The sequence below is a fragment of the Chlorocebus sabaeus genome, chromosome 17, assembly GCF_047675955.1.
Source record: "Chlorocebus sabaeus isolate Y175 chromosome 17, mChlSab1.0.hap1, whole genome shotgun sequence".
Lineage (NCBI taxonomy): Eukaryota > Metazoa > Chordata > Mammalia > Primates > Cercopithecidae > Chlorocebus > Chlorocebus sabaeus.
The window spans coordinates 36,984,852-37,056,644 of record NC_132920.1 but is presented as its reverse complement, the minus strand read 5'-3'; the positions used below and the strand labels follow the sequence as shown (position 1 = coordinate 37,056,644).

Here is a 71,793-nt window from a genome sequence, read left to right as displayed (position 1 = left end):
AAAATCAATCTGATACCGAGGAAAGGCCTCAGATAATCATGGTGAATGAAAAGAAAGAAGACATGCATTAAAAAGAGAGATAGCTATAAAAGGTATAAAAAAGATCAAAACAATGAAAAAAAAGAATAAAAATAGAATTTAAAACAGAAAAACTAACACATGGAAAAGAAAAGTATTCACAAAGAAAATACAAGACATCTTCCCTAGAATGAAGAATAGAATTGCAACTCTAAAAAGCACACTTTGTTCCAGGAAAAACTGATAAAGAACAAGAAAGAATTATTCAGACATAGAGATTTAAAAAGAGAAAGAGAAAGGAAGAAAAGAAAGAAAAAGCCAAGGGAATATCTCGTTAGAGGATATCCTCTTAGAGGGGATTCTTTGGCTGGCATCAGTATTGTCCCTACTAACAGTCAATGGCAGATGACAATGGAGAAATGTATCCAAATTCTGAGCAAAAGAAGGTGTCATGCAAGAATATTTACTCAGCCAAGGTGTACGCACCTATAAAGACCACAGAAACATTCCCTAACGCAGAAAATACAGAATTCATGAGCCATCCCTGAGTCATTCTTAATGGTGCAATTCAGTCAATCAAGAGTTTGTTTGTTTGTTTATTGAGACGGAGTCTCGCTCTGTTGCCCAGACTGGAGTGCAGTGGTGTGATCTCTGCTCTCTGCAACCTCCGTCTCCTAGGTTCAAGCTATTCTCCTGCCTCAGTCTCCCAAGTAGCTGGGATTACAGGGGCCCACCATCATGCCCAGTTATTTTTTGTATGGCAAAAATACTGGTGGTGAACCACAAAATCAGTTTAAATATAAAATGAAGGCCGGGCGGGGTGACTCATGCCTGTAATCCCAGCACTTTGGGAGGCTGAGGGGGGCAGATCACTTGAGCTCAGGAGTTTGAGACCAGCCTGGCCAACAGGGTGAAACCCCGTCTCTACTAAAAATACAAAAATTAGCCAGGTGCGATGGTGTTTGCCTGTAATCCCAGCTACTCAGAAGACTGAGGCATGAGAATCACTCAAACCCGGGAGGCGGAAGCTGCAGTGAGTTGAGACTGCGCCACTGCACTCCAGCCTAGGCGACAAAGTGTGATTCTACCTCAACAAAATAAATAAAAATAAAATAAAATAAAATAAAATGAAGTCCCAGCTACTTGAGAAACTAAGGCTGGAGGATTCTTTGAGGCTGGCATGAACAACATAGTGAGATCTTGTTTAAAAATAAAAAAAGACTAACTATGGTGAGAATTAAGCTTTCAGAGCAGAAGGAAATGCACAGACTTTAAAAACAATATCAGTACAGGAATAAACAAATTGAGGAGAAAGAGCAAGCTATTTCCTCATCTTCGGAGCCTTGAATTACGACATCTAAAAAGGAAACCTTAGTAAGAACAAGTCTAGTTTCTTAATGTTTCTCATAATATTAACTTCAGGGAGATCTTTTAGGAACCATTAACTTTTGTGGGGAAGAAACACCTACTTCAGTTTCTTTTTCTCTTGTTAGATTCACATAAAATTAGATTCAGAACTTTTCTTTTAAAAGTAGCATTTTAATATAAGCATTTCTATTTAGCCTTCTACCTAGAAATACCTTAGACATACCTAGAATGCTGTTCACCTAATGTTAGTAGTTATCTCTGGGTGGTTTTTGGCTTTTTAAGAGACAAGGTCTCACTCTGTTGCCTGGGCTGGAGTGCAGTGTTTCTATCAAGGCTCACTGCCGTCTCAACCGCCTGAGTTCAAGCGATGAGGCTGAGGCTGGGACTTCAGGTGTGCATCACCACACCTGGCTAATTACATTTTGGTTTTTCTGGTTTTTTGTACAGACAGGGTTTTACTATGTTGCCCAGGTGGGTCTTGAACTCTTGGTCTCTCACCTTGGCCTCCCAAAGCATTGGGATTACAGCTGTAAGCCACTGCACCCGGCACTGAGTGGAGGTTTCCATAAGATCACCCAAACTGTCTTCAGTTCTTTATAATAAGAATGTATCATTTTTACAAAAATAATAGAGTCATTATTCTGAAAAAACAAGATTGGTGAAACGTCTGTCTTCAGCATGGTGTCTAGAGGCTTGTCAGTTGGATTTAGTAAGAAAGCCTAAAGGACGTGTGTCATGTCACAGGAATGTGCAGTAATAAGATGGAATTCGAACTAAGCAAAAAAAGGACATACTGAATTTCAAAAACATCATGGACTAGGAATTATAACTTCTAATTAAAACAGCCTGGGTGCAACTTGATCTATAGATTCAATGCAATCCCAATCAAAATCAAACACAAGCTATTTTGTGGATATCAACAAACTGATTCTAACGTTTAAATGAAGAAGCAAAAGACTCAGAATATCCAACTCAATATTGAAGAAGAAGAACAAGGTAGAAGACTGACACCACTGTGACTTCAAGACTTAAAGCTATAGTGATTGAGACAGCGTCCTATCAGCAAAAGAATAGACAAATATATCAAAAGACCACGAGAGAGAGAGAGAGCCTAGAAACAGATCCACATAAAGATACTGATTTTTTTTTTCTTTTTTGAGATGGAGTCTCGCCATGTTGCCCAGTCTGGAGTGCAATGGCTCGATCTCGGCTCACTGAAACCTCTGCCTCCTGGGTTCAAATGACTCTCCTGCCTCAGCCCCCCAAGTAGCTGGGATTACAGGTGCCTGCCACCATGCCCAGCTAATTTTTGTATTTTTAGTAGAGACGGGATTTCACCATATTGGCCAGGCTGGTCTCGAACTCCTGACCTCATGATCTGCCCGCCTCGGCCTCCCAAAGCGCTGGGATTGCAGGCATGAGCCACCGCAACTGGCCAAAGATACTGATTTTTGACAGAGGAGCAAAGGCAATACGATGGAGCAAAGATGGTCCTTTCAACAATGATGCTAGAACAGCAGGACATTAACATGCAAAAAATGAATCTATACCTTCCACAAAAATTCACTCAGAATGAATCTAAATGTAAATATAAAATGTAAAAGTATAAAACTCTTAGAAGTTAACACAGGAGAAGGCCCTAGATGACCTTGGTTATAGAAGTGACCTTTTAGATACAACACCAGAGGCATCATCCATGTGGAAACCAATGATAAGCTGGACTTTGCTGAAATTGAAAACTTCTGCTCTGGAAAAGACAATGTCAAGAAATGAGAAGACAAGTCACAGAACTCTTATAACTCAACAGTAAGAAAACAACCAACCAGATTATAATTTAAAAATGAGCAAAAGATCTGGAATCCTCACCAAAATAGACACATAGATGGTAAATAAGAAAACATATTCAACATCGTATGTCATTAGGAAATTGCAAATTAAAGCAGTAAGATGTTACAAACCTATTAGAATGGCCCAAACCCAAAACACTGACACATGCTTGTGAGGCTGCAGAGCAACAGGAACTCTTGTTGCTGGTAGGACTGCAAAATGGTACAGCTACTATGGAAGACAATTCAATGGTTTCATAAAAAGCTAAACATACTTAGGCCAGGCGCAGTGGCTCACACCTGTAATCCCAGCACTTTGGGAGGCCAAGGTGGGCAGATCACGAGGTCAGGAGATTGAGACCATCCTGGCTAACACGGTGAAACCCCGTCTCTACTAAAAATACAAAAAATTTGCTGGGCGTGGTGGTGGGCACCTGTAGTCCCAGCTACTCAGGAGGCTGAGGCAGGAGAATGGTGTGAACCTGGGAGGCAGAGGTTGCAGTGAGCCAAGATAACACCACTGCACTCTAGCCTGGGGGACAGAGTGAGAGTCTATCTCAAAAAGGAAAAAAAAAAAAAAAAGCTAAACATACTGTTACCATATGATCCAATTATTGTACTCCTTTGTATTTAGCTATATGAACTGAAAACATATGTCCACACAAAAGCCTGCAAGTGAATGTTTTTAGTAGCTTTATTTACAGTTGCCAAAACTTGGGAAGCAAACAAGATGTCCTTCAGTAGATGGATACATAAATTCTAGTATATCCAGACCATGGACTATTATTTGGCACTAAAAAGAAATGAACTATTGAGCCAGAAAAGATGGTGAGGAAACGTATGTGCCTATTACTAAGTAGAAGAAGCTAGTCTAAAACAGCTACAGGCTGTATGATTCCGACTATTTGACATTCTGGAAAAGGCAAAACTATGGAGACAGTAAAAGATCTGTGGTTGCCAGGGGTTAGCAGGGACAGAGGGATGATCAGATAGAGCTTAGAGGATTTTTAGGGCAGTGAAACTACTCTGTATGATACTATAATGGCAGACATATTATTATACATTTGTCCAAACCCATATAGGATGTACAACACCAACAGTGAAGTGAACCTAATATAAACTATGGACTTTGGGTGGTAATGACCTGTCAATGTAGGTTCATTGACTGTAACAAATGCACCACTCTGGTAGGGATGCTGATGGTGGGGGAGGCTGTGCACATGTGGGAACAGGGGATATATGGGAACTTGCCATACTTTCCATTCAGTTTTGCTGTGAACCTAAAACTGCTCCAAAAATTAAAAAATAAACAATAAAAACCCCAGCCTGTACGTTTCCAGGAATTAGGATGGTCCAGTAGAGAAGGGGTACAGGAGATGAGAAGGGGAAGCGAAGGAGTGAGATGAGGCAGGAGTGGTGGCCAGGACTTCTCCTGTGGGCGATGGAGAGTCACTGAGGAGCAAGGAAGGGAGGTGACCAGACAGCGGGACAGCTACATGGACGGTGAACTGGGATAGGGAATGTGCAGCAAGAAACCAAGGAGGTAATTACTGGCAGAGTCCAAAAGTGAAGCAAGCTCCTAGATGGAGACAGCAGCAGTGGAGCTCAATATGTGATAAGGTGGCAGGATTGTCCTGAGTTTGGTCCTGGTCAGAAGTAGAGGCTGAGAAAAAAGAGAAGAACCCCTTTCAGCTGCCACAGACTTTTTGGACATGGTGATATAGAGGTGATTTGGAGTTGGCAGAGATGACCTCCCGACACGTGGATGCACAGGGCTACTGCTCAGGTGAGAGGTGTGGGCCGAGCATAGACTGGAGGTGATCTGCCCATGGCTGGAAGATGAAGCATGGAGTTGAGCTATCCCAGGAAGAAACCGCGGGCAGAACCGTAGGAGAGACCAAAGTTTCAGAGACAGGCAGAAGAGGACGATCCTACAGAGGAGACAGAGTGGGAAGAAGAGGCCCAGGAAGGGGAGTGAGCATCACAGAGGCCAAGGGAGGGAGGGAGGGGTTCTCTACAAGTCAGTGTCAAATGCTGCAGTCGGGTGGAGAAAGAAGGGGATTGAAAACAGGCTATCTCACCACGTTTTAACAGGGAATCCAGCCCTTACTACCTGCCCCCTTTTTAGGGAGGGCTGAATTCCGGCTTGCAAGCAGGTAAATGAACAGAACTATGGAAAGGGATGATTCCTAAAGAAGATATATTAGGGTTGGAACAAACAAGAATGGACATTCTGTAAAAACAAGTATTTTAAAGTGGACTCCAGACTTCTTGACTTATAACTCGAATAATCATTTAACAGGATGTGACTTACCATCAATAAGACAACAGCAGAATAAATGACAGCACAGCCACGCCACGGAGTATTAACCATTAAGAAGAAGGGACTGGAGCTCTACCAGCTGACCTGAAGAGAACTCTGTGAGGTGTTGAGTAAGAAAAGCAGGACACGGAAAGGGCCTGTAATATGATCCCATTTTCGGTACAGCAGTAACAAAACCTTGTTTCTGATTAGACAGCATGGAGGAAATTATGGAAAAATACACAGCAGGGTATGGCTGTGTATATATCACAGTTACCCGTCTAGGAAAAGGGGTGGGGTAACATGGGGAAGAGGTAGGGGAAGCAAGTAATAGAGAAAAATTAAACAGGAGGACACTTAACAGCATATAAGAAATGGTCATATTTATGCATTTATATGAAACTGTATATATATATACACCCATATAAACATATACACATATAAAATGGTCAAAAAATGCACACACACACAAAGTCTTGACTCATATCCACCGAGTTAACTGAGTGCTGAGAGCAGCCTGTCATCTGGGGGCAGCTGGGGTGAGCCAGCAAGGGGCCTGGAGTCCTGTACGTGTGCCTGGCTGTCCCGCAAGAACCAAGGACGCCGTGGGTGAGGCATCACTGGGAGGGCATCTGGGCTGTGTGCAGCAAGCTGGTGAAAAAGAAAAAGGTGTCCAGGGGCTCACCTGCATTCTGGGTGAAGGGCATGGACAGGGGAGCGGGAGGGTATTAACCCTCAGGGGAGGACTGAGATTTGAGAATTCATGGGAACAGCAGATGAGAAGCCGCTGTGGGTAAGGTCTAGGGTGGGGAGAAAGTGGAGGCTGTGAATGCAAGGACAGTGCTGGGTGCAAACGTTAGAGACCAAAGGCAGGCGGGCACAGAGGAGCCCCATAGGCCGGCCTCACGAGTAGGATATGGCTAGAAGTCTCTCATGTCATGGGAGAAGAGGAAACGAGAAAACTGGAAATTAAAGAATGACACCAACAAGAGGAAAGTTCTTATCAACCAACACTTTTAATTGCAAAAAGTAAAAACCTTCATTACACGAAACTTTAATTTACATACATTCTTCACATGGTGGACGTCTTTACCAGTTTGCAGTATCCTGCACTAGAACACATAGTAAAAGCTCAAGCCATTCGGAGCCCCTGTGGCTGGGACAGCTGCCTGCTTCCCTCTGCTCCCTGGGACCATCCAGGCCCACCACACCCTGCTCCCTGAAGGAGCTGCAGCTGACCCTGGCACCTGCCCCTGATGATGGTGGGGAGCACTGTGCTGAGTCCCTAGCTTGCCTGTGCCTCCTCCGTCCCTGGCCCTCAGCATTGGTTACTGACCCCCCACCTAGGGTGGGGGTGAAGGAAGGGAAGACTGCAGACAGCATTTTTTTGAGGGTAAAACTGTGGAAACAAGTATGGAGGGCAGTCTGTCTGTGATAAGATGGGGCTCTCTGGGAACGCCATGTGTCTGCTGGCTCCTGTCACCTTCCTGGAAGGGTCCACAGTGCTGAGGGGTTGCAGTGTGAAGAATGGGATGCCACTGTGAGTAAGGGTGGCCGCACAGGTGACCCCCCTGTCCCAAGGAGCTGCTGTGGGGAGCAATGGTGTCAACGAAGCCTGGCACAGAGAGGTCCCAACTCCCCAGTTTCTGTCTGAAACTCAGAACTCAGCTGGGTTCCCTTCTCCACACGGTGCTTGCCGCCGTGGCTCATTCTTGGACTGATGGCCACTGCCTGCCTGACAGACACACTAGGTAGAGGCGGAAGGGTCTCTGGTCCAGCCCTATCAAGTCCTGACAGTTCCAGGCCTCCACTTAGTTACGTAACATTCCTTCCCTCCACTAGTCTGAAAAAGTCTGGACATTTCACGGTCTCCAGGGAGAGGAAAATGACAGATGTATTTAGCACTAATGCTCAAATTATGCGGGGCAGGGAAACCAGAGACACTGAGGGACCTGGACAACAGACAAGCTGGCTAGACGGTTTCTCTTCAAGGCCAGCATTTAGTCATACTGTGTCCACGGTGGGTGGACTTGGATGTGGTGCACGAGAGAGACAGCACCTGTCTGTCTCCCTGACATGCTTCTGGAAGAGGCCGCTGGGGATGTGGAGACTGGGGGTGGGGAGGACAGGGAAATGCCTGCTGCTGGTGACACAAGCACATTCCCGGAGGCTCCCGTGTTTCAATCGCTACAGGGCTGTTTCCGTAAGCGCCTTCACCCTCCTAGCTTCCTGACCCTGACACGCGTTGGTTCTGTACACATCTGTAGGTCCAAACATGGAGAGAATTTCAGCCTAAAGTACAATTTTAAAGCACATCTCTGACACTCCCTTCCTTCAACGAGTTCTAGTGGGTGATGGCTCACCACTGAAAGGTAATGAGTGTGGGACTTGTATACTCAAGAAAGCTTTTCCTTCATTGTTAGGAGAGCTCAAAATCCTAAGAGGCCCTTCTGTTTAATAACTGATTCTCGAAAGGTAGACAAAATCGCCTCTCTCTGTGCAAACAGACATGCACCTTTCCCTCTCTTTCTCCTATAACCCGGCTTTCTCCTTTATGGACAAGGAGATGCAAACATTTGCTTTGGGGTTTGAACATTCACTGTGAAAGGGATTGGGTAATGAGCAAACTCATTCCAGGCTGTATTAAAATGACTGAGGCCATCACCTGCAGCTAACAAATGTGAGTTTTTGTTTTAACGTAAGTGTACACTGAGGCCTATGCTGGGTTTTGGTAGACGGGAACAGAAAATCAAGAATTGAAAAACAAGTGATGTAAACTCCAAGGGGACCCACAACTGGAATGGGGCAGAATCCCTCCCCTGTCACACATCTGGAAGAATGTGGAGACAGGAAAATGGCTGGACACAGTGTGTTTCAGCTACATTTACTCTTAAAAAGAGTTTTCAAATGGGGAGGGGAAAAGTGAAAGCATTTTTATAAAAGTCATATGGTAATATTCTTTCCTCCTCCACTCTGTCCAGCAGAGTTTTAAAAACAAACCCTGCGGAGTTCCTGGCTTGCTGTTCCCCATCCCTGGCTTCTCCCACTCCAACGGGGACACATGTGAGACAACGACATCCACAGCTCTCTTCCTGGGCACCATGCTGTGATGCAGCAGGAAAATGATGAGCTATGGAACCAGCTACTCACCTGCCAGCAGTTAACTGCTCTCAGTCTCCACTTATTTCCTTGTAAAATGAGGATCTAACACCTACTTTACAGGATTGGGTGAAGATTAAAGGAGATCATGTATATCAGGCACTTTGTAAACTGGAATGTACTAGACAAGTGTTGTTATTCTTTTCTCTCAGAAAGCGAGCCCCCCAATCTGCCCATTTCATAGACTGTTTTATATTTCATTGAATAGTGGATTTCTGTTTTCATAAACCACTATTATTTTTTGAAACAGGGTCTCATTCTGTCACCCAGGCTGGAGTGCAGTGGTACAATCACAGCTCACTACAGCCTCCACCTCCCGGGGGGTAAGTGATCCTCCCACCTCGGCCTCTCGAGTAACTAGAACCACAGGAGTGTGACACCACACCTGGCTAATTAAAAAAATTTTTTTGTAGAGACGGGGTTTCGCTATGTTGCCCAGGCTGGTCTTCAACTCCTGAGCTCAAGCAATCTGCCTGCCTCAGCCTCCCAAAGTGTTGGGGTTACGGGCGTGAGCCACCACACCTGGCACAACTACTTTTTTTTTTTTTTTTTTTTGAGACAGAGTTTCGCTCTGTTGCCCAGGCTGGAGTACAGTGGCACGATCTTGGCTCACTACAATCTCCGCCTCCCGGGTTCAAGCAATTTTCCTGCCTCCGCTTCCCAAGTAGCTGGGATTACAGGCGCCACCATCATGCCCGGGTAATTTTCGTATTTTTAATAGAGACAGGTTTCACCCTGTTGGCCAGGCTGGTCTTGAGCTCCTGACCTCAAGTGATCTGCCTGCCTCAGCCTCCTAAAGTGCTGGGCATACAGGTGTGAGCCACCGTGCCCAGTTTGAATCACTTTTATTTTATTCCCTCTCTTCCCTAAAAAAACTTGAGGACAAGCTCTGTCTCCATTCATCAACCATAGTAAGTATGGTATCCATTCACTACTTGACTGCTGGAGAGCTCAGGACATTTGGACAGAAATGCTTCAAACTGGGGCCACAGTAGCCTGTCTCCTCAGAGAGCTGACTTCTGGGCACAGGCGTCTCTATGGTGGGAGGCTACAAGAAAGTGAACCTAACTCATGCGCAGAGGTCATCGCCATGTCACCTCCTAGTAAATGCTCAATAAACTTATAAACCACCCCCTCTCTTTAGAGCCCTACAGTTTTGTTCTTATTGTGGTGGTGGAGGTGGGGAATTGGTGAGGTGGTCCTGTCGTCACCCTGCAAGCTTGCTTTCTCATCCTGACAACCCTCTTTCCCACACCAGGTCATGCAGAGGGACTTCTGCTGCTTCCAGCTAGATGGCAGGGGCATCCTGTGGCATCCTGCTGCTCAGGGCCTTGATCATTAGAAAGGGACTGGCTGGCAACCCCCAGCTACTCCCGTCGCTCTGGCCACTAGTAGATTCTGTTTATCAAAATTAACTTGGGAAGTTGAACTGCCTCTGTCTATCTAGAAAACCCTCTTTGGAGAATTCTCTCCTAATACAAGTTTACATTCAAGTCTGAACTGGGTAGACTGTAAGTAAAATGAGTAGCGTATACATAAAAGTCTCTACTTATCTTCTGCTACAGTCATTTTTTTGTTGAAGTACAAAATGGGGCTTAGGAGACTTTCCCAGGGGATGCCTCAGAATACTAACACATGCAAGGGTTTCTTCGTTTTCAAAGTTTTGAGCTGAATGGGTATTTTATGGACATTTAAGATGTGAACGGCAGGAGTGAAATGGGGGAAAGGAACACAGAGTAACTCACGGAAACAAAACAGAGATCTCAATAATCAAAATAGTTGCTTTGTTCCTAAGAAACCCTCTTTTTTGTTAACGGGTCTAATTTTTAAAAACTCTCAGAGGCCTCTAAAGTACTTGTTTACATGTAGCCGTTCCCCATGTGCGGCCAGGGTAAGAACACTGCAGAAGGCTGTAAAAGCTTACGCAAAGCCGGCCTCTACATGATCCCTCTGACTTAAAACCTCTTAAATCATAGCAGCTTAACAGCATGACTTTTATATGTACACAAGTTTTGTTTTTCCTGTATTCATCCACACAAGGGGTTGATTAAGAAAAAATTCCCTCAGGTACAGTTCATCCTAGTTTCACTGAAGCCCGTGGAGGAGGCTCTGATGTTTCCACCCTGAGCTCTGTGAACTCTGCTTGTCCTCTGCAAGCCCACAGACAAACAGGCCATTCAAGTGCTCAGTGCTCCCCACTGCTGGGCATGAGACCCACAGAGAAAGAGGGCCTGGGAGATGAGATGCAGGCTCCTCCAGGAATGAAGAGGGCTTCACAACCATCTTCACTCATCACTGTCTGCCTCTGATCCATAATTCTGACATCGACACGTACTGTATCCATTTGATTTCTGCAATTCAGAACCAGAGGCCAAAGTGTAGATTGCTTTTTCTTCATCCTGGCATTGGCATGACCAATGGCCAGGTATCTAGCGGTGTCAATAAAAAAAAAAAAAAAAGGAACAGGAAAAGAACATCCTTATTTACACCATTTGATTGCTATATACCGAAAGCACTTGGGAGAAAACAATGCACATAGTGAATCATCCAATCAGAAACACACAGCTTTATATTATTACAAAAAAGAAAAATACCTCACCTTGTTTTTGTTTCCCAGCACAGACAGAAATCATTTTAAGACAGAGGATCACACAGTCAGTTGTACACCCAGCTGACAAACACTTTGGGTCTGGATTTCCTCCCCCAACCACATTACAACATCAGCTTTGACACATCTGTAAAACATCTTCTCTGCAGAAAGTCAGACCCTAAAGATCAAACCCAGGGAGGCACCCTCTCCCCAGGCCAGCTACTCTAACTCATAACCCTCTGAAGACACTTGGTAAAGGCAACACAGCTGACAAGAGCAGTGCTGCCTCAGCAGTAGTGGGCTCTGGCCCTGCCAAAGCAGGGAGGACTAGAGCCAAGCTTCCAAGAAGCCATTCAGACAGGCAAGGGAGAAGGGGAAGGAGTGCAGTGGGGATATAAGAACCTGATGAAATGGAAGAAAGTATTACCTTGGGAGTTACCACTTTGAATTATTATATGATCAGACTCTAGCCTGGCATCAGAGACTCCAAGTGCCACGGACAATGGGAAAGAAGTGTACTGCTTCAATGCAATTCAAAGTTATCTGACCTTTTATCACTGCTTCTAGATTCCATTTTGTTTGGGAAACTACAAGAACTTCTTTAATCAGCCATGGCTTTCCAAAAAGTAGAGTGATGTGGCCAGGAAGATGGGGACGAGCAGGCCCACCTGGTAAAGGATGGCTCTGACATCAGAACCTGTTGGCTGCCCTCTCCACTGCCAGGGAAGGAAGCTGGCAATATAGGCGAAGGCAGGCACCAGCCCTCTTTCCTGCCTAAGGGGCAGCATCAAGGTCTTAGTGCCCAAAGGCCCGGAAGAGGTCAGTCTCAGATGGGTGCTGGCAGAGTCCTAGCCAAGTGGCCAGGCTGAATCCTTCCTGAGCCATCTGCAGGAAGAGTCAGGAGGGCTAGGCCCTGGCCACTGCCTTGCAGCTCACAGCTGGTTCACACATGCATGCAAAGGGCAGGTAACTAAGTAACCAACCCCTGGAAAGCAGTTTCATAGTTTTTTATTTTTCCCCTTTCAACCTGGTTTTCGGCTCTGGAAGCTGTTCCAGTGCACAGTTCTATTTCCTACAGTTCTGAGAAAGTGGTTCCATCGCAGATGACCAAAGGCTGGAGCCCTCTGGCTATAATGTAGACCTTCCAGTGAGTGGTGCTGGCATAGCCTTGAGGGGAAATAGCAAGAGGAAAACATGTAAATGTTAGTGGGTGGACACAACTATGGGCAGAGCAAGGCGGGTCTGCCAGAGCTGGCCCTGCAGACAAATCAAAGACAAATCTTTTTCTATTTAATTTAGTTTCTTTTTTTCTTTTTCTTTTCTTTTCTTTTCTTTTTTTTTTTAAGAGATGCGGTCTCACTATATTACCCAGGCTAGTCTTGAACTCCTGGGCTCAAGTGATCCTCCTGCCTCGCACTCCCAGAGTGCTGGGATTACAGGTGTGGACCACCACTCCTGGCTTAAAGACAAATTGCTCTGAAAGTCTTTTGGCATTTCCTAGTTATTATCAGTCCTCTTTAAATGCTTTATCACTGCCCCTCACCCAGGGAACTATGAATCACAATTCAGCAGGCTTACAAAGGCAGGATGCTCTACATGAGGCTGGTGTTGGGCATCAAGTCTCAGCTTTTACAGCAAGAAGACAGAATGGATTCTGAGGGGGCATAAGACCTACTAGCCAATTTTCCTGTGTCTTTCTATAATGCGGTTTCATTACACAACATCCAGATTAACCTAAACCTAAACCAGCATTGCCCAAATTGGGTTCAGCAAACAGTAGAGTCCTGTAAGATATTCCAAAGAAAATAGGTTCTACAGTACTATGGGCTCTGCTCATCTTTAAACGAAGAGCACTGAGTAGAATTCAACTTTTACTTGGTGACTCCGGAAGGGTCATGATGGGCAATGACTGTCCTGTACAGTGACTGCAGATATTGTACCTGACCCCCGAAAGGTTTTCTGGACCTGGAACCCTTCTTTCCTCCATCTCCACAGAACAATGTATGTTTTGTCAAAAATCATAGAAGTTGCATGTTGTGGTGCCATTCTTAAGGGTCCCTAAGGTAGAGGAACCGCCGTCTGTCCTGCAACACTAAATGATTCTTCTTGGCCAGGGCCTGCTTTCCTGTCCTCACTGTTAACTGTGGCAGTTACAGTCATCACGTCTATTTCTGTCACTGCTTCAGGTGCTCGCTGGCTTCCCCACCCCTCCCTGCCCCCATTCTTCTCCCGGACTTGCTCTCCTATTCTTCTTCTCTTCAGTCACCATCCCTCTCTGTGTTCTGTCATGTAACTGGCCTTTTATAGACACTGCCAACTACAGGGATCCTTTCTTTCTAGTCAACAAACCAGTCAGGCACAGCACAGCAGGTATCACGCACTGGATGTCAGGCTAATCTGGACTATCTGTACCAGCATTTGATGCTCAAGCTTTCTTGATTACTGCCAGACATTTCTTTTTTTTTTCTTCCCTAATTCTGTAATTGGTATTCTGGTTGTTTGTGGGAGCCGGAAGTCTGAAATTCAGATAACTAAGGTGTTTCTGTAGTTGTCTGAATTGTTAGGCATTTGTAAAATATAAGACAGAAACTTGTTCAAGCACAACCACACGCTCCAAACCTAAATATGCCAGAGAGATTTTCGCAATAGTCATCTCTTAAGAGTCACTCCATTACAGGAAAAAGGTTCAGAACAATTTCCATATAACAATCCTCCTTTTTGTAGGAAGTTTCCCAAGAGCCAGGCCAGCTGTGCTCCATTATTAGTTAATCCTTGATTTGTACATTATTTTTATTTTTCATTTCTAAATTGAAATAAAAGTTATGTAATTTAAATTAAAACTTGGCATAGCTTGCAGTCCAATTCCTACCGTCATGTAAGATGCAAGGTTTCTAGGGATTTGGGGGTCTTTTGAATGGGTAAAATTAAAAGAAATCAATTGGAAAACCCAGTCTGGGCTCTGCCAGAGACTCCAGGTCTTGCCTAGGTTTTGTGAGGCAGGAAAAGCAAGGAGGTCAATGGTGACACTTGCTGATTTATTTGCTTCTTCCAAGAAAACTCGGCTGTCAAACTGATTGCTACTGACAGCAGTGGATTCAAACCTGTTTCTTTGGAACAGATTTTTAGGATATAAGGCACAGGACAAGTCACATTTGGGAAAACACTGAGCCAGGGCCAAGGGTGAGTCATCAATGTGAGGCTGTGACTTGGCTGTGGCAGCCACACAGAAGGTAATATTTCCTTGTGTGACCATTGCCCTTATATACTGCTTGGTATTGGTTTATCTGCAACATGGGTGTATATTCCTGTAGTCCTGGATTGTCCCTCTCCTGGCTTGACTGTGTCCAAGCAGGCACTTAAGACCTGATGCTCTGCTCAACAGATAGTGGGGCCTTGGGGTGGTCACCTCTCCTCTCTGGGTCTCAACCTTTTCATCTATAAAATGAGGGATTGGTCTAAATACTTTCCAGAATCCTTCCTAACTTGAAGTTTCTATGATCAACAGACACATGCATTCTATATGTTGTACGTACAAGACATTTCTTTCTGCTATGTTTTCTCATTAAGTTGTTTCATTTCTAAGCATAAATGTTGAGCCTGTTAATAGGAGAATGTTATTTTTGATTCTACTAAATAGAACTTCTGTGAAGGCAGTACACGATTCTTAAAATAGCTTTTGAATTAAAAACTAAAAAGATCCATGGCTGACCCTGCCCTCCTGGGGCCCTACATACCGATATCTCCCGGCTCTATTGGCATGGCCACAGACTGACAATGTCTTCGGCACTGGAAGGGAGGGATGAGCTGCAACATGGCCTCGCCGCTGCCCATGATAAATAGGTCACGCATCTCATGCATCTGGAGGAAAGAACGAGGAGGGGAGGAAAAGGAAGGCAAAGAAAACAAAATAAAACCAGGGGCTTTAGTAAATAAAAATGCTTTCACATATGGCTCTGAGTTTTCTAGCCTGAGCGAAGAGGAAATAGAACCAATAACAAAAATTTGCAATTACGTCCAAAAGACAAAAACAAACTACTTCTCCTAAGAATGGCATCTCTTGGCACTAAGACCAGAGTAAAATCTCTTCTGTGGGTCTCCTAAAGAGACGCTGTGTGATTTAGTGGGCAATCCCCTCAGCGAGAGCCCCAGAGCAGATTCTGCATGAGCTTCATAATTTGCAACTAGTTTTAGCCACAGCTTCAAAGTAAGCCAAAGGAAAATACCTAATTGCAATTTAACAAAGGTAGTTCTAGCAGAAACCAACAAATGGTGTATACAACATTCTGAGATTCTGGGTTTGATGAAAACTTTTTAGATAAATAGACAATCGGGACATCCTTTGGGCACTCTTCCATGGAATGTTATTTCTTACTAGCAGGGCTCTGATAAGAACTGCACAGCAGTAAGTTTAAGTTTATACTGCCTGGCAAGACCCAGGGCAGCAGGCATGCCATGCTACTGATTAAAAACTAATGACACTAAGACTGGCCTCTGATTCTGAAAACTAAGGAGACAACCAGCATATGCACCTGCACAGGTAACTACTGCCCCTCTGAGGGCATGCTACTGCCGGCAACGGGCATTAAATGCAACCTGCTATGTGCCAGGGAAGGAGCTGTGAACCCTGGGGATGGGGCTGGGACCAGGGCAGGGAATAGGGATAAAGAGATGGGTCTTGCTGGGACATTTCTCCTTACCTTGATGATGACAGAAAACCCCTAGGGTCTCTTCTCTCATCTCTTCCTCCTATCTCCTGCCCTTCAGAGAAACCCTTTATACGCCCATATAAAGTGGGAGCTAGAAGTCTGACTCCCTGGGCCATGTCTTGGTTTTTCTCTTCACCATTCACGGCCTCCAGAGTCTTGGGTTTTGGCCCCGTCTTCCCCTGTCCCCAGCCCTGGTCTCTCTGTTGCTGCCACAGGCCTTGCCCATAATGTTTTCATGGCAACACTAGAGCCATTTCACCTGCTAATGTGGTGACAGGGACAAGCCTGGTCTTCAGCCAGCCTGCAGCTGACTGGCACTCACACTGGCGGAAGCCTTACCATCTGTAGTCCTCACAACAATCTCAGAAGGACCAAAACAAGTGTTTGTATCCTTCTTCACACAGGCCTGAAGCGGGTAGGGTCATAGTCATCCATTCCCAGGATGGGAAGAAACAGACAACAGGGCAGCACAGGCCAGCCCTAGGCCACACTGTGGAGTGGGTGAAGTGGGCCTTGGAGCCCCTCACCATCTCCCCGAGTGCCACTTAACAACCAGCTCCCCACTTCTGTCTTAAGGCTGCCTTTGGATACTGGGCCCACAGACACGTGACTTTAACAGGGCCCAGGGCCCAGGGCCCAGGGATGTGGACAACAGGGTGGGGTAACAAGGCTGCAGGGAAAGGAGAGCTCGGGCCAGGGTGGGGAAATAGATTCTCTAAGAAATCAGGCTCTCAGGAGTTTTGCCTGTTTGGCCACTGCCCTTCCCAAAACATCCTCGAGAACCACAGTATGACTTTGGTAAGCATTTGAGTAACTCTGTATTTACTCCTTTGGCTGGGCTCCTTGGTGTTGCGCAGGCTGGAGAAATTAACTCTGGTATTCAAGTGGTAAAACCAAGAGAAAGATAAAGGCCGTGTCCCAGAATTATATTTATGAAGATGAAATCATACAAGGGCCTGGAATTCTAGCCGGCGACAGCAGGATAAACTTCTTTAAAATCAGAGGCAAGAGCCCAGCATCTCCACCCCAGTGCTGGCAGACAGAACTTCTTACTTCTAGACAAAATGATTGTTTTTATAGACTTTTAAATTCCTTTAACACAATTCAGCAAATCTGGAGCCAAGCAATAGTATGAGGAGGTGGAAGCCATGGTCCAGAGTTGGTAGGGGGCCACAGTTTGGGAAATTTTTTTTTTTTTTAACCAAGGAAAATGCATGCTTTTAATTCTCCCAAACCAATCCAGGCTCAAAAACCTTCCTTAGGAATGAGACTTAACAAAAGGAGCAATTTAGAGAAAAGTAAACAGACACAAATGCAGAACAGCTTCTCCCAGTCCACTGGCCCCAGAGAGGTAACTTTGGCTCTGAGCACTTGGCCCCAGACTGAAGTGGGAAATGATGGGGGCAGAGTGGGCTTTTCCACCCCAGCTGGGCTGCCTGCCTATCAAATCTTTCCCAGGCTCCCACACTTTTTGCCTTTCAAGTTCTCTACCTGAAATCTCTTAATTGTTTATTTCTGGCAAAAACCACCCTGGGGGTTAGAGGGTAAAGGGAGTGTCCTTGGGCAACTCACTTAATCTCTCTGGGGCTCAGTTTCCTTATCCACAAAATGAAGTTATTCTGTTCTTCAAAATGAAGAAGTAAAGCTATTCCTTTATAGCTTTCTTTTCTTTTTTTAAAAAAATAGGGACAGGGTCTTGCTATATTGCCCAGGCTGGTCTGAAACTCCTAGGCTCAAGCAATCCTCTTGCCTCAGCCCCGCCAAGTGCTGGATTACAGGCGTGAGCGACCACCATCCATGGCTGCTTGCCTACTTTCCAATTTAAGGTAGGAATTTAAGGTAGGAAAGCCAGACTGATTGTACACTGAAGTCCTTCAAATTTTAAGATTTTACTTCTTTTAATATAGAAAAGTAGCTTGCCTTAGGTGTTAAGCGCAGGAGGCAGATTTGCAAGGTAACGACTTTCTGGAAACCTGCCTTCATGACAAGGTGTGCCCCTGCAAGTCTCCTGGCTAGCAGCAGGAGGGGAGAACTAGACTGTGTGGGTGTCCCCTCAATTCACCCTCTAAGCCAATATGCAGGGAAGGCCTTGGTTATGACATCAGTCCAGATCCCAAGTAAAGAAAATTCTAGATCCAAGTCCTCTCAAAATTTCCTACCTTACTCCCCACAACAGGTTCCGGGTGAAGAAGGAAGCACTTGTTTAAAGAGGCATCTTTTGGAAATGGCAGGTGAGTGAAAACAGGAAAAAGCTCACGTAACATTTGTGATCTGTTCAGAGGTCTTCTCCTATAGAAGTTTCAAATAGAAAAAAAGTAATTAAACTGGTCAAGCCAGTCCATGACTAAGAGAGAGCCAAGTAAGGGTGGGAAAACCGTGGGCGGTGGGTAAAGACGGAAAAATATGAGTACAGTATCTTAAGTACTAGGTCCCTGAAGAATAGTTGCACAGAGTCAATGAAGTATAACATGGACACAAACAGGCATAAACTCTACAGCCATGATTTGAACATGTGGGTGGAGTGTTTCTAAACTGCAGCTAAAACAATATATAGAGGAAGGAAAGAAACAATCTATTCATTCTATCTTGGAGAAGACTGAAGTAACAGCAGGCCAGGAGGGGGAAGGGAAGGAGAGAGAAGGAGGAAGGGACAAAAAGCTTGACCCTTCTTCTGAGGCAGAAGGAGACGCAGGGGGAAGCCTGCTCAGCTTGTTCAACTGGGCACTCTAGCACGCAAACAAACAGCACATTTACAGAAAGATAGAAGCATTAAGACATTAACAAAAAGCCTGAAAAAAGCCATTTTAATTATTTTGGAACAGTTCTAAGATGGAAACTGGTTTTCTTTTCTTACTAGGCAGCAACTTTAACCACAAGGAATGAACCATGTCTTCCGCTGGGCACAGGAGGGAACAGCAAGACAAACTGGGGTTTCGATCGTGGCTGGGTAACCTTAGGCAAGTTACTTAACCTCTCTGTTTCCCATTTTTCTTTCTTTCTCCCCCCTCCTTTTTGTTTTTTGAGACAGGGTCTCACTTTGTCGCCTAGGCTGGAGGGCAGTGGCGTGATCATGGTTCACTGCAGCCTCAACCTCCCAGGCTCAAGCCATCCTCCCAACTCAGCCTCCCAAATAGCTTGGATATTTTTTGTAGAGATGGGGTCTCCCTATGTTTCCCAGGCTGGTCTCGAACTCCTGGGCCCAAGTAATCTACCCGCCTCAGACTCCGAAAGTGTTGGGATTATAGGCATGAGCCACCACGCCTGGCTACTGATTCCCACTTGTCTGATCTGAAAAATGACAACAATCATTCCTACTTTCCAGAGTTATTATCAGTGCCCCCAGTGAGCCACAGACACTAAGCACCAACGCACACTGCCTGGCAGAAACAAGTGCCAAAAAATGCAATTCTCCTAATATTTGCACTCTCTCTTCAGTCCCCTGCGTGAGGCCACATTCTACATAAAATGCTAAACGCATACTTAGAAATAAATTATGACTCTATTAGACAAACTTGCCGTCTCCCGCTGGTGGTGCCCCTCCTTCTGACACACCTCTTCATCCATCCCCTTTCTCTCTCATCATTGGTTTATCAGTGGGATCCCAGCATTGGATTTGTAAAATGCTGGGCCTGTGGTAGTGGCTCAGTGATAGCTATTACTGTTTCGCGAGTATTTCTGGTCTGCCCCTTTCCTACTCACAAGCTAAGTGCCCCCATAGTCCACCCTCCACCCATTTTTTTCTGAGACAGAGCCTCATTCTGTTACCCAAGCTGGAGTGCAACAGTGCGATCTCAGCCCACAGCAACCTCTGCCTCCCAGGTTCAAGTGATTCTCGTGCCTCAGCCTCTAGAGTAGCTAGGATTACAGGCACGCACCACCACACGTGGCTAATTTTTGTATTTTAATAGAGATGGGGTTTTGCCATGTTGGCTAGGCTGGTCTCCAACTCCTAGGCTCAAGTGATCTGCCTGCCTCGGCCTCCCAAAGTGCTGGGATCACAGGCGTGAGCCACCATGCCCGGCCCTTTTCACACTCACCATGGATAAGGAAATGGGAACCACCGTTCAGGAAAGCAGCGCCACCACCTGGCGAAAAACCCTTCAGTGACGCCTTCTATCACCTCAGGGTACTGGCACAAAAAATGCTGAATCTCCTCTGACGACAGGGGCTTCCCCGTCTTGGCAAGGCAGGAAACAAAGTAAAACAAAACAACACAGAGTTACTTGTCAGAAATTTCCTAGAGTTTGACCTAGCCTTTAAGCAAGCAGCCAATCAGTGGGAGACTCAGGCTTCTGCTCACCTTGATCACCAGTGGATGGAGCCTCTCAAATTTCCTTGGGGCATCTTCCAGGAGCATCACCTTCAGGGGTTTTTGGGCACAGCCAGTGCAGTTGGCAGGAATGGGCTCTGACTCATTCTGCTCACAGTCCTTTGTCCACCAGGGGTCAAAGTCTGAGAGAGGAAGGGATATGGAGAAAGCAGATACTGAAAGAGCAGAAAGCAGATACTGAAAGAGCACAGCTGGTACATCCAGTAGCTCCAGCAACGCAACAAGAAAGGAAAGACATCAGAATGACTTTTATTTATTTATTTGTTTTGAGACAGAGTCTCACTCTGTCACCCAGGCTGGAGTGCAGTGGCACTGTCCAGCTCACTGTAACCCCTGCCTCCTGGGTTCAAGAGATTCTCCTGCCACAGCCTTCCGAGTAGCTGGAACTACGGGTGGCATGCCATCACACCTGGCTAATTTTTGTATTTTTAGTTAGAGCGGAGTCTTGCCCTGTTGCCCAGGCTGGTCTTGAATTCTTGGGCTCAAGTGATCTGCCCAAACGTCGGCCTCCCAAAGTGCCGGGATTACAGGCGCAAGCCACCGCATCCAGCCCATAATGATTTTTAAAACACACAATGATAAGCCCTGGAGACCGCCGAAAAGGTAAGGTCCACATGAAGCAGCCTCTGAGGAGGGAGTAGAGGACAGAGGCAGGAAGGAGAGGTACTCTTCTCTGTATACCTTTTTACACTTTGTGGAAAATATCTTTTAACCTGCACACGCATTTCCTAAATCAAATCAACAAATAAAGCGTAACAGCTAGGAAAAACTTTCAGCAGTGTGGAGCTAAAGATGTAGTTCTCCCAACATTTTCTAACCTATGACCCGTAGGGCTGAAATGTCTACAGCACAGGGGGGCTGGTGTGGATAGAAGGGTGACCCCATCATCGCTGTGCCCTAATGCACTTTTCACACATGCTGGATGTGTGCCTAGATCCTTGGTTCACAGGTACACATGGGAGCCAGGACTCTGGGAAGGAAGAGTGAGAAAAGGGCATAGAAGAGGGAAGGGATGGAGAGGGTAGACAGGACTTTTCTGGAGCCATCTTTGGAATAAAGTGAATTGTATCTGTCCATAAGACAGCCCTCTATCCCAGCTCAGGACGGGGTGGGACCGCCAGCCATAGTTTCCAGCCCCACATGCTGGTCAGAAATGGAAGACTCCCAACCCAGACCCTGCTGTGAGTGACAGCGGCTCCCTGACACGCCTGTCTGGTTTGGCTCCTTCTCTGAGGAGCTCTTGTTTCTGCACAGCCTTTCCCAGCTTCCCTCTGTTGCCATGCTGTTTATAATGTTATTTCATTATTTCTTGTTTACTTTCTGTTCCATTTTGGATTTCATCTGTGTTCTCTGAGAGATGTGTTTGTTTTAAACTCTGCTTTGAATCTAAAATGTTTCAGAAGATGGTTCTGATTAAAACCCAATGGAAACCAAATCAGGAGAGAGCCTACAACAAATGATAACAGACAACCAAATGTGGCTGAAACGAAGTCAAGTTTTTAAACCAATAAACATACTTGGAAACTGACTCTTAACCACAAAACATTTTCTGTGGTTGGCAGTAAGCGCTTTATCCTTGTTTTCTCTGAGGCAGTAGTAGTGGGGCATAGGAAATCCTTGTCAGGGAAGGACCGTGTTTGTTCTTGGCCGGTCTCCTGAGCATCCTCCATCTCTTGCAGATAGTATCTGTGTTTCCGGGAGTCAACTGCCACCTACCTTTCTCAGCCAGTCTCAACCTGCAGGAAGATTATTAGCCAGAGGATTACTGATACAGTCTGCTCCTGGGACGGCACCTCTCCTCCCACTGTGCTCCGGGGGTAGCTGACAACCCTTTAGTGCCACTTGTTTCAGTGGCACACTGAGGCTGCAAAGTTGCATTTTTCTTCTCTAATATTTTCAAATGTTTCCTATTCAGGGTCAAATACGACAAATTCTTGCCAATATGCAAAAATTCTGGGTAATGGACACACCATGAGGCATAATCATAACAACATGTTACAATTATATAGCAACGGAAGGGGAAGGAGAAAGAAAGCTAACGCACTGAGTGCTTGCCCTATGGTAGTCACTTTCCCATGTTATAGCATTTAATTTTCACTGTGTAATTACTGAGTAGGAGTCACTATTCTCATTCTGTGGATGAACAAACTGAAAGTCAGAGGTGATAGGAAGTTTCTGAGGTGCCAGAGTGTGGCAGGAAGAACACAGGAGATGCTGGGCGTGCAGTGGGGGTTTGGGTAAGGAAACAGGCTGCAGAGGGAGATGTGGTGAGGGCTTCCAGGGCTTGAAGCATGTCTGACTCCATTCAGAACAAAAAGAGGAACTGTTGGAGGCTTCTGAGCAGGAATTTCTCCATGTTCTAGGAAGATTATTCTGGATTGTGATTAGGGTGCCCTAGAAGAGAGGCTGGGAAAAGGAAGACCTGGTTATATTTTAGTTTTGCCCGTTTTTAGGGAAAGCGGGGGGGGGTTCCACTGTGATGAGAAGTGAAATATAATGAATGAGGCAGTGAGAATGGAAAAGAGGGGTGGATTCTAGAGGCAGTGAGGATGAAACCTACAGCCCCAAGCAGCACTACTGTGAATGTCTGCACTACGCTGTCCTCTTGGTCAGTGTCATCATGCTATCGCCCATGTCTAGTGTTCATCTAGGGAACGTCATCTCCAGATTTATTATGACACTTTTCTGCAGCAGTGTGTCATATTCCAACAGAATCAGTTAATTATGACAATCTTCCCAGGAGATGAGAGTAAAGCACCAGGAGAAAGGGGCACCTTCCTCGAATTTGTACAAAGGTGCTGCATGGGCTAGCAGCGAGCAGCTCTTAACCTAAGAGTTAGGAGAATTATTTTAACTACAACTTTTTCTTTTTGAGATGGAGTCTCGGTCTGTCACCCAGGCTGGAGTGCAGTGGCACGATCTCGGCTCACTGCAACCTCCGCCTCCCGGGGTCAAGCGATTCTCCTGCCTCAGCCTCCCAAGTAGCTGGGATTACAGGTGCCTGCCACCAAGCTCGGCTCATTTTTGTATTTTTAGTAGAGACGGGGTTTCACCATGTTGGCCAGGCTGGTCTCAAACTCCTGACCTCAGATGATCCACCAACCTCAGCCTCCCAAAGTGCTGGGATTACAAGCGTGAGCCACTGCGCCCAGTCCAGCCTAATTTATTTAATTTTAATTTTATTCTGAGCTTTAGATATTCTTGGGATTTCCAGGTGGAGATGCCTTTAAAAAGCAGGTAGAAGAAAACCCAGTAAAGGGAAATCAAGAAAGAAAAAGAAAGTAGGAATAGCAAACTGAAAGAAAAACTTGGAGGTGGTGTTCCTTGAGGGTCTAAGAACACAAGTAAAAAACTGTTAGTACTAAAAAGAGAATTTAATAAGGTGACAGAATACAAGACACAGATTTTCAGATACAGATTTTTACAAGATACAGATTTTCTGTCTGTTTTGTTCACCGCTTTGTTGAGAACAGTGCCTGGCATATAGAGCAAGGTCTCAATAAACATTTATTGAATGAGTGAATGAAGTTGGGGAGAGGGAGGAAGGGATGGAAGGAGGAAAAGGAGGGAGGAAGGCAGGAAGGCAGGTAGGAAGGCTGATTTTTCAGAAGTTTTAACAACAGAATCAAGTCCATGGGGAGAAAAATCAAATGAGCAATCTGGATTCACAGAAACCTCAAAATAAAGATAAAATAAATATAACCTCATGATTTCTTACATTATAAATGCACCCGAGAAAAAGCTGCAAAGCCCATGACCAAGTTCCCATGACGTTAACTAGTGTGTGCTCAATATTTAATCAGGCTGTTCTCCGGAAGCTTGTTTTTGCATAGCACCTCTTCTAGTACCCTGGGCATGAGGCAGGGGTGAAGCCTTGACAGTGAAGGAGGCTTTTGCCAGGTCCCTGCATGTGTGGCACCATGCCCAGAGCCATTTTCACACACTGCAGAGAGGGAAAGAGCCCAAGAAATCATTTTACCAACAGCCTTGCCTCCAGGAAGCAATGCATTTGAACCACTCCAAACCACAGACAAAGTCTATTTTCATGAGTTTTCACTTGTACAACAATTTGTTTCTTAATGTGAAAATTTATTATCAAAAACACAGCAAAGGAAAAAATTAAAAATAAACAAATGTGAGACTTCAGATAAGTCAGTCAATCCCCTTGCACATTAGTTTCCTCATCTTTGAAATGAACATAAAAACAGTATCTACCTTATGTGACTGCTATGAAGACTGAGATATACATATAAAGTACACGGCACAGTACCTGGTATACAGTAAGTGCTTGACAGAGCCATTATTATCACAGAAGGTAAGCTTATTTTGCAAACAAAAGAGTAAGGTTTTCCTTGAGGTCTAAGCAGTTCATCTTTGAGCACAGGTCTGGACTCTCTAAGTCTCCCTAGGTTCTTAGTTTGAGGCCAATAAATGATCTGTTATTTCCAAAACTTCTTGATGTTGCTGGATCTACTTCATCCTTCCTTTGAAGGTCACTGGATGCATCAAGTTCCAAATGTGTGCCTTTTCACTGTATGTGAGAACTATCCCAGGCTTCTTCAGTAAAAATGAATGTGTTATTTTTAAATTGGCCAGAAAATGACCAAAGTAAACAAAATAATTGGCCGAACATGCTGGTGCTTGGCTTGACTGGGGGCAGAGATGGCAGGCAGTAAGTGTGGTATCTTGGACAGAATGCTAGAGGGGGTTAAAAAACTAGGGTTCAATTGTGATTTTGTCAGTTTTAGCTGGGTAAGCAAGCTCTTTTACCTCTCCTGGCCTCAGTCACCTCTTTTATAAAATGGGGTATGTACCAGATTAAATCTAAAATTCTTTTTCAGCTTTAAGACTCAATGATTCCATGGAAATGGTAAAAACCAAGGGGATGGTTGGCAGGAGTAAAGGGACTATAAAGATATGAGTCCAGGAGGGGAGAAAAAAACTAAGAATGTGAATGTAAAGAGAAAACTCTGGGTAAGAGGAAGGATTAAGTCAGTCAAATATTATCCATATGGGTGCAGACTAGGAGGATGAGCTGGACTGAATGTCTAAGACAAGACCAGGTCAGGAAAATTCTAAAGGGTCCATAGCTTGAAAGACCACTTATCTTTGGAACAGTTAGAAAGAACATTGTCTCTTCAGGGACTAGGAAGTTAAGAGAAAGTAACTGATGATCTGAGAGAGAGAGAGTGTAGAACTCCAACATCAGACTTAAAGCTAGACTCTTCAGGTCTACCGCATGGCTACAGACTACTCACATCAGAGGTGAAGGGCTCAGACTCTGAAGACTGGCTGCCTGGGTTCAAATCATGGCTCCATGACTAGACTTGGGACCTTGAGCAAGTGACCTAACTGTACTGTGCCTCAGTGTCCTCATCTGTAAAATGGGCATAAAACCTGAAGCTACCCTATAGGGATGTTGTCAAGATTAAATAAGCTGATATATGGAAAGTCCCTGAACAGGGTCTGGCATCTGGTAAGTAATAAGCAAGTATCAGTTTATTTACTTATTTTTTGCTGCAGAGTGGGATGTTTCCATGACTCGCTATGAAGTCACTTCATTCTTCTTATTGAGAGCATTTAGGGGCAGGATTTCCTCCTATCTAAGGCTGAAATCTAGAAAAAGAACCCCACTTCTGTCACCTTTTTGTTCCCTGGGTGGGGTCGGGGGGAAACTTCTAGTCACTGGTGATGGTGCCTCTTATATATCACCAAGGCTGCAGCTGCCCTCCATCATTCCTGAGGTGCCACTGCAAGGAGCACCAGATGACCCTGGGAGGGTGAGACAGGCCAGCACTTCAGGAAACCATATGGGGTTTCCTTTGGGGCATCTGCCACACCATTCTCCCCTTGCATTTACTTTAAAAGCACAGCTAAGTAATCCTAACTTGAAGGTAGTTGTTTTCTGACACCGGGACATTAAAAATGATCTATTTTTACTTTTCCTGCCCTCTTACAGGCCCAGATTAAGTTGCATTTAATTCTCCCTCATGTGTTTCTGTTGACCCTTCATATAATTATGCATTTTTAACTTTTCTTCCAAATGCTATGCAAAATGCTGTTAGTTTCACATGTCTACAACTTCCCAGAATTATCATCCATAGGAAAATATGGTGCTTCCACGTCCACATTTACAAGTAAAAACAGCACTTTAATAGAATCAACAACATTAAAGAGCTAAAGCCACACCCTTCCAATGCTCACTAGCTCTCTCTGCAACTGAGCTCCAAGGACTTGTTTTATTTCCATCTGCAAGGCAAAATATTGATTTGAAGTGGTCCAAATCATCCTGCTTGTTGACAAGACACTAATGTTTCTGGAATGTTTAAACTATGATTTAGAGAAGGAGCAAGCAGTGTTCACTGAGGATGCCCCATTTCTCAATTCAACCGTGTATGGAGATTTACTTCATAGGACCAGGGAAGAAGATAATGCCATCAACCAGATCGTGAAAACTCATCAGGAGTTGCCATTAGGGAGGTTGTCGGGGGAAGACAGTCAGGAAAGGAGACTGGTGTGTCTGAGGAAGAGGCACAGACTGGCCCAACTGACAAGTTTCTCTCGCTGTTTCCTCCAAATGCTCTGAACCGTTCTGATAGGAGTTTGAGACTGCATTTTTTTTTTTTTTTCCAGCTCTGTTGATGACATTTCAAAAACAACCTTCCCAATAAATTCAAGGAAGTTATATCTGGAATTTTCAAATGAAATATCTGAGCTGTTGATTTTTAAAAAAACAAAAACTCATGAGGTGGAGTTCTTGTCTTACAATGTTCCCTTCCTCTGAGTTTGATACAATTTTGGAAACCTTTCCATGACTTCCTCAAGTGTACAAAAATAGCTTTCAATGGAGACCCAATCCAAGGGATGATTTTTATGACTGATTAGGTCTTAAAGAATGACATTATGATTATAAAGCTTAAATACATTTTTTCTGAAAGCATTTTTCCTAAAAGTTATGACACATTCTAAAAGTTTCAGAACATGGTTACACAATAAATTCTATAATCCATTTGTGATATTAATATACATATTATTCTAAATTGCCAAATAAGATAAACATCACCAAAAAAATCCCAAAATAGGCCGGGCGCGGTGGCTCATGCCTGTAATCCCAGCACTTTGGTAGGCCAAGACAGGCAGATCACGAGGTCAGGAGATCAAGACCATCCTGGCTAACACGGTGAAACACTGTCTCTATTAAAAATACAAAAAAATTAGCTGGGCGTGGTGGTGGGCGCCTGTAGTGCCAGCTACTTGGGAGGCTGAGGCAGGAGAATGGCATGAATCCGGGAGGCGGAGCTTGCAGTGAGCTGAGATCACACCACTACACTCCAGCCTGGGTGACAGAGTGAGACTCGGTCAAAAAAAAAAAAAAAAAAACCCAAAATAATATCCCCCTTTCTCAAAAAGTAAATTTCTTTACACACACACACACACACACACACACACACACACACACACAAAATTGGAGGCAGGGTCTCGCTATGTTGCCCAGGTTGGTCTTAAACTCCTGGACTCAATCAATCCTTTTGCCTTAGCTTCCCAAATTGCTAGGATTATAGTTGTAAACCACCGCATCCAGCCCGAAAAAGTAAATTTCGACTCGTATTACATGTTACACTATTCTCAAAAGGAAACCCCTCAAATAGTCTGTCAAACTATGAATTCTTACGCCACTGATGCACCGTTACTAAATTTATGTGTTTTTAAAATTCGATTTACTGGCAAAATTGATACACTTTTGAGCACTAAATTAAATGAGCTGTGACAGACAGAAGGACTAAACTGAAAGAGTGGGATATACTTAGGCAAAAACCTAGCCCAACAGGCCAAGGACTGTTAGAGGACCTTTAGAAGCAAGCTGAACTCAGTTGCTTTCAATAAACCAATACCTATGTACTAAATATGCATTATGGACAGGAATCACAGGAGAGAAAAGGATGAGATACAATCAAATCCTTTTTATGGGCAACACATTCGTCCCCATCATGTGTGTTCTGGAATTTGGGGGTGTGAATTTGGCTCTATCAGATGTTCCTCTAGCAAGTTTCTTAATCTCTCTGAGTCTTGGTTTCTTAATCTGTAAAATGGGGATAATAAACCCCATCCCACAGAGTTTTAGTGGGGACTGAATTAAAGGAGACAATATAGGAAGGGTGCCTCTCATTAGGTATCAATAAATGTTACTTCCTTTCCTATCATATACTGTCAAGAACACTATATCTAATAAGTAGTAAATGTTGCATTTTACCTGGAAAGGGTCTGTCTTCATCACCCCCATGCAGAGGAACTCCCTTGTTTTCTGACATGTACTTCTTCGTAATGGGCAAGGACATCAGTCTAATGTGATGGATGAGTGAGCGCCAGGTGTGAGCTCCAGAAAGCACTGGCTCAGGTGCTAATGGGCTGAAAGGTTGAATCACAAAGTAGGCAGTGAGCAAGATTAATCCCAAGGTTGCGAGAACCTACAAGGAAAGGTAGAAAAGGCATTAATAATCATCCCAGCAAACAAATACCTTAATACCAAGAAAAACAAAACAAAACAAAATAGGCCTCTTCTGCTATTTCCAATGTGCCTTAAGAACCAACCCACTTTCATAAACAAATCACTTATGTTTACTTCTGGAAGAATTTAGAATTTGAGAACTATGGGGACTGCAAGGCTCACCAAGCTGCTACCATATAATCAGTGTATTTTTAAATCCACCATTTAAAAATACACAAAGGGGGCTGGGTGCAGTGGCTCACACCAGTAATCCCAGCACTTTGGGAGGCTGAGGCAGGTGGATCACGAGGTCAGGAGATCAAGACTATCCTGGCTAACACAGTGAAACCCCGTCTCTACTAAAAATACAAAAAATTAGCCAGGTGTGGTGGTGGGCGTAGTCCCACCTACTTGGGAGGCTGAGGCAGGAGAATCACTTGAACCTGGGAGGCGAAGCTTGCGGTGAGCCAAGATCGCACCACTGCACTCCAGCCGGGGTGACAGAGCAAGACTCCATCTCAAAAACAACAACAACAACAACAACAAAAACACAAAGGGGCTGTGCGCAGTGGCTCACACCTGTAATCCCAGTACTTTGGGAGGCCAAGGCAGGTGGACCACCTGAGGTCAGGAGTTTGAGACCAGCTTGGCCAACATGGTGAAACCCCACCTCTACTAAAAATACAAATATTAGGCCGGGCACAGTGGCTCATGCCTGTAATCCTAGCACTTTGGGAGGCTGAGGTGGGTGGATCACCTGAGGTCAGGAGTTCGAGACCAGCCTGACCAACATAGTGAAACTCCCATCTCTAATAAAAATACAAAATCAGCCAGGCATGGTTGCACATGCCTGTAATCCCCGCTACTTGGGAGGCTGAGGCAGGGCAATTGTTTGAACCTGGGAGGCAGAGGTTGCAGTGAGCCAAGATCATGCCATTGCACTCTAGCCTGGGCAACAAGAGTGAAACTCTATCTCAAAAAACTAATAAATACATACATAAAGGCTGGGTGCAGTGGCTCAGGCCTGTTACCCTAGCACTTTGGGAGACTGAGGCGGGCAGATCACTTGAGTCCAGGAGTTTGAGACCAGTCTGGGAAACATGGAAAAACCCCACCTCTACAAAAAATAGAAAAATTAGCCAGGTGTGGTGGCGCATGCCTGTGATCCCAGGTACTTGGGAGGCTGAGATGGGAGGATCACCTGAGTCTGGGAGTTTGAGGCTGCAGTGAGCCATGATGGCACCACGGCACTCCAGCCTGGGCAACGGAGTGTGACCTTGACTAGAAAAATAAAAATTTGGCCAGGCGCAATGGCTCAGGCCTGTAATTCTAGCACCTTGGGAAGCTGAAGCAGGCAGATCACTTGAGATCGGGAGTTCAGGACCAGCCTGACCAACATGGAGAAACCCTGTCTCTACTCAATTTTGAACCTGGGAGGCGGAGGTTGCAGTGAGCTGAGATCATGCCACTGCACTTCAGCCTGGGCAACAGAGCGAGATTTGGTCTCAAAAAAGAAAAAAAAAACACAAGGAGGACAGGTGTGGTGGTTCATGCCTGTAATCCAAGCACTTTGGGAGGCTGAGGCAGGTGGATCACCTGAGGTCGGGAGTTCAAGACCAGACTGACCACCATGGAGAAACTCTGTCTCTACTAAAAATACAAAATTAGCCCAGTGTGGTGGTGCACGCCTGTAATCCCAGCCACTGGGGAGGCTGAGGCAGGAGAATCACTTGAACCCAGGAGGTAGAGGTTGCGGCGAGCTGAGATCGCACCATTGCACTCCAGCCTAGGCATCAAGAGTGAGACTCCGTCTCAAAAAAAACCACACGCACACACAACAAACAAATAATAATAATAATAATAAAATAAATAATAATATGCAAATATAATTTAACTATAAATATGCAGCTTTCATCTAGGACCTTTAACAACACAGTCAAATTTCCTAGTAACACACAGTAACAAGAGCAAAGGCCAATTCATTCGCAGAAAAACCAAGGCTCAGTGGTGGGATCAGTCAACAACAGCATTTGTGAAGAATGTTGAAGAGTTTGTGCTCTGTTGAAGCAACTACCAACTCAGGAAACATTTTACCTTATACACAACTATAAGGAGAGGATACTGTGGGGGGGGCCTCTGAGGTTCATTCTTTTCCAGCAGTTGTCTGATAAATTTTTCAATTGCCTTCTCTGACATGCCACACTGATGGCCTGTCTGTCTCACCAAATCAACAGTCTCTGCAAGTTTGTCATAAATGCTGAGCTCGTTGGCAGCAAGATCCATGTCTTCCAATATAAAATCCCTGAGAGAGACGGAGAGAAAATAAATGTAAAAAGAAAGGTGGTTTATTTAGGTACTTCCTCTTCAAAGCTACTTGACCATCTGTAAAGAAGGACCTGTTCTGTGTTTTCTGCAATCCTCTCAGACCAATACTTTTATAAAACACAATGAATACGTAGAGACAATGTCAAATTGCCAAACAAGTTTTAAAATACTAGTTAACTGTGGGCCAGGAACAGTTTACAGACCTGCACTAGTTCCCAAACACTGAGGAGCACTGGTCTGGAGCACAATATATCCTAATGGGACTCTGAAGCACTAACGACATCCAAAAAAGATTTCTGACACCAATGATGGGAGATCTGCTACTGATTTCCTAAAATAAAAAAAATGGATTATGCATAGTGTTGTTGATCAATTATTTCTTTCCAATTATACCAGATAGATTTTTAGCAACACAAGAGGAAGAACTGGGCCGGGCGTGGTGGCTCAATCCTGTAATCCCAGCACTTTGGGAGGCCGAGACGGGCGGATCACGAGGTCACAAGATCGAGACCATCCTGGCTAACACGGTGAAACCCCGTCTCTACTAAAAAATACAAAAAACTAGCCGGGCGAGGTGGCGGACACCTGTAGTCCCAGCTACTCCGGAGGCTGAGGCAGGAGAATGGCGTAAACCCGGGAGGCGGAGCTTGCAGTGAGCTGAGATCTGGCCACTGCACTCCAGCCTGGGCAACAGAGCAAGACTCTGTCTCAGAAAAAAAAAAAAAAAAAAAAAAAAAAGAGGAAGAACTGATCGCTGAAGATTACTGAAGGTGACTGCAGAGCAAAGATTTCAGACAACACAAAAACCATGGCATGTGGCTTGCAGTCCTCACACTTTTCTTTCTACTTCTTTTTTAAATTTCTTCTAGAGCAAACAGAGTCCTCATGCTTTTCTACAAATACAATTTTAGAAAATAAAGGGCATATTTTATTTGTATTTTATATACTTAAAAGACTTAAGATTTTTAACTAATTTAAAAATTCAATTTGTGTTCTTATAGTTATTTTAAAGCCAGATTGTTTCATCATGTCCAGAGAACAAAAGGTAAAAACTAATGGGGCAAAGTAGAGTTCTCTCTGTATCATTTGTAAAATGAAATTAAATAGTTCCAAGGCTGGGCGCAATAGCTCATGTCTGTAATCCCAGCACTTTGGGAGGCCAGGGCAGGAGGATCGTTTGAGACCTGAAGTTTAAGACCAGCCTGGGCAATATAATGAGACTTCGCCTCTACAAAAAAAGAAAAGAGGCCAGGCGCGGTGGCTCATGCCTATAATCCCAGCACTTTGGGAGGCCGAGGCAGGCGGATCACCTGAGGTCAGGAGTTTAAGACCAGCCTGACCAACATGGAGAAACCCTGTCTCTACTAAAAATACTAAATTAGCTGGGTGTGGTAGCGGGTGCCTGTAATCCCAGCTACTCGGGAGGCTGAGGCAGGAAAATCTCTTGAACTTGGGAGGTGGAGGTTGCGGTGAGCCGAGATCACGCCATTGCACTCCAGTGTGGGCAACAAGAGCGAAACTCCATCTCAAAAAAAAAAAAAAGAAAGAAAGAAAAAGAAAAGAAAAACAAATTTTAGAAATCAGCTTTGCCTGGTGGCACACACCTGTAGTCCCAGCTACTTGGGAGGCTGGGGTGGGAGGATTGCTTGAGCCTAGGAGTTTGAGGCTGCAGTGAGCTACTGCACTCCAGCCTGGGAGACAGAACGAGATCCCATCTCTGGAGAAATACAATAAGATAAAATAATTAAATAGCTATTTTAAAAAGTGTTTATGTTACAGAACAATAATATTTTTCTTCATTTACAGGAGGAAGAAGAGTGCTTCTTTGGGTTTGTGCTCTCTTCTACTGGGCTTTATGTATTTATTTATTTTTAATACAGAGGGTCCTTTTATATCACATACTTCATTCCTACAGTGCTTCTAGCCTCAAAAAGTACTGGCATAGTACATGTGTATTCTCTCAGTAAGGTGATGCTGCCACCTGTAGGGTGGAGGACATAGTCACGTTGTTACAACACAACCCAGCACACACCAGCACATCTCCTCTTCCAAGCAGTGTGCCTCCCAATCACTCCTTTCTGGTCCTCTTTATGACTATTAAGTGTTTAGTTCATTAGGTCTTAACCTGGTTTGCACATGAGAATCACCTAGAAAGCATTTCATAAATGCTCATACCTGGGCATCAACTCAGACCAATTAAATCAGAATCAGAAGACTTCCAATGGTGGATTAAAAGGCATGCAATCTAGACTTTGAGGAACTGGGGGAATGAGAGAAGAGCCCACCACACTATACCCCCCACATTCAGATAAAAAGCCAGTAGAAACTACAGTTGAGACTTCAACAACATGGGTTTGAACTATGTGGGTACACTCAAAAGCTGTTTTTTTTTCTACCAACCCAGGATTGAAAATATACTATTTTCAGGATGCAAAAACTGCGTATACATATACAGAGGGATGACTTTTTGTATAAACAGGTTCTGCAGAATTGATTGTGAAACTTGAATATGCAAGGATTTGGTGTATGTGGAGATCCTGGAACAAATACCCCACATATACCAAGGGACAGCTATACATTTTTTAATGTATTATTTTCAATACATGATGCTAGGACCACTGGATATCCACACATGAAAAAATGAAGTTGGACCTTTCTTTTCTTTTTTTTTTTTTGAGACAGAGTCTTGCTCTGGTCACCCAGGCTGGAGTGCAGTGACGCGATCTTTGCTCACTGCCACTTCTGCCTCCCGGGTTCAAGTGATTCTCCTGCCTCAGCCTCCCAAGTAGCTGGGATTACAGGTACCCGCCACCACGCCTGGCAAATTTTTTTGTATTTTTAGTAGAGAAGGGGTTTCACCATGTTGGCCAGGCTGGTCTCGAACTCCTGACCTCAGGCAATCCACCCACCTCAGCCTCCCAAAGTCCCGGGATCACAGGTGTGAGCCACCATGCCCGGCCCTTTCTTTATACTATACATAAAAATTAACTCAAAATGGATCAACTACCTAAATTTATAAGCTAAAACGATAAAACTTCAAAGAAAACACAGGGAGGGAGACTTCATGATTCTGGGATTCAGCAACGGTTTCTTAGATATGACACCAAAAGAACAAGCAACAAAAGAAAAAATAAATTGGACTTTATCAAAATTAAAAACTTTTTGTAGAAGACAAGGGAAGGGGGAAAACTTTAAAAATTCTGCGTCTCAATACCATCAAGAAAGTAAAATGACAACCCACAGAATGGGAGAAAAATTTTGCAAATTATGTACCTGATAAGGGGGTGGTCTATATAGAATACATCAAGAATTATTACAAATCAGTAATAAAAAGACAACCAAATAAAAAAACAGACAAAGGATTTGAATAGCCATTTCTCCAGAAAAGATATAGAAATGGGCTGGGCGCAGTGGCTCACGTGTGTAATCCCAGCGCTTTGGGAGGCCAAAGTGGCAGGATCACTTGAGGTCAGGAGTTCGAGACCAGCCTGGTCAACAAGGTGAAACCCTGTCTCTACTAAAAACACAAAAATTAGCTGGGTGTGGTGGCGGGCACCTGTAATCCCAGCTACTTTGGAGGCTAAGGCAGAAGAATCACTTGAATCTGGGAGGCAGAGGTTGCAATAAGCCGAGATTATACCACTGCACTCCAGCCTGGGTGACAGAGTGAGACTCCATCTCAAAAAAAGATATACAAATGACCAATAAACACACAAAAAGATACTCAACATTATTAACCATCAGAGAAATGCAGATCAAAATCACAATGAGATACCATTTCACATCCACTGGGATAGCTACAATCAAGAAATCAGACAAAAAGTGTTGGTAAGGACATGGAGGAATCGAAACTCTTGTAGACTGCCGGTAGGAACATAAAATGGTACAGCCACTATGGAAAACAGTCTGGCAGTTCCACAAAAAGTTAGGCACAGTTACCATATGACCCAGCAATTCCACCCCTAGGTATGTACCTAAGAGAACTGAAAACATATGTCCACACAAAAGCTTGTGCACAAATGTGAATAACACTATTCATAACAGCCCCCAAATGGAAGCAATCCAAATGTCCATGAACTGATGAAAGGATAATCACAATGTGGTAGATCCATATAATGCAAAATCACTGGATGATAAAAATGAATGCAGTACTGATATATGATACAATATGGATGAACCTTGAAAACACTATGCTAGGTGAAAGACGACAGTCACAAAAAACTACAGATTATATAGCTGCATTTAGATGAGAAGTCAGGAATAGACACGTCTTTTTTTTCTTAATACCTTTTTAACAAACCTGCAAGGAACAGGCAAATCTATAGAGATATAAAGTAGATTTCCAGATGGGAAGTGACTTATCTGAGACCACCCAGTCAGTTGTCACCTGAGCCTCATCTGGACCTCACATTCTTTTCACTAAGCCATTTTTGATTAGCAGCCAGGAGGATGGATTAGGAAGCATTAAGAGCCATACTAACAATAACACCAAAAAACCCCCAGAAATTAAGATGCAGCATTTCCAATTAAAAATAAGTCAGGAGTAGACGATCTCTGGAAAATGAGATCACAGCTGATTTTTATTTTCTTTGTGATTTTCACATTTCTCAAACTTTTCCTGCATCAATTTTGTAATCACAAAATTCTCACAGTCACTTCTAAGGAACATCATTGGGCACAAAATGAGTCAGAGATGTACAGCAATGCATGACCGTGGCACCGCAGGGAAGAAGCAAGGCATGATTTGCCATGCCAATGACTTTTTGGTTCTCCATAGAGTTGTATTCAAATATTACAGCTGGAAAAATGAAACAGCACTGAACTTGGAGACAAGCTTTGCCAATTGCTAGTGAGATGATTTCAGTTAAATTACTTGGTCTATTTCTGCATCCAAAAAATAAGAGGATTGGATCACAAATTTTAGAGTCTCACTCTAAAATTCTAAGAATCTATGAACACTTCAGGAAGGAGAAAAATTCAATTCATTAGAAACTAAAGACTCATGTTCAATTGCATTCTATTCCTATTGCCACCCTATATGCCAGGTGCTTTGCTAAACACTCTAGAAACATTATCTCAGTGAAACCACTGTGATCCCATAAGGTAGCTGTGATCGATTCTATTTCATACATGTTCAAGGCTCGGAAAGGTTTCATAACTTGCCAGGATATGAACCCAAGTGTCCTGAATTCAGGGTTGGTGCATGCTGCCTCCCTTACCAAGTATTTTCCTATTCTGAGCTGGCAGTTCGGAAACCATGTGTCTCTTGATCACAACCGAGCGGCTGAGAACTGGAAAATGATTGACTACAATGATTCCTGCAAATAAAGCAAAGTGATAACTTATCATTATAATATTTTTCACATCTTGGTTTTGTGATTAGTGATTCTGAGATGCCATTTTCCTGTTTAAATTAACAAAGACATTCTATGAAAGCAAGCAGGAATAATATTCATTTAAATACATTACAATTCATTATCTAACAATACCCAGTCAAAACCCATTAAAACTCAGTAGAGGACCAGAATGGAAAGGATCTAGAAAGGACTTCTAGAAAAAAAATCCAGTGAAAAACTAGTGTGCATGTTGGGAGGTGGGGTCACATGCAGGTATCCCTCAGGCAGAAGAGAACATCACATTGGTGTGCCGGTAGGAGAATCCTGAAGCAGACTGAAGTACAGGTGAGGAAAACAGGGTTAATCATTATTTTTGACGGCTGTTTTGCAACCTTTGTAAGCCTCCTCACATCTTTTTTTTTTTTTTTTTTTGAGACAGAGTCTCACTGTGTTGCCCAGGTTGGAGTGCAGTGGTGCAATCTCGGCTCACTGCAAGCTCCGCCTCCTGGGTTCAAGTGATTCTCATGCCCCAACCCCCTAAGCAGCTGGAATTACAGGCTGGGATTAAAGGGATGATATTTTTTGTTGTTTAATTATTAATCATATCCAACCAAATGCCAACAGTATCCCTCTAGCAAGACAATACAAAATGGCACATGCCACCATACCTAGCTAATTTTTGTATTTTTAGTAGAGACAGGGTTTCACCATATCGGCTAGGCTGCTCTCAAACTCCTGGCCTAAAGTGATCCACTCACCTTGGCCTCCCAAAGTGCTGGGATTACAGGCATGAGCTACTGTGCCTGGCCTGTAAGCCCTTTCCATATACATAAAAATCTTTTTTTTTTTTTTTTTTTTGAGACGGAGTCTCGCTCTGTTGCCCAGGCTGGAGTGCAGTAGCCGGACCTCAGCTCAATGCAAGCTCTGCCTCCTGGGTTCACGCCATTCTCCTGCCTCAGCCTCCCCAGTAGCTGGGACTACAGGCGCCCGCCACCACGCCCGGCTAGTTTTTTGTATTTTTAGTAGAGACGGGATTTCACCGTGTTAGCCAGGATGGTCTCGATCTCCTGACCTCGTGATCCGCTTGCCTCGGTCTCCCAAAGTGCTGAGATTACAGGCTTGAGCCACCGTGCCCGGCCTAAAAATCTTATTAAACTCCCAGTTTGTATCACAAGAAAAAAAAAAAAAAAAGGTTTCTTTTCTTGTTGGGTAATTCAAGTTAGAATGATATTACAACACTGAGTATATTTTTGCAAGCCGTGCATCCTTCTTTCCAGAGATTGTGACACATTTCTCAAGTTATCAGAAAGGTAATTAATGGCAACTTGACAACGTTTCTAAGAACAACCGTGGATTTTGATGATAAGCCCTCTTTCTGGCTTTGGTTATATCAGTAGTCCTAAACTGGAAAAGATTCTGTCCCCAGGGATGCCCGGAGACATTTTTTACTGTCTTGCTAGAGGGACACTATTGGGATTTGGTTGGATACGATGGTAATTAAACAACAACAAAAAATCTCATCCCTTAAAAAAAAAAAAAAAAAAAAATCAAGGCCGGGCATGGTGGCTCACACCTGTAATCCCAGCACTTTGGGAGGCTGAGGCGGGCAGATCATGAGGTCAGGAGATCAAGACCATCCTGGTTAACACGCTGAAACCCCGTCTTTACTAAAAATACAAAAAATTAGCCGGGCATGGTGGCGGGCGCCTGTAATCCCAGCTACTCAGGAGGCTGAGGCAGGAGAATGCAGTGAACCCGGGAGATAGAACTTGCAGTGAGCCGAGATCGCACCACTGCACTCCAGCCTGGGTGACACAGTGAGACTCCATCCCAAAAAAAGAAAAAAAAAAAATCAAACACAAGGTCATTGCTATGCATCAAGCATGAGAGGATTGAGTGAAATCAGCTGAGGCTCGATGGCAATCCATTTACCTGCAGAAAGTAATTCCAATTCTGGCTGAAGTGAGCTTTGCCACAGGGGGAAATTCTGAAGAGTTAGCCTGATTCTAACAGTGGCATAGACCTGCAAGGGCACAGGCAGGATCACTAGAGGACACTACTTTAGAATAATAGTTCTCAGGGTAATTCTGCTCCAAAGGGGACATTTGGCAATATCTGAAGACATTTTTGATTATCAAAACTGGACAGGACTTGTACATACCTATAGTCCCAGCTACTCGGGGGGCTGAGGCAGGAGGATCACCTGAGGCCAGCAGTTAGAGGCTGCAGTGAGTTATGATCACGCCTGTGAACAGCAACTGCACTCCAGCCTGGGCAACATAGGAAGGCTCCAGGTTCAAAAAAAAAAAAATTAAAAATCAACAAACTGGAGTACTATTAGCATCTGGTGGACAAAGACTAAACATCCTGCAATGCAGAGGACAGCCTCCTCCCACCCCTCCTCAAAACGAGGTTGAGAAACCTTGCTTTCAAGAGAGGCCTGTGGGAGGTAAGCCAGAGAGTTGTTTCACTTCTGGAGTACTTCAGAAATAGGAGAAGACAAGTGAAAGCTCTGATGAGATGTTCTCCACAATTCCTTCTGGGTCTCTGTCTATGAAGAAACAGGGGAGAGGCATGTATGACAGAAAAATTCGGATAGAACTTACCAATACAAATGTTTGTTTAAAGCAGAAAGCAAGTTAAGAGAAATGTAAACTTCTCTTTTGCCCTGTGTAACAGACAATTAATTCCTCTATAGAGATAAGTAAGTTCTGAACACTCATATGTCATTACCCTGGAGTCTCTGTTTTCTGAAGAGCTATGCCAGCGAGGCAACTCTAAGATAGAAAACTGATTCATCTAGTTAAAGCACAAAAGGGGAAACAGTACAGGTCAAAAGAAAGTTTCAAAAGTCCATCAAGACATGTCCAATCTTCAACACTAGGAGCTATATTCAGAGTAAATTAAATTTTCTTTTTTCCCTACTTGGCTCTTTAATATTACACTACCCATGTAGTATGGCATCCATTCTTTAGTGTTGTGAATATATTCCATTCTATTTTATCCAGTGATTCCCATTAATTTAAGATATGTTCTAGTAAAGAAAAAGCGCTCCTTCAACCATTGTGGAAGACAGTGTGGCGATTCCTCAAGGATCTAGAACTAGAAATACCATTTGACACAGCCATCCCATTACTGGGTATATACCCAAAGGATTATAAATCATGCTGCTATAAAGACACATGCACATGTATGTTTATTGCAGCACTATTCACAATAGCAAAGACTTGGAACCAACCCAAATGTCCATCGATGATAGACGGGATTAAGAAAATGTGGCACATGCACACCATGGAATACTATGCAGCCATAAAAAAGGATGAGCTCATGTCCTTTGTAGGGACATGGATGAAGCTGGAAACCATCATTCTGAGTAAACTATCACAAGGACAGAAAACCAAACACCGCGTGTTCTCACTCATAGGTGGGAATTGAACAATGAGAACACTTGGACACAGGGTGGGGAACATCACACACTGGGGCCTGTAGGGGGGTGGGGGAAAGGCGGGAGGGATAGCATTAGGAGATACACCTAATGTAAATGACTAATTAATGGGTGCAGCACACCAACATGGCACATGTATACATACATAACAAACCTGCACGTTGTGCGCATGTACCCTAGAACTTAAAGTACAATTAAAAAAAAAAGAAAAAGTGCTCCTTAGATTATAATAAGAACCACTATGAAGAAACAAACATCAATTAAAAGGAAAAATAACTGATAAAACATTAAAATGATTAATATGATTTAAAATAGTAACTTAAAACTATACTAAATGCTTAAAATTTACAATCAAGGTACAGGCAGAGCACAGTGGCTCACACTTGTAATCCCAATACTTTGGGAGGCTGAGGCGGGTGGATCACTTGGGGCCAGGACTTCGAGATCAGCCTGGCCAACATAACATAGCGAAACCCTGTCTCTACTAAAAATACAAAAATTAGCCAGGCATGGTGACGCATGCCTGTAATCCCAGCTACTTGGGAAGCTGAGGCATGAGAATCGCTTGAAGCTGGGAGGTGGAGGTTGCAGTGAGCAGAGATCACACCATGGCACTCCGGTCTGAGCAACAGAGTGAGACTCTGTCTCAAAAGAATAAAAAATTTAAAAAGAAATGTAGTATATACATACAATGGAATATTATTCAGCCTTAAAAAAGAAAGAAATCCAGATATTTGAAACAACATGGATAGACCTAGAGGACATTATGCTAAGTGAAATAAGCCAGACACAGAAGGATAAATACTACATGATACCACTTGTACAATTAATCTAAAATAGCTAAACTCATAGAAGCAAAGAACAGAATGGTGGTTACAGGAGGCTGCAGGCAGGGGGAAACAGGGAGGTACTGGGCAAAGAATACAAAGTTTCAGTTATACAATATGAATAACTCCTAGAGACCTACTATACAGCACAGTGCCTAGAGTTAACAATACTGTATTGTATATTTAAAAATATGCTAAGAAGGCAGGTCTTACGTTAAGTGTTTTTATTGCTAACAGTAATAATAATAAGAAGGCAGGAGGAAACTTGGAGGTTGATGGATAGGTTGATGGCACAGATTGTGGTGATGGTTTCACAAGGGTATGCTTATGTCCAAATTCATCAAGTTGTACACATTAAATATGTACAGTTTTTTGTACAAAAATAGTACAATGAACATCTGGACATCCTTCACTTAGATTCACCAGTTATCTCCATTTGGCTATATTTTCTTTCTGTTTTTACCAGAACTACTTGAAAGTTACTTGCAACACATTATGAAATCATTTCTAAATATTTCAACATGCATCTCCTAAGAATAAGAACGTTATTCCATACAACCATTGGCATTATTACCATACCCATTAAAATGAATAATTCTCTTAATATTACCTAATACTCAGTCTATAGTCAAATTTCTTTAACTACCAAATTTTTTAGAAAGACCACATAGCTATTTAAAAATCCAGGATCCAACCGATGACCACACATTGAATTTGGCTGCCGCGCCTCTCTTTAATCTACTTAAATCCAGAACAAGTCCCCAGCATTTTTTTTTTTTTTTTTTTTTTGCCTTTTATGACATTGACCTATTTGAAGCAGAAGTCTCCACATTTTAAGCTTACCTTTACTTGCTTCCATCCTCACCTTTTCCAGTTTCTACTATTAGAAGAATGCCATAATCCTTCCTTTCTAAGTTTCTGGTACTCTTTCCCTCCCTCCCTCCCTTCAGAGGCAAGTTCCTTTGGGGGTTGGGGGGAGAAAGTCACTCACTTTCTTGTTTCTCAGGTTTCCATTATTAACCTGTTGAAATCATATTTCTGCCTCCTCACTCCAACAACATTGCTTTCACTGAGGCCACAAATGGCTTTCTAAACGCCAAGACCGAAGGACTTTTTTTCAGTTATTACCTTATCTGAACTCTCTGCAGCAGCTGCTGTTGCTACCCCATTATCTCCCACAAGTGTACTCAAACTTTAACGTAATTCTCTCGTTCTCTTCCCAAGTGCTGGTATCCACCACAGTTATCCTTGACCTTCTTATTCCCTCCAACGCTTCGACCACCAGTTATTAGTGATTCCCAAATCTCTTCTCCAGCCTACGACTCTCTCCAGGGTTCAAGACCCATTTATCTACCTGCCTACCAGACACAATGATCCAAGTTTCCCATAGCTCCCTATATGTAATGTGTCAATAACCGAACTTACTGTTTTTCTCCTTTAACCCATTTCTCCTACTGCACTCCTTTTCTTAATGGAAACACTAATCCTCCAAATTTAAAAACTATTCTCCTCCTACCTCATTCCCACCAATGAAACTATCACTAAGTCCTCTCGATTCAGCCTCCTATATAATTCTCACATTCATCCCCTCCTCTCTACCTCTACATTAACGGCACAGTTAAGGCCCTCAACGTCTTTCCTATGGACCAACACAAAGGGTAGTTCATTTCTATACTTCCAGCTCTCCTCTTCCCCAATCCATCCTCTACCTTGTCCAGTTTTTTATTTTTCACTTTATTTTTATTTTTTGAGACAGGATCTCACTCTTTGCTCAGGTTGGAGTGCAGTTATACAATCTCAGCTCACTGCAACCTCTGTCTCCTGACTTCAAGAGATTCTCGTGCCTCAGCCTCCCGAGCAGCTGGGAGTACAGGCGCATGCCACCACACCCAGCTAAATTTTGTATTTTTTTGGTAGACACTGGGTTTCACCATGTTGGTGAGACTCCTGACCTCAAGTGATCCGCTCACCTTAGCCTCCCAAAGTGTTGGCATTACAGGCGTGAGCCACCGCACTCGGCCACTTATTTTTTGAAACACAAATTGGTTCATGCTAAGCACCTTCGAACACTCCCCATCCTCTGCAGGAGCAGTTTAGCATGGCGACTAAGAACACAGATACTGGAGTTGGAAAAAGCTGGATGCAAATTCTAGATTTTACCACTTAGTGTGTGGCCAGGAGACACTACTTATCCTCTCTAAGCCTCAGAGTTTTCATGTATAAAATGGGGATAATTATTTCTACCCCATAATGTTTTAAGAAAATTATAAAATGATGTAACACCTTTGTTCCAATAGCCAGACAAATTAAATACCTAATAACAATCATTTTAAGATAAAAGTACCAAGTCAAGCAGGCTGGCTCATGCCTGTAATCCTAACACCGGGAGGCTGAGGTGGGAGGACTGCTTGAGCCCAGGAGTTCAAGACCAGCCTGGGCAACATAGCAAGACTTTGACTCTACAAAAAAAAATAAAAATAAAAATTGGCCGAGTGTGGTGGTGCACACCTGCAGACCCAGCTACTCGGGAAGCAGAGGTGGGAGGGTAGCTTGAGCCCAGGAGTTCGAGGCTGCAGTGAACCATAATCGCACCACTGCACTCCAACCTGGGTGATGGAGTGAGATTCTTTTTAAAGATAAAGTCCAAATTACTTACCATGGCCCTTTATGATCTGGTCACTGCCTACCTGTTCAGTTTCATTTCCCATCAATCCTTCTTCACATTCTACACTGTTACACTGTTTCATATCTTTTTGCTTTTGCATATACAATTTCCTCTGCCTAAAAAGCCTAATCTCCAGTGCTTTGTCCAGTAAGTGAACTCTTTAAGACGCTGACCTCAGTTTTTGTCCTATGAACCTCTAGGGCTTTGTATTACATCTATTTTCCTGTCTACCTCCCACCCTAAATAGTGTTTCTTGAAAGCAGAGATAAATGGAGAAAACACAAAAAACTAAGAGCAGACATGGGAATTCACCTCAGATGTCGAATCAGATCAATGTTGAACAAATTTATAGAAAGGACCTAAAGTTATCATTCCGAACTAACTGAATGTAACTCATGGCTCATGGTTTATTCACGTTTTATTCTTTTATTCTTTTTTAAAAATGCAGAGGTCGGGAGGCTGAGGCAGGAGAATGGGCTGAACCGGGGAGGCGGAGCTTGCAGTGAGCCGAGGTCGCGCCACTGCACTCCAGCCTGGGCGACAGTGTGAGACTCCGTCTCAAAAAAAAAAAAAAAAAAAAAAATGCAGAGGTATCATCAATGTGATGAGGGTTGAACGTTAGCAGGTTAGGAATCTAGCATTTGGACATTGTTTTTGGTGTGTGGAGTAGCTGTCGAGGAACACGTATTCAGAGCAGGTCTTGAAAAATGCTTCAGTCCAAGGCAGAAAAGGTCTGACAGAGAAACAGGACCTCTTTCTGGTATGCAAGTTGGGCTATGTGAACCTTTAGTCAACACTTCAATGTAGCAGAATTGGATTTATTAGTTTTTATTTTAAAGGCATGTTGTTCCCTAGAGGAAAATTTTGACAACTCAAATTCAAATAAACGAATTTGTTAAGGGAGAGACGTCTATAGAAGATTCCACCACAGGAACTACCAAATGAGCAATCAGAAAAGCCAGAATACTAAGTATCTGGAAGTAGTCTCTGTTATAAAGTGATTAATGACTAAATACTTTAAAAGAAACATATTTGCGAATACTATGGCTATGAGGGCTCTGAGACTAGAAAAAGTGTGGCCTGCACAGTTAACAGTCATAAAATACTACAAAACACGACGCAGGCAAATTTCCTTCTACTAAGAGGTGATTACAAACAACTATTTTACTGGTGTCAATAAACCAAGTCATATTTCTTTCTGAAATCCAAGATGCCAGGTTTATCACATACCAAGTACACGCTTGAAGAAAAAAAAAATATTGCCCCCTAAAAATTATTAGAAAAACATCTTTCAGAAGGGGGTGGGGAATCTACTCTTAATTTCTTAAGAATTCCGTCAAAAGGGCAGAAATCTGGACTTCATTAACAACGCTCAAGTTTTGGACACTGCTGTGATGCCTGAGAAGCAAGTGCAAGCAAGGTTGACCTCGTTTTGCTTTCCCCGGCGTAGTCAAGGAAAGTGACAGATGTCTTAAGGGAGTCGACCCCGGGGGAGCTGCCAGGGGATGCTGTCAGTCTACAAAACTGGAGAGGCTCAGAAAAGGGATCAGCGCTGGGATAGAGGGTGGTAGCAGCGGCGAGGAGCGGCTGCGCGAGGATGTCAGAGACGGGCGCGGCGGCGAGGCTGTCACAGGGCGGCCTCCCCCCACCCAGCCTCGGGCCCCAGTCACTCACATGCGGGGCTCGCGCCCCCTCGGGCTCCTCCCGCCTCGCGGACAGCTGCCGCCGGGCAAGGAGGATGGGCAACTTCCTGTTTCCGGGAGCGCGACCCGGAAGCAACTCCCACTCCATGGGCGAGTTCTCGTCCCCTACAGTAGTTTCTCCTCTCGTCCAGCGCTTCCGCCCAAAACGGAACACTCAGCCCCGTGGCGAGCGCTGGAGCTCTCGCGATATCTGGAGAGTGCAGGTTATTGCTCCCCCTGGCGTCCTTCTCCCGATCGGGCTCTTTTCGCCCTAGTCCTAAATCCTTGTCTCCGTTATTTACGTGGGCTGACACACAAACTTCATAGCTGAACTGATCCATTGAACAAGCATTTACTGAGTCCCGTACTATGTGCCAGGCAGTGTGTTAGGCATTAAGGGATGGGAGTGGAAGGGAAACGTGAATGAAGAGCAGCTCCTTCCTTCCGGAAGTTCCTACTCTCGAGAAAGACAAACAAATCCCTCCAATTTACACTCAGTCCACTCATTACTTACTCTGTTGATGAAAACTTCAGCCGAATTAAGTTTAAAGGAGTTTAATTGAGCAATGAAAGATTCGCGAATCAGGCAACTCCCAGAATTGCAGCAGATTCACAGACTACCAGGGTGCCTCATGGTCAGAACAAATTTATAGACAAAAAAAGGCAAAGGGAGGTACAGGAATCGGAAGTAGGGTACAGAAACAGTGAGGCTGGTTACAGCTCAGTGTTTGCCTTCTTTGAACGCAGTTTGAACATTCAGCAGGCTGTGAGTGGTTGAAGTATGGCCACTGGGATTGGCCACTACTCAGTTATTATTACAGATGTATGCTATTAGGTTAGGTTTTCATTTTGTTTGACTATTAAGCTACATTACAGTTCATCTACAAGGACTTAAATATAGAAGGACAGAGTCCTTCTTAGGCCATATTTAGTTTGCCTTAACAATTCCCCTGTTTTGGTCATTTTCTCAATTTTGAGAGATTGACCAAAACCTTAGTCGTTGATGTTATCACTGTCATAAGTGTACCTATATGGTTTTGAAACTCACTAGGAAACAGTAGAACAGTGGGTTTTGCAGGGAGAGAATAAGGACTGAGTAGAGGATACCTCCTTATGCTGGAACATCCTGTTTACAGGAGAAAAACAAAACCTGGTCTGTTTTAGCATTTATGTGTTTTTTTAAAGCCTTAGTTTGATTATGTCACATTTAGCATGAGTGACTCCATTTTAGTTTGGTTTGGTTTGTTGGGGCCTAGTGCATGAGCTCAGTCCAAAATAATGGCCTCCCATAATTTTGTTTAAAAAAAATTTCCCACTTTTGGCCAGGTTCTTATTTAGGTGACAGTGTGACCAGAACTTAGGGCCTTAGCACCACTCTCAGTTACCACCATTTTGGGTTTCTGGTCTCAGCATGTCATTCATAGGTTACGGTGCCCTCATGGTCACACATTTCTTTCAGTTTTCATTATTCCAGTTGAAGAGAGACCATTTGACATTCTAGAGATGGCTGCATGGAAGCATTTAAAACCTTTGAGAGAATACAGTGCACCAGGGAGACTATTATGATTATTGGGTGGATAATAGCAAGAGTTAGGAGTATGCTCCTTACCCAGGGTCCCCATAAGCCAAACCACCTAAAATTAAATAGATAAAAGAATGAGCTAGATGAAGAGTCTACTTCCTTGACTAAGTGGTCTTTTCACTAATCCCCTACAACTGAATATTTATTTTTATTGTATTTACTTTTTGAGAGGGAGTCTCGCTCTGTCACCAAGGCTGGAATGCAGCAGTGCGATCTCAGCTCACTGCAACCTCCACCTCCTGGGTTCAAGTGATTCTTCCACCTCAGCCTCTTGAGTAGCTGAGATTACAGGCACCTGCCACCACGCCAGGCTAATTTTTGTATTTTTAGTAGAGACAGGGTTTTGCCATGTTGGCCAGACTGGTCTTGAACTCCTGACCTCAGGGGATCCACCCACCTCTGCCTCCCAAAGTGCTGAGGTTACGGGCATGAGCCATCATGCCTGGCCAGAATTGTTTATAATTTACATTTGCTTTTTTCTCCATAGGCCACAAGTGTCAGCAGCTGCACAGGTACTTCTCTGTTTAGCCAATTCTATTATTTAGTATAACTTTCACAGGAGAATTTAAAATCTGTTGTATAACGATAGCCTTTAAAGTAGAATTTGCTGTAGAGCCTATTATGAGGGAGACATTTCAAATTATTGCCTCTTTTATTCTAAACCATGGAAAAAGGACCTAACAAATGATGTCTTTCTAGAAGAGTGAAGCCCTCTTGTCAATGTTCTCTTTAATTCATGATGTGGGTTAAGAGGAGTTTTGACTGGTTATGAGGCAATATATGTACCACTAAAGTTTGTTACCTACATTGGGCCTTCATCTTTTATCTATTAAGTATAAGGTTATTCATGTTTAAGGCTGGTTGCAAAATCCTTCACAAATAAAAGTATACCCTATAAGTGCATATAATAGACCCCCTTTTAATTTCTATTGTTCATAGAGGCATAAACAAGGAAAAAATATTCAAAGATAAGAGTCTTGTGATAGTAGAAGTTTTGATCTATGATCTTGGAAAAGCTCTTCACATCAAGGATGCCATCTTCTTCTGGGGAGAAACTTTTCTGGTTAGTTTTACCTTAAGGGTTCCAATGGGTGTACAGTTCCAGGAGTGTGGAGGGACCCTTCTCAGTTGTGAGATTATGAACCCAAGGTTTAAAGCTCCAAAGTTTTGCTGTAGTGTGGATGGCAAGGACAGTCTTTCTCTTTCTCTGGTGTTCTCAGACGATCCAATCTGCAGGTTCTAGATTGTGAAGGGATTGTCCTCAGTGAATCACAAAAAGTTTTCTTTGCCTGGTGAAAATACACTGTAATCTACATCAGCCCTGTTGCATGGGAAAGCTTTTATACAACCAGAAAACATGCATTGAAAATGACAATTGAATGAAATCCCTTTATAAATGTTTAAATGGCCCATCGGGTAGCCAAATGCATCTGAAGCTTTGATTGTCTTTCCAGGAATATGGAACCAAACACTGGATTTAAACTATTTCTGCAATGTATAAGTCACCACATCAATATATTAAATTTGGATTATTTTATCTTTTCCGGAACCTTTAATAACAAAAGCTTTAAGGACTCAAGAAGGACAAGGTGGCTGTCCTGGTTCTTCATGAGTCCATGCTTAACACTGGACTTATGTCCTCTTGAATACCAGTTGTTTCTCCAATTTAGGTGTATAGCACTGATAAGTAATGGGTTATCGTGGGTAATTTGACTTAGATCATGGAGTTCATTCAAATTGTATATTTAAACAATTTTAGTATTGGCTGATTTAGCACGATAATCTAGAGCTTGATTTTGAAAGGTTTGTTAAATACCAAAGGTTTAAAACACTGGATATTACAAAATAGAATCTTAGGTTACCAGCCAGGCGTGGTGCCTCACGCCTGTAATCCCGGCACTTTGGGAGCCCGAGGCGGGCGGATCACGAGGTCAGGAGATCAAGACCATCCTGGCTAACACGGTGAAACCCCGTTTCTCCTAAAAATACAAAAAAATTAGCCGGGCATGGTGGTGGGCGCCTGTAGTCCCAGCTACTCGGGAGGCTGAGGCAGGAGACTGGCGTGAACCCGGGAGGCAGAGCTTGCAGTGAGCCGAAATTGCGCCACTGCACTCCAGCCTGGGCGACAAAGTGAGACTCCATCTCAAAAAAAAAAAAAAAAAAAAATCTTAGGTTACCATAAGTCATTCATTTAGCCAAAATGATAACCTAAAAAATTTTAAAGGAAAAAACAGTATTTTGATAGGAAGGAGAGTTAGCTTTCCAAACAAGATCCAATGAGGATAGCATGAGGCCAACTGACTGTCTCCTTTCTTTCCTTCCCCCACCAATTTTTTTTTTGTAGTTTACTTAAAAGGTAAACAAAAACCTTTCATTATCTTTTAATATTAAATAAAAATCCTTTCTAAAAGAGAAAACCAAATTTTATGTTTCCTTTAGTGTATTTTTAATGTTAAAGCTAGTTTTTAATAACATTTTATAAATCTATTCAGTTTTAGTTAGTTTGACCATAAGGTAAGATTTTTATAAACCTTTTATAATCCTGTACTATTTTTTTTCTCAGAGCAGAAAAATCTTCTAAGAAAACTCTCTTGTGCTTTTATTCCAATGTCCAATTTATGGGAAAAAAAACTGAATAATGCCATTTTAACTTTAGCCAATATGTTCACACATAGAATCCTTATAATTAATTTTTTTGTTTTTTTTGTTTTTTTTTTTTTGAGATAGAGTTTCGCTCTTGTTGCCCAAGCTGGAGTGCAATGGCGTGATCTTGGCTCGTTGCATCCTCCGCCTCCTGGGTTCAAGTGATTCTCCTGCCTCAGCCTCCCCAGTAGCTGGGATTACAGGTGTGCAACACCACACCTGGCTAATTTTTTGTATTTTTAGTAGAAACAGCATTTCACCATGTTAGCCAGGATGGTCTCGAACTCCTGACCTCAGGTGATCCGCCCACTTCGGCCTCCCAAAGTGCTGGGATCACAGGCATGAGTCACCGTGCCCGGCCTCTATAATTAATTTTTATAAACCTTCCACAACTTGTTCAAACCTTTAGCTTTATTTAATTTAAAATAATCCTTTAACCCTCCAACCTAGGCAAAAATTTACATTCCTATATTTTCTTATAATCTCTTACAAAAAACACATTTCATTCTCCTTATACACCTTGCACGTAAACCTATTTTTTCAGTAGTCTCAATCACATATTACAATGTTAACTCATAGCAACTTTTACTTTTGGTGAACACCTTGGTAAGTAAGGGATTTTAATTATGTACTCGGTGTGGAGCCCAGGACCCAGACAGAAATGCAGATAAAGGTCCGACTCTTTCCAGCATCTAACTCCAGGTGTCCCAGGCCTTAACTAGCTGTGAAGCAGGCAGGCTGTACAGTTAAGAGTCATGGTGACATTTTATGAAGCATTTAGGAAGCCTAATCACCTTTAAATTGTACAACATTTCTGGCATAAATTCCTTTTCATCAATTCTTTCACAAGTTACACAGACTATGTATGACATGTTTAGACTTTCTGACTTGCCCTAAACATCCCTCTTTTTAAACAACTAGTCATTTTACTTTAGGACAAGAATTTACCATACAACATCCTTTCTTATATAAAACCTGTTTTCTTTATATTCTTTGTATAACTAGGGGGCATGGCTAATTCCATATATCCCCAGGCCTTATTTAGAATTTAACATCTCCAAAATAAGTCGAACGATTTTCAAAAGTCAAAGCAGTTTATGACCTTAAAGCATATAGCAAAGCTAATATCTGACCTGCATAATTTAGACAAAATGTCTTTATTTTATCAATAATATTTAAAGCTGTTTTTATTTCCCAAAGATTACTAAAGTTACATGAACTAAAAGGCATTACAGTTTTTGCTTTCAAAATATTTAAGTGCTTCTTTTTTGTTTAAGCCAATTAATTAGAGCTCTTTTATATGAACATTACACACAACACATATATAATTAGACAGACAGACAGAAGAAGATTACTATAGTAGTTGTAAGATTTTTCATTTGCCAGTTTTTAAGTTTCTTAATTGGTTAGTGGCTTTATGGTGGAGTCCTTGGAAGAACAGGGCCAGGAAAAGGGTTTCTGGTGCCTCCTGTATTTCCCATGGATTCCAGGCCATTAGAGCCTGAATATCCACTTTTAGTTAACCTGACTTTTAACCATAGCACTCTTTAATAAAGTCCTTTTAAAATTTCTTTTTTTTTTTTTTGAGACGGAGTCTCGCTCTGTGGCCCAGGCTGGAGTGCAGTGGCCGGATCTCGGCTCACTGCAAGCTCCGCCTCCTGGGTTTACGCCATTCTCCTGCCTCAGCCTCCCAAGTAGCTGGGACTACAGACGCCCGCCACCTCGCCTGGCTAATTTTTTTGTATTTTTTAGTAGAGACGGGGTTTCACCATGTTAGCCAGGATGGTCTTGATCTCCTGATCTCGTGATCCGCCCGTCTCGGCCTCCCAAAGTGCTGGGATTGCAGGCTTGAGCCACCATGCCCGGCCTTAAAATTTCTTATTACTGATTTTACTCAGGCCAAATGGTTGATACTTCTGGCTTTTGAACTTTACCAAAGGTAACCTCCTAGGTGCTCAAGGAAGGAAAATTTAAGATAGTCTGTGGAGGAGAAAAGACTAGACAAGGTTATGCAGATATTAAACCAGAAGGGACTTATTTCCTAAGCAGGGAATGAAACTGGAACTGCCAGTGTGAAAGGCCAGTGAGCCATAGCACAGAGCAGTCTCTACTGCCCTTCCCAGAAGGAGTCTAGAGTAGTTGATTTTGAGCTTGCAGAGGCTTTAATTTTTAGAGCTAACTATGCATAAACCGTAAAATTCCTGTTCCCTGGAAAGTGGAGACCAAGAGAAAGTACTGCCATGTGGTTACAAGGTCAAGCTCCCAAGGACGTAAAACAAGATGGAGACCCCATCCAGTTTTTTTGTTTGTTTGTTTCAGGGACCTGCCCGAAAGTTTGTTATTGACCAGCGAGCTTATGGGGTCCTAAGCCCATGTTTTATCCTAAGGTACCCCTTGACCCAGAAAAACAAATTCATAGCACAAATACATCAGTTTAAGACTAGTCCAAGAATTTTTTTCACGTTAATCAAAACCTTACAGAAGAGATAGGTAAATAAACAGTGATTGTTACCATTCATTCAACCATTTGCACAGAGAGAGAGAAGCCAAAAATCCGGTAAGAAATTCTTATCCTTTTGCCGGCATGCCAGGCTTCTGGGTTCCCTTTCCCTCAGTGGCCCCAGTGACCCAACTTGCCACACCATCGCACTGGGGGCCAAGCTGCATCATAAAGGAAAAAAAAATTTTTTTTTCTGACCAGAGTAAAATACATGTGATAAAACATAGACATCAGCCACTCTGCTTAGCAAAATATCAGACTGGCAAGGTTTATATTTGCCTTCAGATGGGCCCCATCATCTTTAATCCAGTCTCTGACTAGGGGTTTCAACACGTGGTCTCTGGGCAAGCTGGGTGCCCTGAGTAATAGAAAAGATAAAAAAGGGAAAGGAAAGAGAGATCCGAGAGGAAGCTTACCTGTGATCCCCAGGTGCTGTGAGAGATCGATGGACACAAGTGGGTCCTGCAGGTACCTTGCATGTTCACTCAGTGCTCCTGGCGGTTGCTAGAAGCTCCACTTTGGATCCCACTCCTGACACCATCTGATAAAAGAAAAACTTCGGCCAAATTAAGTTTAAAGGAGTTTAATTGAGCAATGAATGATTCGCAAATCGGGCAACTCCCAGAATCACAGCAGATTCACAGAGACTCCAGGGGTGACTCGTGATCAGAATAAATTTACAGACAAAAAGGCAAAGTAAGGTACAGCAATCAGAAGTGAGGTACAGAAACAGCGAGATTGGTTAAAGCTCAGTGTTTGCCTTATTTGAACACAGTTTGAACATTCAGCAGTCTATGAGTTGTTGAAGTACGGCCGCTGGGATTGGCCAACATTCAGCTATTGTTACAGGTATATACTACTAAGTTAGGTTTTCAAATTTGTCTGACTATAAAGCTAGGTTACAGTTCATCCACAAGGACTCAAATATAGAAGGACAGAGCTCTTCTCAGGCCATATTTAGTTTTCTTTAACAGTGTGACAGACTGTACTAAGCACTTTCAATTCATGGAGCCACTTCATCAACTCTATGGCATAAATAGCCCCATAACATCCTCATACAAACAAAACTGAAGTTTATGGAGAGGTTAACTCGCTCAAGATTTTACAGATAAGGAGTGGAAGGATCAGCATTTGAACCCAGACTCCTTATTCTGCCCTGTGTGTAGCGCCAAAGCTCTTAACTGCTTTCTACAAGAAATCTGCAAACAAAATACTACTGGGTTCAGACTAATGCTATAGCTACAGAGGTAGTGTGACAGTGATGTAAATGTATGAAACCAATGAAACAGAATAAAGAGACCAAAACCAGAAAACACGTACATGGACACTTGATTTATGACAAAGAGGTGAAACAGAGGAGTGAGGAAAGGATAATGCTTTCAATCAATGGTGATGGGTCAATTTTATATCCATATAGAAAAAAATGAAACTTGGCTCCTACCTCATACCATACACCAGAATAAGTTCTAGATGCATTGCAGATCTATATGATAAAAATAAGGCCAGGCGCCGTGGCTCATGCCTGTAATCCCAGCACTTTGGGAGGCCGAGACGGGTGGATCACGAGGTCAGGAGATCGAGACCATCCTGGCTAACACAGTGAAACCCCATCTCTACTAAATATATAAAAATTAGCCAGTCGCAGTGGCAGGCGCCTGTAGTCGCAGCTACACGGGAGGCTGAGGCAGGAGAATGACTTGAACTCGGGAGGCGGAGCTTGCAGTGAGTGGAGATTGCGCCACTGCACTCCAGCCTGGGGGACAGAGTGAGACTCCGTCTCAAAACAAAACAAAACAAAATGGAATTATAAAGCTATAATGTTGAGATATGCAATAATGTCTGTCCAACACTGAGATGTTCTGCAAGAGAGAAAATGCATATGTTGGACTACATTAAAATTAGAAACTTTCCAGTGTTATATTCTGTCCAGGATATATAAGGAACTTTACAAATAAGAAAACATAGCCAAACAGAAAAATAGGTAGAAGATTTGAACACAAAAAGATATCACAAAGAGGATATCTAAATGGCACACATATGGAAAAATAATTCAACTTCATTAGTCATTAGTTGTTAGTGAAATTACTACTGAGATATTATTGTAGAGGCTTCAGGATTCCTTAAATGAAAAAGACTGGCAATACTAAGAGTTGGCTCAGAAGCAGAGCAACAGTAATTCTCACAGGCTGCTGGTGCATACATAAATTGCTACAGCCACTGGCTGGGCATGGTGGCTCATGCCTGTAATCCCAGCACTTTGGGAGGCCGAGGTGGGCAGATCACAAGGTCAAGAGATCGAGACCATCCTGGCCAACATGGTGAAACCCTGTCTCTAGTAAAAATACAAAAATTAGCTGGATGTGGTGGCGTGTGCCTATTGTCCCAGCTACTTGGGAGGCTGAGGCAGGAGAATCGCTTGAACCCAGGAGGTGGAGGTTGCAGTGAGCCGAGATCGTGCCACTGCACTCCAGCCTGGCGACAGAGTGAGACTGTGTCTCAAAAAAAAAAAAAAAAAAAAAAAAAAAAAATCTATAGTCACTTTGGAACAGTCTAGTGTTAACTACTAAATTATACATGTTACCTATGACCCAGCAATTCTGCTTCTAGGTATATACTCCCAAAAATTCATGCACAAGTGCACTAAGATACATACACAAATATCCATCACAGCACCATTATACATTGTGGTACGTTTGTACAACAGAATACTACACAGCAAGGAAAAATGAAAAATGGCCAATACATACAACATAAATATATCTCACAAACATATTGCTAAGGAAAGGAAGCCAGGCACAAAAAAATACGTACTTTATAACTCCATTTATATAAAATTCAAAAACAGGGAAAACCAATCTATGATATTAGAAGGCAGAAAGTGGTTTACCCTTTGGGAGGAAGGAATGGGTAGTGATTGGTAGGGGGGCTTCTGAGGAATTGGAGACATTTTATTTCGTGATTTGATTTGACCCCTCGTGGCTTCTGGCTAACTCCAATTTATTTTCTGGATCTCAACCCAGGCTATCACTCCAGGGGAAATTTTTGACTGTCCAAACCTACTCTGGAGTAACCAGAGCTCAGGGAAAACTGTGTGTTTCTTTCTCTCTTTTTTTTTTTTTTTGAGACGGAGTTTCACTCTTGTTGTCCAGGGTGGAATGCAATGGCAAAATCTCTGCTCACTGCAGCCTCCTCCTCCCGTGTTCAAGTGATTCTCCTGCCTCAGCCTCCCAAGTAGCAGGGATTACAGGCATGCACCACCATGCCCAGCTTATTTTGTATTTTTAGTAGAGACAGGGTTTCACCATGTTGGTCAGGGTGGTCTTGAACTCCTGACCTCAGATGATCTGCCCGCCTCGGCCTCCCAAAGTGCCGGATTACAGGTGTGAGCCACTGCACCCAACTTACTGTGTGCTTCTTATTACAGTCCTCATTCCACGCTCCTTTAGCTACGTATTTATTTGCCTATCTCTCCTAGAATGTGAGTTTCTTTAGGGCAGGGCACTGTGTGTGTGAGACTCATCTCTGTCTCCTCAGTGCCAAGTGACTGGTAGGAGCTGCAGTAAAAGATTTAGGAAGAAAGTGATCATGATCCTGGGTGGCTTTTCAATATTCAGACATTGGAGCCTGGGAATGGCACATGCCTCCCAGGATATACAGTAAGGAACTACATAAAGTCCAGAGAAGGGCAACTCAAATTAACAACAGACTAAACAGACCAAGGATTAAGACTTTTTCATCCAGTTCAAGGGCCACAAGGTGGGCATGAACTTCAGATTGCAGGAGGTGTAAAAATTATACTTTAGCATTTATCAGTTTAAAATGTAGTGTTCCGTTCATTATTCATTCAACAAAAGCTGAGCACCCTATGCTCAGTACTGTGCAAGAAGAGCACAAAGATGAAGGATGCCCAGCTCTCTCTCAAGGAGCTGTCTAGTTTATCTTTACAACCTTGTACATCCTTATTCCTTGTTGACAATTAGGGACACTACAGTTGAACTGTCGTTAAGAGCACAAGTGCACCAGCTGTAGTACTTTAAGCAAGTTATTTAATCTGTAAGGCTCAGCTTCCTCAAAGTAAAATGGGAATAGTAATATCTACCTTGTGGGGTTTTGAAGATTAAGCGTGAAAATACGCAATAAAATGCTTAGCTTGATGCCTGGCACATAGTAAACATTCAACCATCATTATTAAGTGGTGTGCAAAGCATTTACAGCATAAGTTTAGTTACTCTATTTCATTCTTGTCTTCCCTCCAAACATTATAGCTCCTCTAATTTGCTTCTCTTCCTCGGGCCCTGCGCAAACCCTCCTAACAACTTTCAGGTACCATCTATCCCGACCAATGATGTTAAGCCTTGTTCTTGCTTTGTCCTGCTTTCTCCTGTCTCTTCCTTTCTTTATCTCCCATTTTCTTCCTGCCCCTTCCCTCTCTCTTCTCCTCAGACTCCTTGTCTTTGGATTCTGCAGGCTCAGATTTGCTTTACGCCTATGGAAAAACAAGTATTTAACTGCCGAGTCTGTTTTCAGATCTGAAAAATGGGAATAATACTATCTACTTACAGAATTGTTTTGTGGAGTAGATGAGATAAGAAAGTGCAAGCACTGTGTACATCGTACAGCGCCTTACAAAAATTCTTTACTGGCATCTCTAAACTGTTCCCTTTCATTCTCTGCCTCCCCTTCCCGTCCCTGCCCAATTGTGAGACTAAGAAATTCTTCGAATTTAATGTTAGGACATAACTCCAACCAGAGCCTAGCTTTTCTGGTTGTTCCCGCCTTCCATGCCTAAACGAACCAATCAGATCGCCCAGAATGGCGCCACTTGGAGACCACCGCGAATGAAGTTTGCATTTTTCTCTGTTCTCGCGCCCAGCTTCTTCTCGCCTCCCACCTCAGCTTCCCGGCATTGGAAGAAGGGACCGTCCTCTTCCTCGTCCTGGCCACCCAAATCCTGGTATCGAAAGGGTTGAACGGCGGGGACCGGAAGGGTGCAGCAGCGGCGGGTCCCCAGCTAATCGACGCCGGAAGTAGCAATTGCTAGAGAAGCATTCCGCCGCCGGCTTCGCTATGGCGGCAATTCCCCCAGATTCCTGGCAGCCACCCAACGTTTACTTGGAGACCAGGTGAGGGGGTTCGGGCCTCTGGGGCTGGCAGAGGAGATACGGAGCCCGGGCCTCACCACGGGTCTCCGTTCCTGGCGCGTTCCTCCGGGAGGCCGGCCTCCACGTGGAGGGGCGTGGAGCAGCGGCCGAGACGGCCCCCAGAGGGTTGAGAGGGGACCGCCATCGCCCGCGTCCAAGCTCCGCGCGGTCTTCTGCTGAGCTGCCTGATTGTCCTCCTTCCTCCAGTCCACTCATTCATTCATTTGTTCATTCATTCATTCATTCATTCATTCATTCATTCAACAAGCGTGTAATGAGTCCGCAAGCCAGGCACATAGGATATGAATTCTGAGGAGATAGCGGTAGATAAAAAACACACAGCCCTGCCTTTAGGGGCTTACGGTATAATGAAAGAGACAGACATGTAAACATTACGTGATAAGTAGTACAGTTGTAGAAACAAATTCCAATAAAATACAGGAAGAAGCACATTTTCCCCACTATCAAAGAGTGATGTGGTAACCAGCCTGCTAGCGCCATGCCCCGCTGTATGTCATCTCATTTAGTTTAATCTTAGCAACCCAAATCATTTACTTTCTCCCTTTCAATATTAGCAGGAGGAAACGCCACAATTTACAGATTAAAGCCTTGACCAAAGCCACACAGCTAGTAACTGGAAGAACCTCGTTTGGAGCCTGGTGTGCCCGTCTCACCTTGCAAGTTCTTTAGCTCTATTCATTCCATTGCCTCTTTGGAAAAAGCTCAAAGTGATCTTTACAAAATAGGACAAGGAAGGGATCCTGCTCAAAAACCTTTAATAACGTCTTGCTGCTATAACAGTATAAAGTAAAAATTTATTAATCCTGACATTCAAGGTGATTTTTTTCATCTGGCCCTTGTCTACCTGCCATTCCCCCTTCAGCGGCCAGGGACCAGCTAAGGTCCTCTGCTTTTCTGTTCTTGCCCATTGCTGCTTTCAGCCAAAGCAGAGTTCTGTCAGTCCTCTCTGTATTTGCTCATGCTGTTCATGCTCCCTGGCCATCTTCCCCACCTTCTTATATGGTAAAATTCTACATCTTCAGGCTCCAACCTGTAGTTTCTGAATTCTCCTGTTGGTATTTTTTAAAGTTGCAAAATAAATTGCTAAATCCAAGCAATGTGGACATACAGAGTAAGAAGTGAAAGCCACCTCCTTCCTGAAAACACTATCAACGGTTTGTTGGATAATTGTCCAGACCTTTTTCTATGTACACATAAACCTCTCTTTTATGTTTTTTTAACATAAAAAAATGGGATCATATGATCATACTCTATGTATGTTTTTTCTGTAACTTGGTTTTCTTTCACTCAGTAATTCAGCTAGCTGCCCATAGGATGAATAGTTGATATTTTAGGTATTTCCTATTTCAAGGACATTTAAGTTGCTTCCTTTTTTTTTTTTTGGCTATGACAAATACTGAGATGAATATCCTTGCACATATTGTATCCTTAGGCAGTTTTGTATATTTTCCTAGAGGATACTTGGAAGTTGAAATTGCTGAGGTATGCACATTTCAGAATTGTATATGTACTTCCTGATTGTCTTTCCAAATGGCTACTTCCTGTATGTTGAAAATATCCACCAGAATGTAAGCTTCATGAGGGAAACAGTGCCTAACATAGTGCCACGCACAGAGTAACTGTTGGTCTGTGTTGAATGGGAGCAGTGTGAAAGATGAATTGCAGGCAGGAAGGCTGTTAGCTATTTTCTAGCACATTCCTCATATACTAATAGAGTGTTTACACTGTGCAAGTCGCTGGGCATTCAGACTATACAGAGATACAGAGTTGACTCAGTTCTCACATCTGGCCTGGTGCCATAACTCACATCTGTAATCCAGCACTTTGGGAGGCCAAGGCAGGTAGATTGCTTGAGCCCAGGAGTTCAAGACAAGCCTGGGGAACATGGCAAAACCCCATCTCTACAAAAAAATACAAAAAATTAGCTGAGCTTGGTGATGCGTGCCTGTAGTCCCAGCTACTCAGGAGGCTGAGGTGAGGGGATCACTTGAGCCCGGGAGGCGGAGGTTGCGATTAGCTGAGATTGTGCCACTGCACTGTAACCTGGGTGACAGAGGAGACCCTTTCTCAAAAAAAAAAAAAAAAAAATTGTCACATCCTTGGAGCTTAAAGTCTAGGTATGTGTTGGAGTAGAGGGGAAGGCACCTGTCCTTTCTCTTGCCTCTTCCTTATCTTTTAGTAGTACTGGGGAGGAAAAAACACTCATCCTATTGGGTAGGTGCAAAGATTCAAAGTTATCAGGTTTTGCCTTTGTTATACTCTCTCCCAAACAAACACAAACTGTACCTTTTATTAAAATTTTTTGAATAGGTAATATATTTACTTGGATCAAAAATACAAAAGTTTTTAAAAGGTATTCATTAAACATCTTCCTATTTTCCATCTACCCAGTCCCTACCCCCACCCAGAAACTTCTAAATAAATATGAACTCCTGATATTTTAATGTCTCTTTTTTAAAAAAATTAAAAATTAAGTGTAATAATTTTTTTCCTAATTTAGAGGTTGGTTATATGGTTTCAGATAATCAGATATATATATATAGAGAGAGTATTAGAATTTTGAGTTCTCCATGCTTGTAATTTTGCTGAAAAGAAGTACCCAGAACACCTGCATGTTTTACTCAAAAAAGATAATTGGTGTTTATATTACTTGCATTGTGGTGTTTTCCTTTGCTGAGCATGAAATCCAGTGGTTATCACAATTTCATGACTTACAAGCTTGAAAATCAAGAGTCCTGGAGCAGTCCCATAATATTCCTGTCTGCCTTGACCTTGTTCTTTACTGGAGCTGTTGTCCTCTCCCTCTGCAGCATGGGAATCATTGTGCTGGAGCTGTACTGGAAGCATGCTCCAAAGACCTGTAAGAACTTTGCTGAGTTGGCTCGTCGAGGTTACTACAATGGCACAAAATTCCACAGAATTATCAAAGACTTCATGATCCAAGGAGGTGACCCAACAGGGACAGGTACAGTTAAGCCAACATTAGTTTATGTTTTCTTTTTTTTTTTTTTCCCTTTTTGTCTTTTTTTTTCTAAAGCCAACATTAGTTTCTGAAGTCTCATAAATAGGCGATAAGGCAGCCAGAGCTCTCTTTTCCACTGACTAAGGTCTGTGTTGGTTGATTCTGGTGACAGCTCCTTCCTTCATCAAACACACATGTGTGGAATTGACCAGAAACCAACCTTTATTCCTAGGCTTGGTAGAGATTTTCGTAACTTACATGTACTGCTTACTAAGAACAAATAATATTTGTCTGAATTATATTGATGCAAGTAGTCTGATCAATAAAAAGGAAAGACTTTATAATATTTTGAGAATAATAAAATCCTGGGTTCTTTTATCGATTCATTCATTTAACAAATGAGTGTCTGTTTTGTGTCAGATACTTTTTTAAGCTCTAGGGAGATACCTATAAAGAAAGAGACAGAATTCTTGCTCTCTATAAAGCAGGAAAAGGGTGTGGGGATGGAATTTTAGTAGAAAAGTCAAGGAACTCCTCTCTGACATTATTGGAGAAGAGATCTGAAAGAAGTAAGAAAGTGAACCTTGTAACTCGGGGGAAAACATTTTGGATGGAGGGAAGAGCAAACACAGAGGCCCTGAGGCAGAAACCTGTGCTGGAAATCATAAGGTATGATACTTTACAGGGCGTGGTAGAGACTGGGTTTTACTCTGAGTAAGATCTGAGCCTTTGGAGAGTTTTGAGCAAAGGAATGCTGTGATCTGATCTATGCTTTAAAAGGATCACTCTAGGCTGGGCACAGTGACTCACGCCTGTAATCCCAGCTCTTTGGGAGCCCGAGGCGGTTGCATCATTTGAGGTCAGGAGTTCAAGACCAGCCTGACCAACATGGTGAAATGCTGTGTTTACTAAAACACAAAAATTAGCCAGGCAGGGTGGTGGGCACCTGTAATCTCAGCTACTCGGGAGGCTGAGGCAGGAGAATTGCTTGAACCCAGGAGATGGAGGTTGCAGTGAGCAAAGCTCGTACTACTGCAGTCCAGCCTGGGTGACAGATCAAGACTCCCTCTCAAATAAATAAATAAATAAATAAATAAATAAATAAAAGGATCACTCTAGCTGCTGTTTAGAGAATAGATGTAGGGGCAAGATGTGACCACTATGTAAATAGTTGTACTGTATTGTTTGGGGAGTAATGACAAGAAAAATAGTTCTATACATGTTCGGTACAGATGCTTGATATTTTCTATCGTGGTTAGTTGAATCCATGAATGTAGAATCCACATGTAGGGAGGGCCAACTATGCTCGTGAGTAAGTAGTTGGATAGGAATATGGGGTTCAGGGAAAGACCTGGTATGGAGGTATTAATTTGGGAGTTACTGGCATTTAGATGGGGTTTATTAGTGAACTGGTGGAACACTTACTCATTTCAAGGGCCCTTGCTTCTCAGTCTGCTTTTTCTCTGCTAATATCTGCTCGTTTGCCTTTAAACAAGTTTGGTTTTCTCTGTGGCAGAGTCTTTTCTCAGTCTTGTTCTTTTTTGTCATTCTCAATTGTCTCATGATTTATCTAAACTATGGCCAGAAGCATTCAGGTGTTTTTTTGTTTTTTGTTTTAATGTATATGGATGCATTTCAAAATACAGAATATATAAGAAAACAGAGAAAAGGGGAAAAATCATTCATAAGCATAGCTCCTAAAGATTTCTAACCATCATTAACTAATCCCTCAATATCCCACCTTTCAGAAAGGAACAGTGTTAACTTTTGGTGCCCATCATTCTAGACGTGTTTCTTTTCAGATGTCTGGTTTAAAGGATAACAAGATAAATGGAAATAGTTTCAAAAAATAGGATATATTATATATGCTATTGTTTTTAAAGCAGAACATACTACATTTAATTTCATATATAGAGAATAGAATATTTGACTTCCTACAGTGAAAGATGAGGCAATTAGTACTTAAATTTCTACCCATTCTTATCTTTCCCCGACCTTAATTTTTGTTATTAGTCTTATTATTATCTGTTCTGCACTCATCATTCCTTCAGCTACAGTGTGGGTCCTACATTTCAGTGTATTTCGTGTTCACAACTTACTTCACTTTCACCTTCGCAAGTGCTGGAGGGCAGGATTTCTTGTCTGGTGGTTTTTTGTGTTTTGTTTCAGAATGCTCAAGGATCACAATTGTCCAGTGGTTTTTTATTATTAGAGCTGGAATGTGTTGTATTTTTAAGCTCATTTATGTTTGAGAATTTCTGCCTGTTACTTTTATACGTGAAAAGAGATAGCATGCTGTCATGCTCAGCCCCCTCACTGTGCGATACACTGTGCCGCCTTGGGACTTCACAGAGTCCCCACCAGCAAGAAGGCTCTCACCACATGTGGCCTCTTGACCTTGGACTTCTCAGCCTCTACAACTGTAAGAGATAAATTCCTTTTTTAAAATAAATTTTTTAGGCCAGGTGTGGTGGCTCACACCTGTAATCCCAGCACTTTGGAGGCTGAGGTGGGAGGATCACTTGAGTTCAGGAGTTCAAGACCAGCCTGGGCAACATAGTGAGACCCCATCTCTACAAAAAACAAAAAATTAGCCGGGCATGGTGGCATATGCCTGTAATCCTAGCTACTTGGAAGACTGAGGTGGGAGGATCACTTGAACCTGGGAGGTTGAGATTGCAGTGAGCCATGATTTTGCCCACTGCACTCCAGCCTGAGTGACAAAGTGAGACCCTATCTCTAAATACATAAATTAATTAAAATAAAAGTGTTTAAAAGGAAGAAAAAAAGACCGTAACTGGGTATACTGAGATCTTTTTAGATATTTCGATCAATTGCCTTCTGGTTTGGTTTTTTATTGTTGTTTGTTTTTGTTGTTGTTTGGTTTTTTTGGAGATAGAGTTTTGCTCTGTCACCCAGGCCCGGGCTCGAGTACAGTGGTACAATCATGGCTTACTGTAATCTCCATCCCCTGGGATCAAGCATTTCTCCCACATCAGCCTCCCAGGTAGCTAGGACTACAGGCATTCACCACCATACCTTGCTAATTTTTAAATTTTTTATAGAGTTGAGGTCTCACTGTGTTGCTGAGGCTGGTCTCAAACTCCTGGGCCTAAGTGTCCCTCCTGCTTCGGCCACCCAAAGTGTTGGGATTATAGGCATTAGCCATCATGCCTGACTGCCTTCTGGTTTTTGAATATGGTTTTGGAGAATACTGAGGCCAGATTTACTCCTTCCTTCAAATCAGGGATAATTTTTTGATTTCTATTTCTGAATATTTTCTCTGTTACACTTACTGGATTTTCTATTTCAGGAAATTAGTTATTTGTTTCATCACCTTTGCCTTCCATATTTATCACATTTCTTTTGATTGTGTGATAGGATTTTTTTTTTCTTTTTTCCCTGTATTCACTAAAATAATTTCAGACCTTTACTCTATGCCTTACTCAATTTTCAGTCATGTCTATTTTGTTCTTTACTGCTCTAGTTTATCTACTAGCTCATTACGGGTGCCATTTGAATCTAAATTTGTTTCCTTCGCTCTGCAATCTTTTCATCTTATTCTGTGGTATATTATCTTGTCTTTGAGCTTTTGTTATATTAGATTTTTACTTCTCTGGAATCATCCATAGCTTGAGATAGCCATGGAGAAGCCACTTTCTCCCAGGCTGAGTTCCTGGGTTTTCTTTTCCTTCCCCCCCTCCTTCTTTCTGTCCTTCTGTTGGTTGTGGTATGTTTGCCTAGTTTCCATGCCATTTGTTTTCATCTTATCCATGCTTGATGTCAGCACCTACATTATCCCCACCTTTTACTTGCTCAGATACAGTGTAAGTGGAGTCTCCTTGTCATTCTCCCCACTTACGTGGAACTGGTTGTCTTCCCCACTTCAAATGTTAGGTTGCTTTCTCTCTATTCTATTCTACCCTGAAGAGGTGCAGGAGAGAACTGGAGCTCACCTCATGCTGAGTGAGCCCCTTGTGGGAGGGCTAGCCTCTGTTCTGTCTTCCCAGACTCCATTAAAGTCTTGTCCCAGAGCCCCCTCCACCAGCCAGTGGTGTCCCTCTGTCACCACTCCAGGATCTGGGTAGTCCTCAAGGATGGCCCAGCACCCTGGAAGGTGGCCTGCCCTGCTTGCCTGCCCTGCCACTCCCGAGCATCTGTGATATGCATGGACTTCTGCCCTCAAGGGCTTTCCTTAACTTTTTCAGAGCTGCTCACCCACTCCCCTGTTGGCTTCTCACAATTGGAGGGTATTTATGAGAATCTCAGCATGACATTTCTTTCCTGGTTACTAGTTTCAGGGAATACAGGTGGAAGAATTTTCTATTTTTTCCTCTTGGCTGACTCTTTTTACAATTTTAGCATGTTTGTTTCCCTTATTTGGTTGATGCTGGTGAACTTTTGGCTTTTTAATTTTTAATTTTTGTGTCTTCACTTTACTGGGTGTTGGGAGCATGTGGTAAACGTGCCTGATAGCAATAACTGAAGGATACCCTTAGAATGACCCTGTATGGCAGACGCATCTGAATGTGTGTTCTGAGCTACGGAATCCAGGAGTAGCCAACCTGGAGGTTCCTTCCTTGTCTATAAAGGGACATCTGAACCCCTGGCTTGTCCTTTGAAACATGGGCCGCACACAGGTTGAGGCCACGAGTTTTGGGTTGAGTGAAGTTTGCCAGGTGGAGATTGTTAGGGAGAAGGTGCTAAGTGGAAATGCTATGTAAACTGCATGCTTTTTGCAAGCCATTGTGGTTCTCCCGTCCAGCCCGCCGCCACTGGACTCTCTCCCCTGTATGTAAGTCCCCAATAAAACCCCATGTCTCATTTGCTGGCATTAGGTCTCTTCGGCCTATTAAACCTGGTGCCATCCCCATTGGAGTCGATAGGGGTTCAGCACAACAGGGAGGCAGAGTCTAGTCCTGCTTCATTCTACTTTCTTTGTCTGAAAGGGTTCCATCGATATGTCTATGTACTTCTTTCCTGTCTTCTTCCTCTCTCCCCGTCATGTTGTTATGAAATAAATTTTAATTCTTAATACCAGTGAACCGAGAGTCCATGATTAGGGTACAAGTATTGGAAGTGACTCAGGTGTGAGTTGCTCATGCCAGAGCTTTTCTATATTTCTGTAGTTGGTTCATGATCCTTCATAATGTCACATTTCCATGGTGTAATGTTAATGAAATTGAATCACTCAAAAGATCTTCAAATAACTGCACCCAGCCTCAAGTATAATGAATGATTGAGCAGCCCACTGGCATGTCTGTGGTGGAAGGCAAACAGGAGTTAGGCTCTCCTGGGTCACTAGTTCATATTTTCTAGCTGATTAGGTGACGCGTTTTTTGCTAAACATCTCAGATGGGCAGCAAATGACATCCTGGGCTCTTCAGCAAGTTGATGTACCACTTCCATTCCTCAGTCTGACTACTGTGGAACCATTGTTTCCACATGCTTTCTTGTAATACATCTTTGCCAGATGCTTTGTCAGTTCAAATACCCTTTGACTTCCTGCTTCGTTTCATTTTAAACCATTTTTCTACCTTCAACTTTCCCATATTATAATAACTATAGAGGCTCTTTCCTCAGCCCTCTGAGTGTCTTTTATCTGTTTCTACTAACCTTCTCTCCTCTCTGTAAGACATAACATCCTGGCAAGCTCTTCCTTTAGCTCTTCCTGCTCTGCACTTGGCCTCACAGTGCTCACCAGCTGCTGTGATTGCTGTGATTAATTATATGCTGATTATCCTGTGCGTCACTCTCACTTTGATTTCATCTCTCCTCTTAGTAGCCCCAGGAACACCTGAAATTTAACGTGTTGAACAGCAAGCTCTGTTAATTTTATTCATTTGATGAGTATTTGCCAAGAGTCTGCTGGGTATCCTGTGCTATTCTAAGGCCTATGAGAAGCACTTAAGCATTAAAAGCCAAGGCATTTTCTTTTTCCTTGCAGTTCCCTGCCCTGCCAGGAAACAAACTATTCATTATAAGAAACAACTAGAATGGGGTAATATAAATATGCAAATGTATGATAGTATGATGTGGATTATGTGTATAATATAGGTTGGAGTAATTCATAATAAGGGGAAGAGTACAATGGAGTGAGATTAGGATAGGAAGGAGGCATATGCGAGATGGGTCTTGGGAAGTAGAGGGAAGGCATTTTGGATTTAGGAAGAAGAGTGGGTACAGGGCAGGAGTGACAGAGGCAGGGGCAGGGAGGGAGCCCACAACCCCAGGTGTCACATCTTCCACTCCAGACTGGCTCTTGTGACATCACCCAGCCACCTCTCCACGCCTAGAACAAATGCATCAAATGTGATTCTAAGGCCCCTACCAAATTTATAGATCTCCGAACCGCCTGTTTAGGGACAGTAAAGAGCAGTTAGGGGGCCAGTTAATGGAGACTCCTAGACAGAGGAGCTCAGATTTGATTGAGCATGACTCAGGGACCATTTGGGACTCTTGAACCCAGCTGGGGTAAGACATATCTGAGGAAATTTCGTCCAGCTGTGGACTATGGCAAGCCAGTGTGGTGCAGGGTGGAGAGCAGGACTGTGGAGCTTGGGCTTGCCTTGTGCTTCACATGAACACTTACTAAATGTAAAGGAGTTGCGTTACCCTGCTGAGCCAGCTCACCTGTCTAGAGTGTGGTTACACACACCTCCTAGGCTGGCTGTGAGTAGTAAATGAGCTGATGTTGGTACAGTGGTTAGCATGGGCTTGACACAAAGTGGGAGCTCCAACGAATGTGACTTTTATTTATTTTGATTGTTAATTCATTTAGCAAATACCTATTAGACTCCTTCTGTAGGCCAGGCACTCTTCTAAAAGCTGGGGATGTAACAGTGAATAAGAAAGCCCTTGCGGAACTCTCATTCTGGTGAGAGACGGAGAATGAAAAAGTACATAATGAACTGTCAGGGATGGCAGATGATATGGAAAAAAGAAGGTACTGCTGGGATGGAACAGGATTTCTCAACCTAGGCACTATTGACATTTAGAGCTGGATGATTCTTTGTTGGAGGGGGTGCAGTCCTGCACATTGAAGGATGGTTAGCTTCACGCTGGCTTCTACCTACTCGATACTGATAGAACCACTCAGTGTGACAACCAAAATTGTCTCCAGACATTGCCCACTGTCGCCAGGGGTCAAAATCACTCCCCGTTGAGAACCACTAGGCTAGAGGGTGAGGGAGGGGCTGGTTTGGTGAGTGTGGTTAGGGAAACCTCTCTGACAAAGAGAGAGCATTTGAACATAGTTGTGAATGAAATGAAGTGGTGATCCATGAGACTGTTCAGGCCAAGGGCGCTCCGAAGAGAACAGCAGCCAGAGGCCTTAGACCAGAGTGTGCCTGGCAGGAAACGGCACAGGGGCCAGTGTACCTGGAACACCTGAGAGAGTGGCGGGAGAGAGCTCAGAGAGTAGCAGAGTGCCTGACTGTGGGGGGTCTTGTAAGCTGTGGTGAGGATTGTGGATTTTGTTCTAAGAGTGATGCAGTGTTGATGGAGGGTTTCAAGCAGGGGAGTGCTGCGATTAGGCTTGTTTGAAAAGGATCCCTCTGGCTACCTTGTGAAGAATAGAGGGTGGGGAAAGAGGGAGGCAAGGCTGGAAGCAAGGAGACCAGTGGGAAGATTTTATTCCTATTCAAGCTGGAGATGGTTGTCGTTTGAACTAGGGTGATAGCAACTGTGTTAGTTCTGCTGTGTTAGTTCTGTTAGGTCCTCTGGGAAGCAGACACCAAGATAGAAGTTTATTGGGCTAACACCTGTGAAAGATAAAGGGGCGGGGAGCTAGGGTTGGAAGGCAAGGGCTTCACACAGCAGCGCAGGCCTGAGTAACACCTGTGAAAGCAGAGGGGCGCAGGAGGAGCAGCTGCCAGTGAGCAGCGAGGAACACCAGGAGAATGTGGAGCCGTGGAAGCCAAGGGAAGACAGCAGCTCAAGCAGAAGGGTGACATCGAGTGTGGATCAAGTAAAGTGAGCGCTGAGGATTGATGACTGGGTATAGCCACGTGGAGGTCACTGGCGACCTTGACAAGAGCAGTTTCAGTGGAGCAGTGAGGGGCAAAAGTCTGAATGGAGCATGTTCCAGCGAGAATGGGGAGAAGTGGAGACAGTGGGTGTTGACAGCTTTTTCAAGGAGTTTTTCTGTGAAGGGATGTAGAGAAATAGGATACTTGGAAATAGAGTTTTGTTTTTTAAAATAGGAAATATCAATAACATGTTTAAATGCTGACAGGAATGACCCATTAGAAAGAGAAAAATTAGTCTACTAGAGGGGGAGGTTGTAGTTGCTGAGTTCTTTAAAGGTGAGGTTTGGGTATGTGGTGGTGGGATAGTCATGGACAGTTTATTCACACAGTGTTTTAGGGAAGGGAGGTGGGTAGAGGTGTAGGAAGGAAAGGGGCTTTGGTGGTGAGAGCACGTGAAAGTTCTCTTGTGAAAATTCCTTCTTCTCAGTGAAATAAGAAGTAAGGTTCTCCTCAAAGAGTGAGAAGCAGCGAGGGAGTGGTGGAAATTGGAGAACAGAGGAACTGAATAAACCCAGGCAGGCTGGCTCCTGAGGTGGCAGTTTGAATCATGACTAGCAGCTGCTTCTCAGGGACCATGCTCGGGTTGCCTAAAGGGGCTCTTCATCACTGACACTACTGTGTGTTTGCCTCATGTTATACATTCGATGGCTTCCATATGCTGTCTCATTTACTTCTCATAACAAGCCTGTGAGACGTAAGTGTTACTGCTACTCCCATTTTGCAGACGGGGGAACTGAGGCTTGGAGAAAAATGTCTTGGTTAAGGTTAAACAGTAATTGCTGGAGGCAGAACTGGAATCCAGATCTCTCTGACCCCAAAGGCAAGTGAGAAAGAGAAGACCGCATCTTTAGAACCACAAAGCCCCTTGGAGGACTGGGGCATTGTTCCGGTCTGGTATATTAACAAAGTGATTGTGTCAAGTAGCAGTGCTTTTGGCTACAACTAACAGAAAACCTAATCCCATGGGCTGTTTTTTCTTACACAACAGAACGTCTGGAAGTGAGCAGTTACTGCCATCTCTTCACCTGCCCAGAAGAGTTGTCAGGGATCTGGGCTTGCCTATCTTTCCACTTCATTCGTAATGTGTTGGCCTTTGGTCTTGAACTTGTTAGTCTTATGGTTGCAAGATGACTGCTGCTGTTCTGGCGTCACCCTACTTTCAAAGAAGGAAGATGGGGAAAGAGCTGTAGATGAAAGACAAAAGAGTATGTTTGTCTGTTTTTATCAGGAAAGCTGTAGCTTTCTCAGAAGCTTGACTCAGCGACTTCTGTTTATATCAGTAAGTCTGAACTGGGTCATCTGGCCACGCCTGTCTGCAAAATGGACTTGTCAGCACCTGCCTTTTTTTCTCTGAGGTTGAGGCAGGCTGTGGAGGAGGAGGTTGGGAGTGCTCAGGAGACTGCTGACCGACAGTGTCTGTTAGAGGCTCTCTTGCCAGAAGAGAGGCTTTGATTGGTCAGTTACCCTCTGGTGTCAAGTGCCCCACTGGATCTCCTTATAAGCCACTGCCCATCTGTGGGACTGGATGTTAATCTATTATCCCATCAACTGTGGCGTGGGAGAGGCAGGGACAAGTAGCACCAAGTATGGTCATCTTGGTGTAAGACGCTGCATCATGTCGCATGCCTTAGACATCATTTTGACAGGTTTCCACAGTGACTAAGAGGAGGAGGAAGGGACATTACAGGAGTCATGGGGACAAGAAAAGGGTTTTTTTGCATTTTGTTTTTAAGAAACAACACAGGCCGGGCACGGTGGCTCACGCCTGTAATTCCAGCACTTTGGGAGGCCGAGGCTGGCAGATCACCTGAGGTCAGGAGTTTGAGACCAGCCTGACCTCAACATGGTGAAACCCCATCTCTCCTAAAAATACAAAATTAGCCAGGCATGGTGGCAAGTGCCTGTAATACCAGCTACTCGGGAGGCCGAGGCAGGAGAATCATTTGAACCCGGGAGGCAGAGGTTGTGGTGAGCCAAGATGGCGCCATTGGACTCCAGCCTGGGCCACAAGAGCAAAACTCTGTCTAAAAAAAAAAAAAAAAAAAGGAAAAGGAAAAAAAACCACACAAATCATAAAGAAGTTAAGGAATTTTAACTGCAAAGGTTCTGTGCACTGGAAGGTCCCATTAAAAGAATGAAAAAAGTTAACTGGGAGAAGGTATTTGCAAAACATTCACTGACAGAGGATTACTGTCCATAATATACAATTGAGCCTTGACCAACATGGATTTGAGCCATGGGGGTCCATACAGGTTTTGCAGGGCCCGCAGCGCGACTTGAGCATGCAGGGATTTTGGTGTCACAGGGATCCTGGAACCAATGCCCTGAGTATACCAAGGGATGACTGTGTGTATCAATTCCAAAATGTCATACCACTGAGTGGCCGTTCACAGAGGGGACAAGCTAAATAAGCCAGTGAACATGAAATTATGCCAAACTTCAGAGAAATGCAGCTTAAAACACCGCAAGAGGTCTCACACTTCTCAGACTGACAGAACGACCTAGAGCAGTGAGTGAGAGTGCTGCGGGGAGGGGTGCACATTGGTTCATCCTTTTCAATAAGGCATTTAGAAAAATCTAGCAATGATGAAATAAACTATGACCCTGTGTATCCCCTGTGAGGTATTGGCCCCCGAGAGCGCTTGCACTTGTGTTTCAGAGACAGTATAAAACTAGTTTTTATAGCATGGTTGATAATAGCCAAAACATTGGAAAGATCCTCAATATTAACACCAGAAAAGATAAGACAGAGCATTATGGTCATGCAGTGAGGTGAACACTACAGAGACCCGCCTGGAACAAAGTACGTGAGTCTCTCAAACAGTGGTGAGCAAAAAGCTAATTGCAGAAGAATATATAAAGTATAATACCACTTATGTAAACTTAAAAACATGCAAAACAGCAGTACTTTTTTTTTTTTTTAGGGATACATATATGTGTAGTAAAGAAGAAAATGCATGGAAATGCCAAATTCTTGTCAGACTAGTGGTTACCTGAGAGGAAAATGTGATTCTTTGAATCAGCTGTTAGCTCTTAGGAAAATGAGTGCTGGGGAGGGCTGCAGTGGGGTGTGTGCATGGAGTCTTAGCTGGATTTGCAATACTTTATTTCTTGGGGGCAGAGGTGGTCATAGATGTTGGTCATATTATTCTTTGTATGTTTGCGTGTCTGAAATAAATACATTGAATAAATGATCCCAAGAGAGGACAGAGGTCAGAAGAGGAAAAAAATCTCTTTTTTTTTGGAGACAGACGGGAGTGCAATGGCGCAATCACAGCTCACTGTAGCCTCAACCTCCTGGGCTTGAGTGATCCTCCTACCTCAGTCTCCTGAGTAGCTATAGCTGGGACTACAGGCATGCACCACCATGCCTGGCTAATTTTTGTAGAGACAGGTTTCACCATGTTTTCTAGGCTGGTCTCAACTCCTGGGCTCAAGAGATGCACCCCCTTCAGCCTCCCAAAGTGTTGGGATTACAGGTGTGAGCCACTTGCACCTGGCCAGAAAAGAATCTTGAACGTTCTTTTCTAACCTATAATCAAAGGTTAGAAAACAGGTCTTGGCCAGGCGCGGTGGCTCACGCCTGTAATCTCAGTACTTTGAGAGGCCGAGGCTGGCAGATCACGAGGTCAAGAGATTGAAACCATCCTGGCCAACATGGTGAAACCCCGTCTCTACTAAAAATACAAAAATTAACTGGGTGTGGTGGTGCACGCCTGTAGTCCCAGCTACTCAGGAGGCTGAGGCAGGAGAATCGCTTGAACTCGGGAGGCAGAAGTTGCAGTGAACCAAGATCACATTACTGCACTCCAGCCTGGTGACAGAGCGAGATGCCGTCTCAAAAACACAC

At 43.4% G+C, this 71,793-nt stretch overlaps 2 protein-coding genes across 8 annotated transcripts in view; one reads left to right on the top strand and one right to left on the bottom strand.

Annotated features, from left to right (window-relative positions):
• Positions 1-11,224: 11,224 nt before the first annotated feature.
• On the bottom strand, positions 11,225-52,330 carry C17H6orf89 (chromosome 17 C6orf89 homolog). 7 transcript variants are annotated; one of them, XM_038006023.2, is made up of 11 exons: positions 52,206-52,330; positions 47,721-47,885; positions 36,329-36,427; positions 31,313-31,440; positions 30,879-31,086; positions 28,551-28,764; positions 20,270-20,421; positions 20,007-20,146; positions 18,129-18,258; positions 14,998-15,121; positions 11,225-12,430 (listed from the first exon to the last, which is right to left on the bottom strand). In XM_038006023.2, the coding sequence occupies exons 5-11, from the start codon at positions 31,065-31,067 to the stop codon at positions 12,336-12,338; spliced, it is 1,044 nt and encodes a 347-aa protein (XP_037861951.2). In that variant the 5' UTR covers positions 31,068-31,086; positions 31,313-31,440; positions 36,329-36,427; positions 47,721-47,885; positions 52,206-52,330; the 3' UTR covers positions 11,225-12,335. The 7 variants fall into 7 exon arrangements, with proteins under 7 accessions (XP_037861951.2, XP_072862040.1, XP_007970956.2 ...); XM_073005939.1 differs by lacking the exons at positions 47,721-47,885; positions 52,206-52,330 and adding exons at positions 32,714-32,826; positions 45,057-45,182; XM_007972765.3 differs by lacking the exons at positions 47,721-47,885; positions 52,206-52,330 and adding an exon at positions 45,057-45,182.
• A 4,146-nt stretch (positions 52,331-56,476) lies between these two features.
• Positions 56,477-71,793, top strand: part of PPIL1 (peptidylprolyl isomerase like 1) — a 20,335-nt gene continuing 5,018 nt past the window's right edge. The window contains exons 1-2 of the mRNA XM_007972769.3: positions 56,477-56,912; positions 59,762-59,916. Coding sequence (XP_007970960.1) covers positions 56,857-56,912; positions 59,762-59,916 — 211 coding nt within the window. The 5' untranslated portion in view covers positions 56,477-56,856. The remainder of the gene's footprint in view (positions 56,913-59,761; positions 59,917-71,793) is intronic.

Excerpts from the sequence above, each read along its gene's own strand:
- C17H6orf89 (XM_007972764.3), bottom strand. Across the intron at positions 20,147-20,269 it reads TCCATCCACTGGTGATCAAG|ACGGGGAAGCCCCTGTCGTC; the intron begins GTGAGCAGAAGC and ends TGCCTTGCCAAG. Across the intron at positions 18,259-20,006 it reads TTCCCATTTCCTTATCCATG|GAGAAGACCTCTGAACAGAT; the intron begins GTGAGTGTGAAA and ends AAACTTCTATAG.